Raw genomic sequence first — 64,178 nt, 5'->3', positions numbered from 1 at the left:
AAAAATAATAACCACCTAACTTTGAGAGGTTGCAAATGAATGAGTGCCCAGCAGCTTCTTCTTAGTTATATTTCCTTTGTCTTCATAGCATAAGGGTCACATCTCATTCATCTACTGTGAAATTAGTAATGTTTATTATGAATAAATATTTAGATTGATGTAGTCCTCAGTGCTTTGTTTTGATTTTGAGCATACTTTTTAAAAATAATATACTTATTTGAAAAATTTCCCCAGGATTGTATCAGTTCTCACCCAAATTCAAGTCACCTGAATTCTTCTCTAGTCTAGGTTTAGAGAACAAAGAACTTGTTTTAAGATTAACAGAAACCTCAAGGTTTTTGTTTGTTTGTTTGTTTGTTTTTTGCGATACGCGGGCCTCTCACTGTCGTGGCCTCTCCCGTTGCGGAGAACAGGCTCCGGACGCGCAGGCCCGGCGGCCATGGCTCACGGGCCCAGCCGCTCCACGGCACGTGGGATCTTCCCAGACCGGGGCACGAACCCGTGTCCCCTGCATCGGCAGGCGGACTCCCAACCACCGCGCCACCAGGGAAGCCCCCCAACCTCAAGTTTTAATAAGGCCTTTCTATAACAGTAAAGATGTGATCTTTTCCTCTCATAAACTTATCTTAATTTTTCCAGAGATGAGTTTTATGATTTTATTCTGTACTTTTAATAAAGTTTTAACTGCACTGGAAAGCTTATTGTAATTGTAAGCAAGATTATGTATTTATAGGAGAAGTAAAGAAATGTTGGGTTAGCTTTTTTTTTCTTTTTTTTTTTTTTTTGCGGTACGCGGGCCTCTCTGCTGTGGCCTCTCCTGCTGCGGAGCACAGGATCCAGACGCGCAGGCTCGGCAGCCACGGCTCACGGGCCCAGCCGCTCCGCGACATGCGGGACCCTCCCGGACCGGGACACGAACCCGTATCCCCTGCATCGGCAGGCGGACTCCCAACCACTGCGCCACCAGGGAAGCCCTGGGTTAGTTTTTTACTGAGATAAATATTAATAATAATAATGGATATTTCTGAGAACTTGTATGTGCCAATCACTGCTTACACCTTATCTTATTTAATTCTCCTGAGAAGAGCCTTGTCAGGTCAGTAGTTACACTTATAGTTTACAGGTGAGAACACTGAGGACGTTGCTTGTCCAAAGCCACACAGCCAGATGTAGCAGAATGGGGACAACAACACTATCTACCTCAAGAGCAGGGCCGGGTGCCGAATATTTGGGGCCCAGTGCAAAAGGTAAGTGTAGGGTCCCTTGTTCAAGAGTTATTAAGAATTTCAAGATGACAGCAGCCGAGAATTAAACCGAGCGTGGGGCCCTTCTCAGCCTGGTGCCCAGTGTGACTGCACAGGTAGCACAGCCGTGAAGCCAGCCCTGATCAAGAGGTAAATAAGGTCAAATATAATAATGAAAGAAAATACTTGTATAGCACTTATTATGTGCCAGGTATTTTTCTAGGTGCTTTACAAACATTAATTTCATTTTCACAGAAACCCTATGAGCTAGGCACCTTTCTTATCATCCCCATTTTACAGATGAAGAAACTAACATGCAGAGAAGTTAAGTAACTTTCCCAAGGTCACATAACTATCAAGCAGTGGAGCTGGGCCCTAATCCCAGAGAGTCTGACTCCAGAGTTCATGCTGTAATCACGATACAGGTACATGTAAAGTGCTTCACGTTTGGCCGGGCAGGCACACCACTCAGGAAGGGTCTACAATTTCTATTGTTGGCGAGGTGTCAAATCAAGGCTCCCTGATATCAAGCCTGTGAGGTCAAGCTTGTTATGTTATATTCTCTAGTCACCTCAGAACCAGGTATTTCATTCTGAGAACATTTTGGTAACTCTTAATTTGACTTACTTGCGAGACTATTGAAAATTCTAAAAAACATTTTATAAATCTCAAGTTTTTCTTTGAATTTATGCCATACTCCCTCCCTTACCAGCTAATAATCATTGAATTTTGACAAGTTTTGTAAAGGAGAAAAATACTAACTTAGAAATATATGGTTAAGCCACAAAATCTCTGGATTAGGATATACTGTCAAAATGGGAAAGAATAAAAAAATCTGCAATAGTCATTGAAATTTGAAAATAAATTTGAAAAAGGCTTGCAGATACATTCAGTTTGGATAATTAAATTCATTTCAAGTTTGTATTTGGAAATTTACTTAAAATAATTTTCATTTATTGGGGAAACGAAAATGGGAGGAGAGCAAAATGCACTGCAGTTTGGCTTTGCTCCCTATCTTTATTAGATGCAGCTGAAAAGTTAATGTTAGTAGCTATTTGGGACCCAGCTAGAATTCTCATTCTTACGATTTGTTTCTAAAAAGTATTACTGTAAAATAGGCAGCTGTTTAAAATGGCAACCGACAACAGACATCCCCTCTACCATGTGTATTTATTATTTATTTGTTTATTTTTTATAGCTCACTTTTATATTATTAGATTCAACACATAAAATAGTCAACTATAAAAGTTTCTAAATGCTTAATCTTATTTTCTGAATTTATCATGGACAGCTAACAATTTGAGGACAACACTGACTCCGTTAAATACACTTGGAGTAGCACCATTCTATGTCACATTTTGAGCCATTTCTTGAATGAGCTTTCTAAGAAGTCTCTCATAATGAGCTTTAACCTATATAGATCTCTCCCTTCCTCTGAATCTTTCTTTCTTTCTTTCAGCTACATTGGGTCTTCATTGCTGCGTGCGGGCTTCCTCTAGTTGCAACAAGCGGGGGCTACTCTGTGTTGCGGTGCTTGGGCTTCTCACTGCGGTGGCTTCTCTTGTTGCGGAGCACGGGCTCGCGGAGCACGGGCTCTAGGCGCGCGGGCTCAGTAGTTGTGGCTCGTGGGATCTTCCTGGACCAGGGCTCGAACCCGTGTCCCCTGCATTGGCAGGCGGATTCTTAACCACTGCGCCACCAGGGAAGTCCCTGAATCTCTTCAGCATCTGCTAGTGTTGGAGGGTCTCCTGCAGAGGCGGGGGGTGGCTGTGTCTCACCGTGAGGACAAGGACACTGGCAGCAGAAGTTCTGGGAAGTACTCCTTGGCGTGAGCCCTCCCAGAGTCCACCATTAGCCCCACCAAAGAGCCCGGGTAGGCTCCAGTCTCTACCATCTGTATTTATTTTTAATATTTCCATAATTTTAATCAAGAAAGAACATTTGGATTGGAGTCTGTTTATAATTAAAGTGAATAAAAACTGGTGCAACCAAAAGATGTTCAGAGAATCTTGGTTTTTTCCTTAAGGGCTCATAATCACCCTCGTAAAATAAAAGCTCTCGTAGTATCTCCAGGTTTCTGGGAAATGTAACCGTCATCATTGATGATGCTAATTGATTTCATAAGTCATGATTTCATGAAAAAAGAAACCCATATTGCACTTTCTACAAAATAGGCAAAAAACTCTCCAGGATTTCTATCTATAACTTCCCTTAATGAATGTCTCAGTTGAACTGTTTGATGTAGATACCTGTTCAGTGGTGCTGAAAAGAATAGATGCTGTAAAAGCTAAGCCACATGTACATGTATACTAAACAGTATTTTCAACAGGATGTTTTTGTAGTAAACTATTGAGAAACATTACTTTTGTTTGGACTTCTGTTCACCATTTGAAGGTTATGTGTCCCAAGAAAATCTTGTAAAAACAAGCCAAGGTCTCCCTCTGCTGGCAGAAGCTCTACGTTCTCCCAAATCCTCCCACTGTTTTGGATGGACATTTCTTTAAAATATATTCGTCCCAAGAGGGAGGGGATATGGGGATATATGTATGCGTATGGCTGATTCACTTTGTTGTACAACAGAAACTAACACAGTATTGTGAAGCAATTATACTCCAATAAAGATATATATATATATATATATATATATATATATATATATATATTCAAGTCCTTGTTTTCAGGAATGGGGTGGAAGAGTCTGGGACACAACAAGAGGTTGGGGAAACCATGAGGATTTCCGTGTGAGTCTGAGCACTTCTAGACAGGAACCCATTTTGTATTATCATCTTTGGATGCCCCCAGTTCCTTGTAAAGCTACACTTAACGTGTGCTTCGTTGCAACCAAGCTATTTACAAAACCTTAAGACAACATATTAGGACTTTTTAATTAAAATAACAGAATTAAAGATCACTTCAAATGAAAAGGAACTGATACTAAAATTACAAACATTCAGTTTCTATTTACCTAGAAATGGAATATAAACTGTGTAGTCATTCATAAATACTCCCTTGTGTAAAAAACTGCAGAAGGGTATACTAATGTGAATCATAGCCATGACCAAAATTTAATTTAATTTTTTATTTTTAAAAATTTTCACCTAGACTTTTGGCTTAATAATCATACCCATGGATACAGATTGTTTTGATCCCCCTTTTTGTTTCTGAGGGAAAAAGTGAGGTGAAGCCACAGACTGCCATCTCTAAAGTCATATTTTGAGGGGCAGACTGCTTGCATCCCAATTCCACTTCTACTCACTGCCTTTGTAGCTGGGAGAAGTTACAACCTGGCCTTCATTTCATCAACTGCAAAATGGGGATAATAGTGATAATACCTAACCTATATTTATAACAGGGTCCCGCGGATCCTCAGGCTCCCTGAAGATGTCAAGGCTTTTGGTACGCAGCCCACGGTCAGTAGTAAAGGAGAAGGGTCAGTGTATGTACCACAACCTCAGAAGATCCCTTGCTCTTTTTTTTCCTTCAGACATTCTTAAAGGGGGAAAAAGCAACCAGCTGAAATATTCGGAGTTGGCACGTGTGCGTCATAACAGCCCCTTAATATTCCTATGGAACCTTACACTTAGCAAAAGGCCTTCATGTGTGTTACTTTTACTTGAACCTAATTCAGAATAGCCCTGGAAGTTAGGCATCATTATCCCCATTTCACAGCTGGAAACTGAAGTCCAAAGAGACCAGATGGCTCAAGATACCCCAGTCGCAAATAGGGAGGCCAGGGCGGGAAACCAGGTAGCGCCCCATCAGCTTCTCAAAGGATGGCCTTGAGAACTGGCGGCAATCGTAATTTTTCTAGACTTGCCATTCACAGGAGAAAATTGTTAACTAACCTTCACCAGACGGGGCCGCGGATTTATAAGAGCAGTCGCTGGACAGCTGCGTCGGCTACCCCAACTTTCCACCAATCCGCAAACTGCTGGCACGAGGACTTCTTCTTGGCGTCAATAGTGCTTCTGCGCATGTGCGATTCCCTTAAGGGAGGAGGAGCCTTTTCCTTCCTTTCCCTGACTTCCGGACAATACAGGAAGTGGCTCGGAGACGCATGCGCAGTGTCTCCACGGTAATTAGGGCCGTTTCCTCGCCCGGCGTGAGAAGACCTCAGGCTCCCGGGATTCCTGTTCCTTCCACCTCGCTACCGCCTCCTCCGCGCCCGAGCGGGGTCGCAGGCTCCCGAGCTCCTTCCGCTCCCCGCCGCCGGCTTCCCTCCGCGGCGCAACTCTCAGGTAGGCCCCGTGCCGCTTCCCCCCGTTCCCCGCCGCCATGGCGCCGCAGAGGCCGGGTCCTCCCGGGCGAGTGCGGCCCGCCGCGAGGTGCTGGGGCACGAGCAGGACTGTTGGCGAACTCCATTAGTGGCCCCTGGGAGGGACGTCGGGGCTGCAGGGGGCCTTACGGGTCACCTCCGGTCTAAACCCCTCGTTTTTCTCGTGGGGAAACCGAGGTACCGGGAAGGGTCACAGAGTGGATGGCAGCCTCTTTCGCCTCTGCCCTTCCTCGTCACACGTCTGGCTTCTCATCAGACACAAGCCGCCACCTCGTTGACCTTCCCGGACCGTTCTTCTGCGGAAGGCCATCCCCCTTTAGTCTCCCCCATGGTAACCGGTTTCATCTCCTTTGTCGTATTTATCCGTCTCTGAAACTGGTTCTTTGTTTCTGTTTCCTCCGCCAAGTAGTCCAGTATCCACGTGCACACACTGTGCCCGGGCAGGTATCTGTGAAGTGCCAGGCGCTGTGCTGAGGGCCAGGTGTGTTTTGGGGGAGCGTCCAGGTTGCTCTTCGCCGTGGTGGAGCTGGCACTCTCCTGGGGAGGCGACTGACTGCCAACAAGTTCCAGATGGGGACAGGTGCTGTGAAGAAGACGGAGATGCGATGGAGGCTCCAGTATGTTACATTAGGAAGGCAGAGAAGCCTCTGGGAGGGGCCTTCCTTTAAGAAGATGCTTTTAACAGCTTCACTGAATGTCACTTACACACGATAATCCGTTTAAAGTGTACATTTTGATGATTTGGGGAAGTTTAATAGAGTCGTGTAAACATCATCACAGTGCGGTTTTAGACCGTTTCCATCACCCTCAAAAGTTCGCAGGAGGCCCCTTTTGAAGTGGGACCTGAAGATTCAAACTGAGACAGCTGGGGGTTTGGGGGAGGGCGGATCATCCCAGGCTGGAGGAACAGCTGGTAGGAATGCTCCAGGGCTGGGAGGAGCTTGCTTTGTTCACAGGCAGAGAGGAAGCCATCAGAGCTGGGGTGCAGCAAGGAGGGAAGGAGTGCGCGCTTGTCTTCCGAACTTCTAGAGGGTTCTCGGTGTCCTGCACAGCATGTGGCCCGCGTAGGCTGATTAATGCTCGATGGCCCTTGTTCTTCTCCCTTAGTTCATCCCTAATGGCAGAAATGCTCTCTCCCAACTTGATGGTTGAAGAGAGGAACGGACAGGCGTTTCAGGCACTGTGTGTCCAACCTCACTTGGTTTTCGTAACTCTGTGAAGTGGATTTCAGGGTCTGTTTTTACAGATGAGAAAATCCAGGCTAAATAATGTGCCCCAAATCATATATTTAGTTCCTGGACTTGACTGCAGAAGCCCTGTCATTCCTTTGTTTGCTTGTGCAGTTAACTGGTGTTTCAAATACATCTCAAACATTTGAGGCAGACGTGGTCAGCAAGCACCGCGGCCTCGCACGGGGTTGCTTTCTGAGATACTAACGCTTCCATAGGCCTAGTAGGTCTACACTTGATTATTTTTCATAAAGCTCGGGAAATTCAAATACCTCCCCAGAATTTCTCACAGTTTTCCCATTCTGTGTTGTCTTCTTAAGAGACGCTACTCTTGTTATCTCCTGTCACATGAGCTGTATGTTATTGGGCTAGTCACTTTTGTCACTCAGCTGCTAGCCTCCTTGGGGAGAGGTTGCTGATATGGTAGGCTTCTGGGTGTAAAAATTTACTAACCAATGACAGAACTGAAAATGTGGCATCAATGTATGTGAGGCATCAGAGTTATAATACATAGACTTTCTCCTTGGAAGGAAAAAAGGGAAAGTTGTTTATGACCCACTATGCACTAGACACTGCACTTTCTACGTAGATAATCTGATTTGATCCTCAGAGCAACCCTGGAGAAGGTGTTAATATTCTCTATGTGTGCAGAATAGGGAAAATGAGGCTTGGTGAGATTAGGGTCCCAGCTCTGGTGAGTGGCAGAGGCATGGTTCTAACCCAGGAGGGCCTACTAGACTATGGTGCCCAGGATAAAACTCAAAGTGGGGAGATTCTTGCTGGGCAAATGTCGAAAACATAATGCCAAAACTTTTGCTACTTAAGCGGACCAAAATGGATTACTTTTTAAAACTCCTACGATCGCTGCCAGGGTTGGTTGCTTTTCTAAGTAACTTCATGCAGAGATACTGACCTAATCCAGAGTGCGGAAATTAGTACGAAGACAGTGAACTGTCACTAAGTGGGAAGCTGGAAGAATGGGGCCTTCTGCTGGTTTCCAGTTGTGTTCCTGGTGCTCAGCAGCGTGTCTCTAACTGTGTAAAAAGAAATGAGCGAATTTATTTTTTACCTGGTGACTGAAAACTACTCTGCTGTAATGTGTCAGTATTGGTGAATTAATTGTGACAAAGTTAAGAAGGAAACTGGATGTGGGGTGTTTGGGAACAATTCTTTTTTTAAAAAAAAAAATTATTTATTTATTTATTTTTGGCTGCATTGGGTCTTTGTTGCTGTGCGCGGGCTTTCTCTAGTTGCGGCAAGCGGGGGCTACTCTTGGTTGCAGTGCGCGGGCTTCTCATTGCGGTGGCTTCTCTTGTTGCGGAGCATGGGCTCTAGGCACGTGGGCTCAGCAGTTGTGGCTCGAGGGCTCTAGAGCGCAGGCTCAATAGTTGTGGCACACGGGCTTCGTTGCTCCGCGGCCTGTGGGATCTTCCCGGACCAGGGATTGAACCCGTGTCCCCTGCATTGGCAGGAGGCTTCTTAACCACTGCGCCACCGGAGAAGCCCAGGGAACTCTTTTGTCTTAAGAATTTTCCATTAAAAACTATTCTAAAATAGAAAGTTTATTTTTAAAAAGCACTCTGCTTATCGCATATTTAGATGTCTTCAGAAGAGAGAAGCCTGACATCAAGCCATTTATTTATTTACGCTCTATTTCCCTTCCATAACTTAATTATCTTTATCTTGCCTCTCAGTGATGTTTATTACTTAAGAGAGGACCTGTCCTTAACTTTTCCCATTATGTTTTAGGGCCAGGATGAGCCTGTTTGGAGCAGCCTCCGGGTTTGGCACTGGGGGAGCCAGCATGTTTGGCAGCGCCGCCGCAGATAATCACAACCCTATGAAGGTACCACCTAAGGCTTCGTGGGTTCGTAGAGACACTGCAGGGGGCCCCACGCTGGTGACAGCGAGAGAAACCCAGATGGCTTGGGAGCCTCCTTTGGGGGTGAAAACTCTGAAATTTTGTCCAGGCTCCTTTCTCAAATACTGGAGCAGAGAAACTATGTGTCCCCTGGACCAGTGTCCTATTCCCCCTGACATTCCTGATCACTGGAATCACTCGAGATGCCCGTTAAAATTGCACGTTCCTAGGGCCCAGCCCACAACTGTTGACTCAGAATTTCTGTGGCGGAGGGAGGCAGGTGATGCTGTGATCGAGCACTTCGGGGCAGGAGTGACCGGGTGGGCCATGATCTGGGAAATGTGGTTGTGGGCCTGCCTTTGCGAGTGCTGCTTGTAGTCCAGCAGCACCAGTGTTTTCACTGGCTTAGTTACACTCCCCCTTTTTATCAAAGTAAGAAAGGTCTAATTCACTTAGCTCTTGACACAAGGGAAGGCCACCGTGAGGTGCTAGTGAGAAAGAAGGCAATTTTGAATTGAATTGTGATGATGTATACATTTTAACATGGACTTTTTCCACCCCAGGACATTGAAGTAACATCCTCTCCTGATGATAGCATTGGTTGTCTATCTTTTAGCCCACCAACCTTGCCAGGGAACTTCCTTATTGCAGGATCGTGGGCTAACGATGTAAGTGTTCCTTAAACGCATGTTCTCTCTGTCATATCTCTTTGTATGGGCACGGTTAGCTTTTTTTTTTTTTTTTTTTTTTTTCTCCAAGTGAATGAGGCAGAGAGTTCAGGCTTATTCATGGCTTTTTGTAAGCACCGGGTTTACAGTGTGAACCCGTCTGAATGGCAGGCATCCCTTCTTGTGCCGATTTTTGTTAAGAAAGCAGGATCATATGCGTCATTCAAAAATTCCTACTCTGGTTCAGTATCTTGAAGTATATTCCCAGATCTGTAGTATTCGTTGAAAATAAAAGTTGTCCATGACGGTATATACAAATTTCCCTTCTAGGCATCCTGCAAATGTTCTTCAGGTTTATGTTAAAGTTTTTTCACCTTTAGATATAGCATAAATCCTGCACAGACACTATACTTACCAAAAAGAAATCATAGCATACGAAAAGAAAGATAAAAAAACTCTGGTAGAAAAATAGGCGAAGGGTGTTTAGCGGCACTTCACAAAGGAGTGCAAGGGGCCTGCTGGAGTGACCTTGACACACTCAACCGCACTCCTGATCAGATAAACACATAGTGGCTTTGCCACGCTCTTAGATACGGGACCTGGGCCAGTTATCTTCGTTAAGCCTTGTGTCCTGTTTCATGAGATGGAGATGACGGTAAGTTCACAGAGCTTTAGCTGTTGTAGAGATTAATTCAGATAACGCATGTAAAGTACATCATGGGAAATCCTCAAGTCCCAAAATAGTTGAGACACAGGGTACAGACTTAAGGATTTCAGATAAATATCCTCCAGAAGAGCTGTAGCAATTTACACACCTACCAGTAGTACAAGTTTCAGCTTCTCCTTGCTGGCGCCAAGTATTATTCGTTTTATTTTTGTTCATTTGATAGGAAAAAAGTGTCTATAATGTAAATTTATGTTTACCTGATTATGGCTTGGAGCAAAGGGCTTAAAATGCATATAATGTATCATTAATTGGCTGTTTGTGTTAATTTGTTTTATTACTATAGGTTCGATGCTGGGAAGTTCAAGACAGTGGACAGACTATTCCGAAAGCCCAGCAGATGCACACTGGGCCTGTGCTGGATGTCTGCTGGAGTGATGTAAGTTTCATTCAGTTTTTTCATGTTTTCAGAGTGTATATAAATGTACATATGTTTTTATATAACCTGAAACACAAATAGCAAGTATGTATACACATTGTAGAAGTGCTGTTTCTGAATTTAAATATAGTAATTTATCGATACTCATAATGTAGTCAGTTTACTTTAGTCATGTTAACTTTAATCTCTCTGAAAGCTTTTCTTGCATTAAAAAATCCATTAATTTATTGACATATTTCCTTGAGCAAGGGATTAGACAATTTTTTAAAGCCTTTCCTACCTCTACATGTGCCATGAGCTTCTGTTGTTTTAAAATTAGAAATTACTGTACCAGAAAATAAGTCCTAGGGGAAAAATTAATCCTTTTCCATTATTAAACTTCTGAAATATTTCATTTTTTTTGAAGTCTTTTTCCTCCCAAATCCCGAATATCAGCAATGTAAGTAAATGTGTTCAAGTTTATTCAGCTCTGAGCTCTTCTTTCTTTTTCTTTTTGGGGGAGTGGATGGGTGATTGGGGAGTTTAATGAAGGTACCATTTACAAAGAAACCAGCAGGGATGGTGAAGTCACGCACAGCAAGAGCCAAGAGCCGCAGCTGTGGAGGACCCACCCCTCCCTAAAGGAGGAGCCCAGGATTGACAGCCCAGCCTTTCTCTCCTCCCTTCTGCTGAGGGCTGAACCCTGCAGAAGTGAGAAAACAGAGGGGCCTGACTGAGAGTCTGGGCAGCTCTGCTGAGGAAGCTAAGCCTCAAGGTCCCTCCTCAGGCTCATGCAAATTTTTTTCATTAGATGCGATTTGCAAACAGTAAAATTGAACCTTTCTAGTGTATGATTCTGTGAGTTTTGAGAAATGCATAGAGTTGTGGTCAAAATATAGAAGAGATCCATCAGCCCAAGGATATCCTCCTGCCCTTTGTAGTCAAATCCTCCTCAGCCCCCAGTCCCTGGAAACCACTGATGTGTTTTCTGTCCCTGTGGTTCTGCCTTTACTAGAATGTCATAAACAGAAGCGCTTTGAATCGGGCTGTTTTGAGCACACTGCATTTGAGGTCCATCCAGGTGGTTGTGTCTGGCAGTAGTTTGTCTTCCTTATTGCTGAGTAGTAATCCATGGTGTGGATGTATCACTCTTTGTTCACCATCCACCAGCTGAAGGACATTTGGGTTGTTTCCCATTTTTGGTCATTACGAATAATGCTGCTATAAACATTTGTATATTGGATTTTCTGTGAATATTAAGTTTTCATTCCTCTTGCATTAATATCTAATAGTGGGCTTGCTGGGTCATATGTAATATATGTTTAACTTTATGAGAAATATCAAACTTCTCACACCATTTATGTGATCTTACTTAGCTTTCAAATAGGAAATGATTCTACTATTCATAAATATTTTGAGATGGTTAAGGAGCCAGAGTTGCTCCCATTTTAATCATTAGTTCTGACAGCCTTCTCTGAAGCATTTTTGTTACCTGTAAAATGTATTTCTGACATGTCTGATTGGGTTATTATGAGACTAATAATAGTTTTAATTTATCTGTAGAAAAACAGCAACTTGAATCGATTTTAATATTTCTAATTTATTTTGCCTGTCTTTCTTAACTGACCAGTTAACAGATCAGAATTGTAAGTTTCTTATCAAGTGTGGTAAGAAATAGAATTAACTGACACCGGAATTCTGTTGCTCAGATGGTACTGAGCAGGCTGTTGGCTTTTCCAGAGATGTGTACCGCCTATTTCCTTTCTCCATCGCCATTAGAGTTGTGCGCTATCTAGTAGAGGCATCGAGACATAGACATGAAGAGTTCCATTTCAGTGAGCTGAGTTCTGAGAGAGGCAGGATGCACTGTGCTGGGTGGACAGAACCCAGAAGGCAGCTGTAAAGTTTGGGAAGGGGGCTGTGAATGCTCCACAGAAGAGGCAAGAACTAAGCTGAATCTTAAAAGTAAACCATTTGCTTATATAGCTTTAGAGCATTGTCTCATCCATTCCAGGCCTGGGTTCAAATTTCAGCTATATCTCCACTTTTTGACTTTGCCAAGTTATTTAATCTCTGTGAGTATGTTTTTTCACTTATAAGATGACGGTAATAATAGTTTTACGACAGGTAATAACATTATTTAGTTCAAATAATTGTCAGGCACCTATTGTATGCTAAGCACTTGGGATATAGTGGAAGTCAGAGTAGGCGAGGTAGGCAAATCCTGTGCTTATGGAACTCATGGTCTCTTAAGACAGACGTAGAGGAACAGAGAAGGATTTCAGGTAGTGGAAATCAGTGACAGCTAGATTCAGCCACGTAAAGACTAGCGGGGCACCTGTGGGAAGGGGTTAAGAGACTTGTTTGAGGGAATATAGGGGGTGAAAGGCTGAGCCCAGACCTGGACCTTCCTGGCTTCAGAGCCCATGCACTTAACAGCCTCCCTCACAGGGGCTTACAGGAATAGGAGCTAGCCTGGGAGAGGAAGGCATGTGTGGAAAGGCACAGAAGCACAGAAGAGCCACAGTTAACGCTTGAGGCATAAAAGCCACCACTTGGTGAGGGTGATTCTCTGGCAGTCTGAGGACGGTCGGTCTGGCCACAGCAGGTGGACCTGAGAGGAGCTGAGTCGAGAGCACTTGGGAGTCTCGTTTCTGTGCCCCAGCCATTCGATAGACTGGCCTCTGTCGCAGTATGTCCACTGGGGCCTAGCATCCTGCAGCTGGTAGGATTGGCATTTTATGAGATTAAGGGGCCAGTGTTTCACTCAGCCTCGGGGCATCCCGCTCCATACATCAGCATCTTTCCAAGGATTTGTGGAGTTGCCCTCATAGCTTCATTAATAGAGAAGGTTTTCTCTCTTCTTTCACATGGGGAACTGGCGACTTCAAATGGGAAGAAGTTTTTGCTAGGGGAAGATAGTGGTAAATCTTTGAGCTCTGGAACCAGAAATGAAGTACTGTAGGGCAGGGGTCAGCAAATTATGGCCCATGGGCCAGATCTGACCCATTACCAGTTTTTGTGAATAACCTTTTCTTGAAACACAGCCACATCATTCATTTACATAATGTGTATGGCTGCTTTCAAGCTACAACAAGAGTTAAGGAGTTGCAACAGAGAACTTTTGACCTGCAAAGACTAAAATATTTACTGTATGGCCCTTTAAAAAAAAAATTTGTTGACAGCTGGTCTAGAATTTTCAACTCAGTACTTCTTGTTTTTAAATTACCTGTGCTTCATGTTGACTAACCTACTTTATGAATTCTGTATGTGAGTATTTTAAAACCACTATACAGTGACTGCCAATTTTTTAAGCTATTCTGTAGTTTACATTGGACCAGTGACTATCATAAATTAGTGTAGTTTTATTGCATGCACTTTCGAATGCTATGAGATACTGAGCTGAAAAGTAACCATGATTGTACGTGTGGTACAGAGCGGGAATGGGGGCGTGGAAAGAGATACAGTAGATGTGGCAGAGTGTCGACAGTTGGTGAATCTAGGTGGTAGGTTTATGTGTATTCATTGTATTATTCTTGGCAACTTTTGTGAAGGCTTGAAATTGATGAAAATAAGAAAAAAATTTTGAAGTGGCTCCTGGTAGGTAATACACATCGGTAGAGGATGTACAAAGGCTGCTCCTGGAGGACATGCCAGTGGCCGTGGCTGCCTCTGAGCGGCGAGCTGGGCTCAGGAGAGACTTCGTTTTCACTCTGTAATTCTAAATGCTGTTCAAGTTTTTTTAACCTTTCTACATATTATCTCTTAGAAAAAATTAACAATTAAAAAGAGCAGAAAGTGTGTTTTGTATATGATACTGTAGCTTGCAATACTCTGGCCCGCAAATAATTGGAAAAATTAAAATTGCAAAATAAAACCTGCCTTGATATGTTCAGTCTGATATCTAGATGTTCATATAGAGGTTTTATTTTTCTTAGACTGTCCCATTTTTTCTTTTTTCTTTTAGGATGGGAGCAAAGTATTTACGGCATCATGTGATAAAACTGCCAAAATGTGGGACCTCAACAGTAACCAGGCGATACAGATAGCACAGGTAGTAAAAACATACCCTCTGTAGGAAGGCTGGGCAAGGCTGGTGCCCAGGGTTGCGATGATTCCTTAATTACAATAATTCTCTGTTATAGGAAAGATGCAGTTTGACCATTCCAAATCGATTAGATTTAAATATACCAGAAACCTCTGTAGCACAAAAATGACACCAATTTTGTACACATTCTCGTTTTAACTAGTGTTTCATAAATTGTTCTGTCATGGGTCTTCTGCAGTGTGTGGGTGGGGGGTGCGTAATAAGGAGCTGGTGACATTAAAACCTGTAAATGGTACAGCTCACCCTCAACATTCTGACACCCGTGTGCAGCTTGCCTTGTACCGACTGCATTTGGTCACCCATTCATTCGACAAGTCTGTATTGAATGAATGCCTGTGGTACTCCAGGCACTGTCCTTAGGAGTAGAGATACAGCAGTGAGTAAGAGGGACCCTTCCACATGCCAGGAGCTTTTACAGTCTGCTCGGGACAGCAGGCAGGTTCTGTGTGAAGACTGCTAAGAAAAGCAGAAATGAGGAAAATGAGAGAACCTGGAACCAGAGGGTCTGGCCTGGTGAGGAAGAGCCTCTTGGCACTGAGACGTTTTTAGGAAGGTGTTGCGTACTGTGAGATCGCAGTACTGTGTGCTAGAAGCGTCTCCTCAATCTCTTGATGCGTGTCATCTAAGTGATACAACTGTGGTGGAGTTCCCTATGAGTTATTCCTGAATATCTCCCCCTTTCACTCTCACATGCTAGTTAATTATGGTTAAAATCAAATTAAATTTTGTTAGAATGGACGGTAGAGACATGCGCTTGATGTTACATTGAATGTTTTGGTCATGGGGAAGAGCTGAACTATCCTTTGGTTTTTGTTTGGTATGACCTCAATATTTAAGGTTCCTTCTCCTTGAATTTCCAGAACCAAAGCTGTGTAGCATATTATTACATTCACCTTGGTGTATTTTGGTTTTATCTTGAAAGCACGATGCTCCTGTTAAAACTATACATTGGATCAAAGCACCAAACTACAGCTGTGTGATGACCGGGAGCTGGGATAAGACTTTGAAGGTATAATATACTGTTGAGGGACTGCATGGCCTGACCAAGATTGGCATTTATTTTATTATTATTTTTTAAATTAATTAATTAATTATATTTTTGGCTGCGTTGGGCCTTCGTTGCTGCGCGGGGGCTACTCTTCGTTGCGGTGCGTGGGCTTCTCATTGCGGTGGCTTCTTCTGTGGCGGACCACAGGCTTCGGTAGTTGTGGCACACGAGCTCAGTAGTTGTGGCTCGCGGGCCCTGGAGCTCAGGCTCAGTAGTTGTGGCGCACGGGCTTAGTTGCTCCGTGGCATGTGGGATCTTCCTGGACCAGGGATTGAACCCGTGTCCCCTGCATTGGCAGGTGGATTCTTAACCACTGTGCCACCAGGGAAGCCCGACATTTATTCTTGCACTATTTGGACTTTAGCTCTGAATAGTCACTTATTGGGTTTTTGTGGGTTTTTTTTTTTTTTTTTTTTTTGTCTTCTAGTTTTGGGATACACGATCATCAAATCCTATGATGGTTTTACAACTCCCTGAAAGGTGTTACTGTGCTGACATGGTAAGGAGTTTTTAACTTAATAATAATTACTTCCTTTAAAAAAAAAAAAAAAGGCACTTCTTATGATATCTTGCAATTAGAGGGTAATGTAAAAACCCTTCAAACTTTAACAATAGATGTGGGATGTAGTTTGGATTGCCTCAGTCATCTTAAATCTGTAGATTTTTGTGCTGCATATGTTCTAGAATTACAGAAAACTAGATGTCGCATGTTTTTAGTCACTTGTATGAACATACGCAGATATCCACATGCCATGCTGTCCCCAGAATGACGTGCACTGTGTGGCTGTAGGAAGACTGGCAGTAACTTTGTGGTGTGGTGCTAGAGCTTTGGTGACTGTCTCTGAGTGAGCGGGCTAGAAAGTAAAGAACTTTCTCTGTTGGTTTAGCAATAAGTTGAAGTTTTATACCAACTGCCCCAGTAATTCCACTTTTAGGAATTTATCATGAGAAAAGTAAAGATGCAAATGTTTTTTGTTCTCTATAATATAGTAAAACATGGGAAGTGACCCAGTGGGCCAACAAGACAGACATGGTTAAGTGAACCCTGTGGTGGGTTCATTTGAGGGAATGTTAGATACGTGGCCACTGCTAGTGTTCTCTGGAAAATGTGTGGGGCGGTGCTCACTAAACATGCTTTGAGTAAAGGATCAGCATTATACAGAAACATACATATACACACCTGTATAATGTTCAGGAAAAAAGACGGGGGTTAACATACCATAATGCTAATAACAACAGTTATCATTTGATGGGGTGATAGAGGTGATGTTCATTTCTTCTCTATTTCTCAGTACATTTTCTAAATGTATATTTTGTAGTTTTAAAAAACGAGTCTTTTAAAAAGATATGAATGTTCTACTTTCAAATACGATTTCTCTAGGTTACCTTGAAATGTGATAATATCATTGAACTGTTAAACTTGAAAAAAAATTCAGACTGACTTTTTGCGACTCTAAAAAAAATTGATCTAATACTTTGGTATAAAAAAGAGTACAGTCCACTTTAAGCAGGTCTCTGCTTTCCTCTGTTTCCCAGATATATCCTATGGCTGTGGTGGCAACTGCAGAGAGGGGACTGATAGTCTATCAGTTAGAGAATCAACCTTCTGAATTCAGAAGGATAGAATCTCCGCTGAAACATCAGGTGAGTCACAAGTCAAATCAAGAAGCTCGTGTTTAGCACTTGTCGCAGGCAATCTGGCCATGTGGCCACATATGGAAATCGTTGTACTTTCAGACATTCAAAAGGGGTGAATTTAAGGATATAAACACACATATTTAGTGAGTAAATGCCATCTTCTGCAAACACCCCCGGGGTCGCTGCATGCTGCTGAACGGGTGCACACCCTGGTGGATTGGTTCCGTTGTGAACACAGCTTCCGTCTTTAGCTTGGTCTTCACCTGCCACGGATTCTTAGATCTCCTTCACACTCTTCAGACCCCTGGACACTCCCTCCGAGAACAGAGAAGCTGATGGTTGGGAACTTCCCCATCTTCCTCCTGCTGCATCTAGAACTCTGGCTACACCTGCATCTTCCCTGCCTTTTCCCAGCTGTTAGGTGAGCCTTCTCAGGAGCCTTAGGTTGTCAACCACCTGCCTCTCTCCTGTGTCTCATCTCCCCTCTTCCTGTACTTCATTGGCACTGAACCAGGCTCAAGTCCAATCCTAGGAAACAAGCCTCTTCTGACCCCCACATCCTCTGCCACCTCTGTCCCTTTTCCCCTTTGAAGTCAAGTAAGTGTCTTACGTGAGCTTCCTTGGTTCCCTTACCTCCCACTCATCACTCACCCTCCTTTGAGACTTCTGCCCCCATTACTCCACTGAAGCTGTTTCTGGCCTGGCCACTGATGGCTTTCTAATGAGTAGCTCCAGTGGATACTCAAAACCGTCATCTTACCGTGGCCACAGCATTCGCTGCTGTTCTTATTACATGTTCGTAAAACTCTGTCCTTGGTTTCTGTAATGCCAGCCTCTTACGTCCTGCCTCTCTGGTTGCTGCTTGGTCTTCCTCGCTGGTTCTTGCTGCATGTTGAGGTTCCCCAGGCGTCTGCCCTTGGCCACTGCCTTCTCCACATCTGCCGGCCGTTGCTGTTGCTTAGGTACGCCTTATGGGCTGGAGACCTGGATCCCCAGCAGGCCTTGCCTCTGTGCTCCTGACAAGGACACCCACAGTCTGACAGCTCCTTTGCAGCCTCCTCATGTTGCAGCCCAAGAGCATCCCGTGCCAAACCCAGGACCACTTTCTGCAGATCATGTTACCTCTTCTCAGGATCCTCCCTGATTATTCTCCCCAGGCTGTATATATATAGATATGTGTGTGTGTCTTAATATATACGTACGTGTAGATTTAACTCATCTTGTTTTTTGGACCAGAGTGTAGACTCGGTGAGAGCAGGGATTTTGTGTTTGTCGCTGCCTCATTCCTGGCCCCTGGAGCCAGGCCCGAATAGAAGGCATTCTGTGTTGGCCGAGTGAGCAGTCTTCACCTGCCCCTCCCCACCACCCAGCCTGCTCCTCCCCGTGTGCTCTGCATCTCACCAGATGGGACCCCCGCCCCTTAGTTGTGTCTAAGCCAGAAATCAGGAGCGTCCTTGGTCCCCTCTCCCTCCTTTCCTCCTCTCCCATCTCATCAACCACCCAGCTCACTTCTACCCTGCATGTGGTTTCAAATCTGTTCATTTCTGTTCTTCCCTCCGTCCACATTTAATGCACCTCTTCTTGAATGACAATAAGAATGTGGATCTGTGCTCCTTTGCCCCCGGAGGCTGGGCCGTGGGCTGTTTCTGTGGGATCTTCTGTGGAGTCCAGGAAACCCTCCTTTGGGCCCTCAAACTCAGTGTTGGATCGAGTGCAGTGTCTGACTCTTGCATAGCTTATTCACGGTTTAGAAAGTTCTGGCCGCGTCCACTGTGTGCCTGACCCTTGGTCCCCCGTGCTCCACAGGCAGGCACTACTTCCCTTTTCCAGTTGGGGACGCAGAGGCTCTGGAACGTTGGGTGACTTGCTGGAGGGCACTCGCCTAGTCAGTGGTGGGCTGTGAATCAAAGTGACATGTTCTCCCGACGCACCAGGGGCCCAGCACCAGAATCGGACCCGGTGGGGCCCTGAGGGCCACGTGCCCCGCTGCAGTGACAGCAGGGCCTTCAGGGTGGCAGAGGGAGGACGGTGTCTGGGTGGAAGCACTGGGTCCGAGGTTCATTCTTAACATCGTGTGGCTGAGTAAAAAGAAAACAATGCTTACTGGAGGAATAGAAATCGCCTTCTCTACCATGTTTAGAAATTCTGTTTCTGGTTCTTTCAAAACCCAAAAATGGGGTAAGAGCTGTTTACGGTCACATTGGTTATGGAATGTTACAGCTTATGTTGTGATGATATACCTTTTTCCCCCCAACTGTAGCATCGATGTGTGGCTATTTTTAAAGACAAACAGAACAAGCCGACAGGTTTTGCCCTGGGAAGCATTGAGGGCAGAGTTGCCATTCACTACATCAACCCCCCAAATCCGTAAGTGAGGCCTGATCAGCTTGAAGATTTTCACTTGAGGCTTTTTTTAAAAAAGGAGAGCTAAGTTGGGCCTTTGTTTTTCAGAGCCAAGGATAACTTCACCTTTAAATGTCATCGATCTAACGGGACCAACACTTCAGCTCCTCAGGACATTTACGCGGTACGTTTTTAGGAACTGTAACCCTGAGAGTTTGTCTAGAAACTAGACTTGGAGGCGGGCAGCTGAATCATTATGGGGTCGGAAAAGATCGCTGTCACTGTGTGTGTTCGCGTGCAGAGGTAAATGGCTTACGTGAGAGGTTTCAGTTTTCTGTTTTTATGAACGTGTTGACCGTCTTCGTTCTCTCTGTTTCTGAATGCAGGCTTAGGAGTTTTGGGGAGCGACTTCCACCTCTATGAGTGCTGGTAGACAGTTGATACACTTAGGTAAAACCGAGAAATTGCTGTTTGCTGAAAAAGAAAAAGGCATTTTCCTGAGGTTCGCTCCTTGGTGTCACTAGCTTACATACTTATTAACCTCTGCTGACTCGTGTTTTGAGCAAGAGACGAGATTCAGTCCTGGGCTGCCGATTGGTTCAGGAAGTGGGGCTAGTTTCTCCTGTCATCAGCGGGCCGCCAGCTCTGCTGAACTGAGGGTCTGTTCCATTTTGTGTCCTGACTGAACCAGGAAGTCTGCATTGGCGGAAACCTGATTTCTCCCCCCTCCTCTGCCTCTGCTTCTGCTTCTCATTGTGCATCTCCATCATTTGTAGGTAAATGGAATTGCGTTCCATCCTGTCCATGGCACCCTTGCAACTGTGGGATCTGATGGTAGATTCAGCTTTTGGGACAAAGATGCCAGAACAAAACTAAAAACTTCGGAACAGTTAGATCAACCGATATCGGCTTGCTGCTTCAATCACAATGGAAACATATTTGCATATGCTTCCAGCTACGACTGGTCAAAGGTGAGAATTCCCAAACCTGCGTTGGGCCCCTTCGGGCAGCAGAGCCAGGCTCTGGAGTCGGAAGGCCTGGGCTTGAGTCGCGAGGCCTCCACAGACATGCTGTGTGTCTGCAAATGGCATGTCACCGTCACCTGACCGCAAAGGGAACAGCAGGGCCTCCCTCTCATCCTTTCTCTGAGAACGTGCCCACGTCAAGTGTTTGGTCACTGTAAACCCAGCGGCCGCCACTCGGGGGGGTCCAAGTCATCCGGTGATGCCAGGGGTTGTTGGGCGAGAGTGAAGAGGGCTCAGCAAGGCCGTGGGGCTTCCACCAGAGGCTTTGGCTCTTTGCTTGTTTGCTGTGTGGGGAGGAGGGAAGTTAGGGACTGACGGTCCTGGCTGTGTTTTGGGGTCATCCCAGTGTGATGGTAAAGAGAGCAGACCTGGGGACTTGGGTTCCAGAGCCGTGCTGCCTTTCTTGTTCACATCCACACGTGTCTGTCTTCACTGGCCCTGCCCCCCTCCCTTCCCCGAGACACACACAGCACACAACTCGCTCTGTCTCTCTCTCTGTCTCTCTCTGTCTCTCTGTCTCTGTCTCTGTCTCTGTCTCTGTCTCTCTCTCTCTCTCTCTCTCTCTCATGACTTCGTTCTTCTCTACCTGTCCCCTGTCTCGTTCCCCCGTCTGTAGGCACACACTTCGGCTCTTGTAAAACAAGCGTTAAGAGGCCTGCTTTCCCTTCTGTTAAACTTGTCCAGAGTGGTGACCCCCCGCCCTCTTTGTTCCCCCACCTATGTCTCCTCCTCAGTTTCCTGGACTGTAGTCAGGTTCTTGCTGCCTTAGTTCTTGTGCAGTGCGGAAGCTTCCTTGCTGTCTGTGCTGGGCACCCGTCCATCCCTTCCTCTTCCTTCACAAAGCCCTCCCCTTGGCTTCTCTGACCTTTCTGTTGTCTGTTGTACTCCTGCTCCTGACTGCCCCTTGCCATCTCTGGTGGCTTCTGCTTTCTGCCCACCTCTTGTACGCAGGCCTTTTTCTGTGGTTCTCCTTCGGGTCCTCCAGGCGCGTCTGCATTCACGAAGCAGCAGCTCTTCCAGCCTAAGCTGGTGACTCTTCCATGTCTAACTTGGCTCCTGAGCTCGCTCCCCACTTCTTCCGCTGTCCCAGTCCCAACGGGATGTCCGCCCCTGGCTACCCCCTAAGCACCTTAACCTAGGAGATCAAAATCCGGTGGATTCCACCCCCCTGCTTTACCCTCCCGCTTGCTGCTTCTCCTGTGTTTGTTCCTCTTTGAGGCAAACACCTCCTAGTCAGTGGGGTGTCGGTCTTGGAGTCGCCTTTGGTTCTCTTTCTCAGAAGAGCTGGGCAGTCACGGAGCTCTGTCCACTTCACCTGTGGTACATCTTGCCTACTCAGCGCATTGTTGTGATGCCTTCTCAGGCCTGTGGGAGGCGCACTCTCTCTGAACATTTGCTTCTGTGAGCTGTGTAGCTGCCTTATTTTTCCAGCAACTTTACTGAGTTGTAATTGAAAGGCAGTAAATTGCACACATTTAAAGTGTAGTTTGATCAGTTTCAGTATCTGTGTATATACCTAGGAAACCTTCACCACAGTCAAGATAACATACATTTTTATCTCCCCCAAAAGTTTCTCTGTGTATCATTGTAATGTTTTCCTTCATGCACACATTGATCAGCTTTTTGTCATTATAGGTGAATTTGCGTTTTCTAGAATTTTATATAGGTGGCCTCATATACTGTGTACTCTTTTTTGCTGTTGTGTCACTAGTTTGTTTTTAACTGTTGAGTAGTATTTCATGGTGTCTGGATGTATCACAGTTTGTTTATCCATTCACCTGTGGAAGCCATGCACTCAATTATGCAGAGTGTGCTTTTTTGGTTCTGCCTGGCTGGGGTTGGACCCAGATTGTGGCCTGAGGCCTCAGTTTCCCTGTGGGCCTCTTCGATGGATCTCCTCTTCTTCACCTGCTCAGCCTGCAGCTGCATTAAAACTCCATGTTTACCTCACATCACACTCATGGCTCTGTGTGTTTCAGGAGTTGAAAAAATAATTGTAAATTGAAAGCAGTGCAAAATCAAAGCTCATCGCTTTGAATGCCACTCAGAATTAATTCATCTGAGCGATTAATGTCAACTTAACCATGGAACACTTAAATTATCTTTTTTTTTTTTAAAGTAAAGTTTATATAAATTATAATCTTTTAACTTAAAAAAAAAGTTGCTTACGAGTCTTCCATTTTTCTTAGTTGAAGGACAGTTATCCCCACATATGATTAATATAATTAGCTTGTTGCTTGAGCGTAACTGTTCCGAAAAGCTGCACTTCGTGTATTACGATGAGACGTAATGGTCATTGGGTGAGCAGAACTTCTAGAACTATCTTGGCGTAACTGTTAAGGAGGGAGAATAAAGCATATCATTGCACTGCAGGCGGCAGAACGCATCCAGAGGCGCTTCCCACCTCCCTGTTCCAGGCCTTTTGGTTACCTCGGGTTTCCACTCATCTGTCTTACCCCCACCACTCTGCTGTCTTCCCGAAACATAAGTCCTGTCATTGTCACTTAGCTTTGTGGCTGCCATTCCTTTTCCCTGTGGGACAGTTTTCACAGGCCTCGGCTTGTTCCCAGCCCTTCCTAGCCTGGCCTGAGCTGGGTGCTTCCGACTCCCCCAGTGTCACACAGCCCCCCCCACCTCCTCAGCACAGGCGCAAGCAGACACGCTGACACCTGCACTTCACCTCCCTCCGCGTCTGGGATGGCGCATCCTGGGACTTGCCCCGCTCCCTGTGACGTCACAGGCCGGAAGTCTCCTGTGCCGAGAAACCTCCAGCTCATCCTCCGCCATCCTCCCCTCCCCAGGCTGTGCTCACTGAGGGGGAGTCATCTTGGCATTAAAGCGGTGGAAGGTTGACAAAAGTCTCAGTGCTGCAAAGATAAATATGTAGACGATCATCCTTCTAAGGGGCACATTGAAGGCATTTCCTCCAAGTCCTTAACCTTTACTCTGAGGATTAAAGTGTTTGTTTAACGTTTGACTTTTATTTCTCTCCATTTACCTGTTTTACTCCTCCAGAGAGATTACACATCATGCATGGAGCACAGGACTTGGCATGTTAAAAAGTGCCCACAAAATGCTAACCTGATTTTTAATCAATTTTTAAGGTACTGTTTTTTTTCCCCTTTAGGGACATGAATTTTATAACCCCCAAAAGAAAAATTACATTTTCCTACGTAACGCAGCCGAAGAGCTAAAGCCCAGGAATAAGAAGTAGTGGCTGGAGACGTGTGGGTTGTCCAGAGTTGTCTTCTCTCCACTCTGCCTCGTCTCTGTACGAATTTGGGTCCCAGCTTTCGGTGGGTTGTCAGCCATGGATATGGATTTCAACCCCTGGAGAAAGCGATGTCATTGTTCAGCAGTCAGGAGCCTGGCGGCCGCGGTGACTCTCCGTCTCTCCATTCCACTGCCGGTTACAGGTTTCGTCTGTAACTCTAAGGGGATTAACATTATTATAGAAGTTCTTAGATTCATGTGGGCAACTGCCAGGTATTTTGCAGTGCTTCGTTCAGCAGTGTATGTATTAGAGAACATTGGGAAACATCCTACGAGCCCTGTACTGTATTTTGCAATAAAATATTTAGAAGATTGTCTACTAAGCTCCCTTTGTCCGTCTCTCCCCTTGCCCACCCCGTAAGCTCTGAAGTGGTTGCCCTGCTCAGCATCATCATTGGGTTTTGATGTGTGATTGCAGATGCCCTGTGGGAAATGCAGAAATTGTGCCCCTTAGGAGAGAGGAAATCCTGAGCTGGGAGTGTTTCTGCTATGTGGATTGTCTAGCAGCAGTCTCTCCAAGCATTGTTGGGCAGAGTTTGAATGTGTTTTTCTTTTGCTTCCTTCATTCCTGTCTTGGACATTCCAGTGCTTTTCAGTTCTGCAGGGCAGATGTCCTGGTGACTGGAACAGGGGTGTTCCTGTTCTGAGTGACAGGCCTTTGTGGGCAAAGCCCAAGTGGGGGATGCATGTGTGGCCTTCAAGTTAGAACCCAAGTACCCTGCATGGGAAGTACTTGGAGCTGGTGCCCCCAGTAGCCATAGGTTTGGGGTGTTGCTTTTTTATTTCATGTAGTTCAAACTTCCTGATGGGTAAGTATCTGAAATGGGAGTCTGTTGTGTTTTTACCCTGCACTCCCACGTGCTTTCTCTGCTCCACTCTGTGGGGCTGGTGTGTAAACTAACTTCCTGAGTGTGGAGCTCTGGTATCGATAATACTGTAAGACATGTTTGCCTACTCTTAAAAGACAAAGTTTTCTACTGAAAGACATGGCCAGCGCTCAATGGTTTAAATTCTTTGGTAGTCAGATCACAGATGAATTCAGACCGTTAACTCTCCGGTTCTTTTGGTCTGAAAAGTTTGTTTGGGGTTGGTTATTTTTTTCTTTTATTTTTTTGAGAGAGAAGGAAAGGCAAGTGCACTAGAAAAGTCTTAATATTCAGGTTAACTGTTTACAGCTCACTTTTTCCTTCCCTTTATGAATCAGCCCCGCAGCTCTGCGATCTGTGTGTATCGGCAGATACGGCGAGTAGGAAAGATTGCCGCCGTGAGGAGAGCCGAGCTCTAGCCAAGCTCAGGCTATTTCAGTAGCTGACGTTCGTTGGAGGGGAGAATAGATGGATCACTTTTAGTTTAGCCGCGGTTTTGTTACTCTTTTTTTTACAAGCTAGTGGCTGGCTATGGTTGAAAATGACCACAAAACAGTGAATCTTAAGTCATGAGCCTTTTAGAGTGTTCTTTTCCAAGACTGGGCCTTGTCACATCACCAAGGGGATAGTTTTTCTGATTGGCAAATTTAAAACCTTTGCTTAAGTCCGGGGTTGGACTTGGGGCTGCCAGAAACCAGGAGTAAAGTAAGCTCCCTGCTGGGAGACGGGCTCAGTTCTCTGTCGGCCTAGAACCCAGAACATAAAAGTCTGCTGTATTTTTTCTAATGATGAACCTGTAAATATTTGTTGAAGTCATTAAACTTCTTAAGATACTTGTTCTCATGTTTCCTAAAAGGTATGTGAAGTCTGAGGAACTCTCCATCTTCAACATCCTCATCCCTGTAGGCACCAGTACTGTATGCTGCATACAGTAGGTGGTCAATAGGTAGTCATAAATTTGGTGGCATCTTCTAGTTTGGAAAGATACAAGTGTAATCTTGACTGTGCTTTAATAAGTGTCAAGTCATTCTGCCATTAAAAATTTACACCCAGTTAAAAATAGGGTTCCTGCTTTTGCTGAAGGTGGAATATGTAAACCTCATGGAGGAGACAAGTTTTGTTTTCACTTATTTTTTTCCCAACATTTTTAAGGAAAACTTTCAGACATACAGAGGACTTGGAGATTTATAGTGACCATATTTCTACCACCTAGATTCTACAGTTAACATTTTGCTTCCATTCAGTTTTCCACTTGGTTTTATTAGGCTTCTTCTCATCCCTATTTATAACATAACTTTCTTGGTTAACTGTGGACATGATCATATTAAGATGCTGCTCAGGACCTCCATGGCGGTCCAGTGGTTAAGACTCCGCGCTTCCATTGCAGGGGGCGTGGGTTCGATCCCTGGTCGGGGAACTGAGATCCTGCATGCCTCATGGTGCAGCCAAAAAAAAAAAAAAAAATGCTGGACAAGGTGTCCTTATGGGTTTTCCCAAACCTGAGTACAGGGAGGAGCATCTCTCTGATCCTGTTACGTTTGGTCTGACCCCGGGTTCAGAGGGGCAGATCCTGGAAATGGCAGGGCGCTGTGGTTCTCCGTGTGAGAGTGCAGGTCTGCAGGCCCGCGTCTGAACCTGCCTGGGAGAGTCCCGCTCAGGCAGGGGGGCCTTCCGAACCCTCCCTGCCCAAGGCTGCTTTACGGGCGGCTTCATCTGTCACCAGCCCTGGACAGGAGGATGCAGGGGTGGGGTAGCGTGGAACAATGTGTGTGCCCGACTCCCTGCAGTGAGGGATTGCTGTCCTTCCAGAGAAATGGCGGTTCCAGCAGGGGAGGAGCTCCTCGGAGGCGGGGCCCTGCGCTGGGCGGCGGGTGTCAGTGCAGCTTCCCAGGCAGGCTGAGCCACCGCTTCCACTGGTATTTACTGATTTTTCTTTAAATCGATCCACTTCTTGAAAGCATAGTTACCTTTCAAAAATAAATTTGTTGTCATAAATTTAGAGAAAACATTTCAGGATATGGAAAACTAATATCTCTTGCCCAAGGTATTGTAGAAAGTAACCATAAAAAATAATACAGTGAAAAGAAAGCAATGAAAATGAGACAGGAAATAATACAATGGAAGTTGAAACGTACACCTGAAAGTCGTCTTCAAGGTGTAAACATACCTCGCTGGAAAATTCCGCAAAGGTGACATTATTCCATGTGTTCTAGGCTACTTGGTAGAGTGGAGGGATACTTTTTTTTATTCAAAACTTGAGTTTCCTTTTAAGGAGGGGCTCTGTAAGAAATGAACCTTGAATGCATATAGGAACATCTAAGCTAGCATTTTCCAAATTAAATCATGACCCATTCATAGGTGGTACAATGACTGTAGTTGTAGCATTTTTTAAAATGGAGCCACAAAATAGGACAGAGCCCATTCCAGTACATTGCATACAGTAATGGTAAGTATTGTTGTGCTACCATTACATGTGTGTATATGAATCTATGCATGTGTGTATGATATATATATATATATATATATATATATATATTTTTTTTTTTTTGCGGTACGCGGGCCTCTTACTGTTGTGGCCTCTCCCGCTGCAGAGCACAGGCTCCGGACGCGCAGGGTCAGCGGCCATGGCTCACGGGCCCAGCCGCTCCGCGGCATGTGGGATCCTCCCGGACCGGGGCACGAACCCGTGTCCCCTGCATCGGCAGGCGGACACTGAACCACTGCGCCACCAGGGAAGCCCCGTCCCTGTTACTTTTTATATGGTTTAGGGTGAGTTCTTGAGGTTCAGTAATAACCTCAAGTAGTATTGCATGAGTACCAGTCATAAGTATGTCCTTGCATTCTCCCCAAAATGGGAGGGGTAATTATAACGATTCTAATGTGATATTTGAAATGCCTGTACAACGTTATAGTTAAGAACATGCACTCAGAGTTGGATTGCCTGTCTTCACATCCCAGCTCTGTCACTTACCAACTCTGCGACCTTGAGCATGTGATTAAAACTTCTCTGAGCCTCAGTGACCTCATCTGTAAAATAGGAGACATTAAAAGTAGCTACCGCAAAAGGTGGGTGTGAGTATTTAAAGAGCTAATGCATGCCAAGGGCTTCTGTGGCTGGCACGTAATAAATGCTCCAATGTCAGCTGCTGCTATTGTAACCTCGGGGGGATGGCGTCGGTGGGAAGTTTCCTATCCCACGGAGTCTGCTGGAACGAAAACGTCCCTAAGAGGATTGTCGCAGTGGGAGGCTGTGTTTCATTCAGTGTGGCCAGCAGATGGCGCCAATGACGCCAATGGCAGTACTGGGGCCAAGGTTCTGTATTCAGTTTCACCGACTTAGCTGACTAAAAGAAGTGGCATGTTTACTCTCCGTTTGCTACTGTTAGTAAGCTTGTCAAATAGTTGGAAAGTGGAGTCAAAGATTATTTATCCTGCTAGAAGACTATTCTTTAAAATAATACACTTTTATCTTTAGAAGATTGATGGCCTCCTTAGGAAATGCTGAAGGGGACAATTTTTCAGTGGTCAGATTCCTGACTTTTCTACTTAAAATTTAATGTCCCCATTGGTTTCCTCCTGGGACATTGAAGCCTTGTTGTGTGGGGTGCAGGGGGCTCTGAGCACCTGCTCACCCTTTAGCATCCCTGCCCTGTTTTGGGAAGGAAAGATTTGGAAAATCTCCATCCCAGATGGGTATTGGAGGCAAACAGCCCATTTTACAATGAGTTTTAGTAACTTTGGATGCTCTAGGCCTCTGCGTGACTAGTCAGAATTGAGATGTAAATGTAAAATTTGGCACAGAAGATTTCAAAAACAAAAAGCATGTAAATATCTCATTAACTTCCTATATCAATTATACGTTGAAATAATATTCTGGATGATAAAATTAATTTCACCTGATCATACTTTTGTACCTGTGGCTCCTAGAAATGCAAATCTACTGCTTGCAGTGTATTTCCCTGGGACATTTGGGGCCCCAGGCCCTCTGACTCTTTGTAGGTTTCCCCACTCATCACATCATATGTTAAAATACACCCACATCCCTCCTTAAATACACATTCTTGCTGCAAATTTTCTGTAAATTTTTGTTTCATGTGTTACTTCTGAAATTATTTGGCAGTCTTTAATTCACACTTGGCAATGATTTCTTAATGATCACCTTGAATACCAGGAAATTTCTCATACATGTTTTCTGACAAGTTTTTGGCACACTAAACCGTTTGATAGTATTACATTTGTAGACACAATGAAATGTTAATTTTGGGTTGTTGTTTTCATATTTTGAAGCCAATTTCCTCTCTTTCTCCCCCCTCTCCCCGTCTCCCCCTCTCTCCTCCCACCCCCAGACACTTTTGTAGGCCCTTGAACAAGCTGTATAGCCCCAGTCATTGCGTCCACAGTGCCTGGTGGGAAATCTTCCGAGGCTGCAGTGTTCAGGAAAGGCAGTTTCAACACAAGCGTCCTATTTCCTTGAGAGGTGCTGCGTTGATACCCAGAGTTGGCCACTGTTTCATAGCTCTGCAGGATGTCCTGCTAAGTGAGGTTACCTGGGTTTCACAGATCTTGTTCAGCAGAAGGTGGGAAAAGGTGGCAAAACCATGCGGCTGCAGTTTTGAGAGCTTTTAATCACAAGAGGTGTTATGTCACCAAAAGGCAAATGGAAGCAGAGTGAGTAATGTTGTAGCCTTTCGTATGTAAGTCTATTCTGAATTTTGCATTGATATATGTTGAGAAATATTCTTTAAGGTGAGGGCCATTTCCAAAGCAAATAAGAAAAACCTATTACACACTTGCTGAAATAATAAGTCAGCCCCTAAAAAGCAACTGGTGTGCATTTTTTTGGTTTTTTCCCCCCAGGTGTGGGGCAGAGGCAGTGATGGGGAGAGGAACTGGACACAGTACTAAGAAGAAACTGTCAGTCCCCAGCATCCCATGGGTCCAAATCAGCACCGCCCTTTGGGTCATCATGGCCACTGGCAGTGCTGGGTCAGTTTCTCTTCCCTGTCACTGGTCAGCAGTGAAGGTCTCTCCCTCTGCTTTTGAGTCTTGAATTTAGATGTGGCCGGGAGCCCCTGGGTACAGTGTCAGCACTGCTCCAGGTGAGTTTATGGGCGTTGGTCACTCGCCGGATTTCACAAGGCTGCCTGGGGACTGGAAGGGGCTGGCCGATGCTCCCTGTGAGCCGGGCTTCTGGCCAGGACTCGCTGCTTGCAGTGGAGCCGGACCCCGGTTCCTCCTGACCCTGGGCGCCTCCTCGGCCACCGTATCTGCCATCATTTCCGCTCCCTCACGGATCTTTCTGACTCCTGGGTTGGCCCTTAAAACAGAAGTGCAGTGGAGGCCGATGCTCTTCTGAGAGTGGAAGGTACCCTCTGTTCTCAGATCAGTGCACGTCTCCTGGTGCCAGGGCCCAGGGACGCCCCCAAGGCTCTTCAGCTCTCAGACTTCATGTGCCATGAACCTGTTCCTTGGCCGCATGGGTGGGACTCCGCAGTGAGGGCCCTTGACCAGTGCGGAAGGCCCCAAGCGTGATTCTGGGTAACAACTCAGTCGCCTGTAGATGCAAAGACGGTATTTGTCATGGGCTGAGTTGTGCCCCTCCATTGTATCTTGAAGTCCTAACTCCCCAGTACCTCAGAATGTGACTGGATTTGGAGAAAGGATTTTTAAAGAGGTGATTAAATGGGGTCACTAGAATGGGCCCGAATCCAATATGACTGGTGTCCTTAAAAGAAGAGATTAGGATGCAGACACCACAGAGGCAAGACCATGTGGTGACACAGGGAGAAGACGGCCGTCTGCAAGCCGTCTTGCAGAGAGAGAGGCCTCGCAAAAGCCAACCCTGCCCACACCTTGAACTTGGGACTTCTGGCCTCCGGAACTGCGAGGAAATAAATTTTGGTGGTGCTTTGGCACAGCACCCTGAGCTAAGTGTTCCCAGGTAGCCATGGGAATTTCAGCTGTGTGACAAGGTGTCCCCCTTGGAATAGAGCCCATGTTCATGTTGCACCTACAGGAACCTTCACACACACTCCTGGGCTCCCAGAGCAGGTGGTTTGAGTCACCTGCCAGGCTGCATCTGCCGGGGCAGCGTCTCCCACCAGCGCTCACTGGGAAAGACCCCTGCCAGCAGGGAGGCGCCCTCCCTCCCACTGCAGGGACAGGCTGGCCCTCATCCCAGTGTTGGTTCTCGAGGACCACTCTCAGCCTGGGGATTAGCCACACACCATCCTGGGGAAGGGGGCTTCTGCTGGCAGGACAGGCTTCCCAGCACACCTGCTGGCCTGGAGAGCACCCAAAACTAAGACACACGTAGCCTTCCGGGTGGGCTGGCACTGCCTGTGTTTAGTCCACATTTTCACACCAGCAGCGGCCGCTCTTCTAAGGCTGACGGAGGTGGTGTCCCAAGGTGTGCACTGACACACCATCATCAGTCCCCAAGGCGTCCCCTGCTTTCCATGCCACCTCACATGGTAAGAGGGACTTTGCAGATGTGACCAAGGCCCTGGGCCTTGAGATGGGGAAATGATGCTGGATTGTCCAGTGGCCCAGTGGAGTTGAAAGAGTCTTTAAAGTGGAAGAGGGGGGTAGAAGGGAGAGAGCGTCAGAGAGATGCTGTGGGAGAGACACGACTCTGAATGTGGAGGAGGAGGCCACGAGCTAGGGGTGCAGGCAGCTTCTAGAAGCCGGAAAAGGCCAGCAAACGGATTCCCTCCTGGAGCCGCCAGAAGGACCAGCCCTGCCTACACCTTGACTTAAGCCCCGTGAGACCCGTTCTGGGCTCTGACCTCCAGAACTGTAAGAGAATAGATGTCTGTTGCTTTAAGCCATAAAGTGTGGGCACTCTGTGACAACAACAACGGGAGCTAATGCAAAGGGGTCCTTACCTGGGACCCATAGATCCCATATGTAGAGTTCGGGGTCCGTGGAATGGAAGGGGGAAGTGTTCATCTTCAGCAACCAGAGTCAGACTGAGGCACAAAGGAGCCACGAACTTGGCCGGGGCCCCACCGCCAGCAGCAGCTGTGGCCCAACCACGGAGGCTGTAGCGCACCGTGTCTCTGATACCGACACAGCCGTCTTGCTCATCAGGCCTTCAAAACTACAGACTCACTAGCTGGATCTTATCGCTTAATGCACTAGTAAAGGAGCACATGCTTGCTTTTAACTGTTTGAATAGCTGTGTTGTAGTATGATTGTTTTCCTAGGCATTTTATTAAGTGTCTAAGACCATCCGTCTGAGGAGGCTCCTTCAGTCTTAGCAGACTGCCCAGGGCTCCGTGGCCTACACAGAGCTGTGGGCCCCTGGGAGGGGACATGACTTGAGGAGGCTGGGCCCTTTGGCTCTGGTTTGGAGAGCAGGGAAGGCATCTTGAACAAAGGGATCTGGGACTCTGCCCCAGGGCACTGGGGAGCCACCAAAGCAGCACACGTGGGAGGGCTGCCAGGGTCCCTGTAAACTGATGCGTGCCTGGTGAAAAAACCAAAACTGCAGGAGTTCGCATTTACCAAGCTCCCATTCAGTTTGAGGACGAGCTCAGCACTCTGTGTATGAACTCACTTCAGCCTCACCGAAGCTCTAGAAGGAAGTCACTGTCGTTATGCCCATTTTATAGCTGAGAAAACTGAGGCCCAGAGAGGCGTTGGCTAGCAAGCACGTGATGCGTGCAGCACACAAGTGTGGCCTGCCCTCTGCCCGAAAAGAAGGGGGAGGGACTTCACTACCTGACCGTGATGATCAGAGAGGAGCCCAGGGGTCAGGTTACTCTCGGAAGCTGAAACAGCACAGCCCAATCCATGCCCGGCTGGCGCGCAAAAGTCTCTCGCGCTTCCTCTTTTGGTTCGCCGTGCCAGTTGTTTTATTTCAAGGCTCCTCGGGCCTCTGCCGTTTTGGGTGGAGGTGGGTGCAGGTAGCCTGCACGGCCCCAGCTGCAGCCCAGGTCTGGGATGCAGAGGGGGCTGCCCAGGCTTGACTCCACAGGAACACTGCGTCGCCTGCATCTCTGTTACGATAAACAGGCTTTGGGGATCCCTCCACGTTCCCAGTCTCAGTCTTCTGGAATGCGTTCATTCACGCATTTGTTCCTTCACTCAGCACATCTTTACTGAGCGCTTTCCATTTGCGAGGCCCTGGGTACACGGCAGTGAACAAAGCAGCCAGCAGCCCGTCCTCCCGGAGCTGGCCTCTCGTGGGGAGGCGGTCCACACAGAAACAAACAGATGTATAAAGCAGGGTCGGGCAGGGACACGAGCTTTTGAGGGATGCTGGATGAGAGGCCTGGATGGAGTCCGAGTCCCAGGCCCTGGGAGCATCCAGATCAGCGACAGCAGATCCAAACACCAGGCCAGCTGCCTTCCAGGACAGGCTGGGAACTGAGGCTCTGCGTCGTTCCTGGGGCTGCAGCCAGATGCTGCCTCTGAGATGCAGGTGGGGATGGACGGTGGGGTCTCAGCCTGGCTACTCGCTGAGTGAAAGGGTCCAGACTCAGGAGACGGCCAGGAGGGGGGGCAGGGAAGGTGGGCGCGGGTTCCATTCCCAGCGGGGGTTGGGAGGGAAGGATGGGACCGAACAATAAACTGGGGATGTTTTAAGTGAAAGGATACTTAGTTGGACCCCCACTTTCCCAAGCTGAGCAGCTGAAGCCCAGAGAGGTACAGGGGTGCTTCCCAGTCCTGGAATGACCCCGGGGAGTCCCAGGACCGTCACGTGGCTCTGAAGCCCGTTCCAAACCATGAGTTTGACAGCCGTGATTCCACCCGCTCAGGGCTCTGGCTTCCTCTCCCCTCCGGCCGTGCTAGTCTTCTGGGGCTGCTGCAGCATCTGACCATGAACTGGAAGACTTAAGACAACAGAAATTTACTCGCTCACAGCTCTGGAGGCCAGAAGGCCAAAGTCAAGGTGTCGGCAGGGCCGTGCTCCCCGCGAAGGCCCTAAGAGGGAAGACTGTCCCCTGTATGCCTTTCGGTGCTGGCTTCCGGGGTTGCCAGCCATCACGGCGTTCCTCGGCTTGAAGGCGCATCCCTCCAACCTCTGCCTCTGTTGTCACATGGCCTCCTCCTTGTGTGTCTGTGTCTTCACGTGGCCTTCTTATAAGGACAAAAGTCATTGGATTAGGCCCCATACTGCTCCAATATGACCTCATCTTAAATGGATGATAGTACAAAAATCCTATTTCCAAGCAAGGTCACATTCACGGGTACCAGAGACTTGAATATATTCTTGGGGGACACAATCCAACCCATAGCGAATGCCCACATCCAGGCACAGTCTCAGAGCAGGGTCCTGAGTCCAGGCTCCCCTCGTGGAGACAGTGACAAAGCCTGTAAGGGGGGACTTCATACTCAGCCATCTCCTGAGTGAGCTGTGTCAGGCGAGGGTAGGCAGTGGGCAGGGGGACGGGGCTTTATCCACTTGCCACATTCAGAGCTGTGAGCCTGGGAAAGTGTCCTCAGGGGAGGAGAGGCAGCCTGTGTGCTGGGCAGCAGCGGACAGACCCTCACCCCGACCAGCCTGGCCTAAATCGTCACTCCTGTGTCTTTCCATTTGGCTTCCCAACCCCCCTTCCCTTCTGCTGGTGATGCCGAGACCTAAGGGGACAGGATGAATGAGTCAATGATTCAAACCTGGCTGTCCTTGAGACACCGATGCTCCCCCTGTCCCCTTCCTGGCTGGGCCCGAGTGCAAGGTGCATGCAGTGAGCCCACCCACCCGGGGGCTGACCAGTGTCCCGCCCGTGTCCTGCTTTGTCCCCTTGTAATGAAGGGCTTGGAACTTTAGAGAGAGGAGCATCGGCCCAAAGGCCCAAAGCACTGGGACCAAGATCAACCTCTGGGCTGACCTCCCAACCCCCCATGTGATGGACACCAAAGGAAGCAGGACAAATGACCCCTGTCCAGCCATGCTGGCTCCTTCAGTAGAAATTATCAAACCGCATCTGCTTCATTTGGGAACGCTTTCGGTTGTCATCATGGAAAACCCAACTACAGTGGCTTAAACATGTTGGGATCTATTCTTCTTACCCAACAAGGAGCCTGGCTGTTGGCCTTGGTTTAGCCCAAGTTTTGTCAGTTTCAGCACGGCTGGCATTTTGGGCTGGATAATTCTTTGTTGTGGGTGCTGTCCTGTGCAGTATAGAATATTTAGCAGCTTCCCTGGCCCCCACATTCTAGATGCCAGTAGCGTTCTTCCCTCAAGTTGTGACCACCAAAAATGTCTCCAGACATTTGCCAAATGTCCCCTGGGTTTAGTGGTATTAGGACTGGTGTCTGTGAGTCTCTTGCACTTTGCCTCACGGTCGTAAGTCAGCTGCCACAGCTCCGAACATCCCAACCATGTTCAGAGCAGAAATAACAATAAGGGGCTGGTACCAGCTACCATTGTTTCTTTGAGCAGAAGGCTGGAAGCCAAACAGATTTCTAATTGGTTCTCACTTCACTCGACCTCTCTGAGGTCTCACCTGCCCAGCCCTCAGAGCAGGGAGACAAGGCCTTCTCTAAAGGCTGTAGGAGGACAAAATGGGATCATGGATTGGCCATTTACTGCTCTGGGTGGCCTTGGGGAAGTCACTCTGAGCTTCAGTTCCCTCCCTCTTAAAACTGGGCTAATAGTAGCTACCTGAGAAAAAAAGGTGTTTTGAGGTTAAATCACCTAATATATATAAGTCACCCAGTTCAGGGCTGGACTCAAAACAGGCACTAAAACAACTGACCTTTATTATTATTAGTGGTGTGGGAGGATTAGCCACTAATTAAAGTGCCCGGCACTCAAAAGTTATTCCGTTAGTGATGGTGGCTGGATCTCCTGTCTCCAAGCTTTTGCATTCTGTTACCTGTGCTGTTCCCTATGCGCCAATGGCTCTGGCTCTCACCACTTGCTCTCACCAATTCCCAGAGGCCTTACCTGACTCTAAAGAACACCTGTCACTTTTCTTTGCTCCCATCTCAGGACCTGCCTGGAAAAATTTAAATGTAAATATAATATTCATTCACTCATTTTCTCTCTATTCCTCCTAGAATGTAAGCTCGTGTGTGTGTGCGTGCGTGTGTGTGTGTGTGTGTGTGTGTGTATTGGGGGTGGGGTACGTCATTAGTTTCCTACTTGCAGTCTTCCCGGGGTCTAGAACCCTGGCCTGGCACCTAATGGATCATTAATAAGGATGTGTTGAGTGAATAGCTGATTCTCAGGCAGAAGTTGGTGACACGTGGGCACGTGGGGCCATCCGACGGGCGGAGAGATTCGTGACGCAGAAACTTAAGGGCCGGAGAATGAACACGTGAAAGAACCATCGCGGGCGCATCCGCCTTTTAAGACACTGACGCCCCCTGCCCTCTTCCGGGCCGGGCGGGAGCGCGAGATGCACGCAACGCGCCTGCCCATCCCGGGGCGGAGAACGCCCTGCCCGGGTCCTGCGCGTTTCCCTTTTCTGACCCCGTGTCCCCATCCCGGGCGCCAGCCGCCCGGGTCGAGACCCTTCGGACCACGCAGCGCCAGCACGTGCTCCGCAGACGCTCGCCGGCCGGCGCGCAGCCGCACTCCCCCCGGCGCCCCTCACCGCGCGGCCGCTCCGCCGGGAGGGGCGCGGGTGGGCGGGGCGGGGCCGGTCCGGGCGGCTCTGGGACTTGTAGGCCTGGAGCCTCGCCGCCCGCGCCCCGCCTGCCCCCGCCCCTAGAGGCCCTGTCTGTCACGGAAGGGGAAACTGAGGCCCGGTGATGGGACCCAGTGTGCCCAAGATCGAGCGGCCGCACGGTGGCCGCCTCCCCTGGCCCACCAAGTGGAGGTCACACTTTCGCAAAGTTTTCCAAGGGCGCGCTGAGTGTCCCTTGTCTGGTCGAGAGCTCTCCTCGGCTTCTTCCTTCCATTGTGCATTCACTCAACAAACATTCCCCGGGGGCCCTCTGCTTGCCGGGCCGCACAGCTTGAGCAAACCATCCAAGGGCCCACCTCGCAGGGGAGAGAGACCTTAAACCCGTGAATAGGTAACCAGGGCTTGCGGAGCTGAGTACACTGAAGGAAGAGAAGATCAGAATAAAGGGCGAGCGATGAGGCCCAGCCCCGAGGCAGGAGTGGGCCTGGGGAGTTGGAGGAAGCAGGGAGCGACAAGACCAGGGAGAAATGAGGGGAGACTGAAAAGTGTGTCCCCGGAGGACTCGGGGTTCCATTCCCAGCGTGAGGGGGCTGGGGCGGGGGTTTGGGGGGGAAGGAAGGGCCAGACCAATGGTTGCCGGGTGGCGTGCGGGGTCAGGGAGTCCAGGGCCTTGAGGCACAGCTGGTCTGGGCCTGGAATCAAACGCAGCCTGACAGAGAAGGTGCCTGATAAACACCTCAAAGACTAGTGAACGCTTCACCTGCCTCCCTGTACCCCTCAGTCCGCCAGGAGCTGGGGTCACCAGGAGCGACCCCACTCAGAGCAGTGGTAACTTAAAAAAAAAAAGCACAACCTAAAAGTTAAGAATTATGTTTTATTTGGCGGACTTTCTGAGGACTCGAACCCTTGAAGCAGCTCTCAGGGACTGCTCCAAAGAGGTCAGGGAGGAGCCAGGATATAGAGGAGTTTTTGCAACAAAAACCGAAATGTGGGAACATCAAAGGATCACTGTTAATTAAAGAAAAACCAGACATCTCAAGTTAATGAATTTAGTGCTTTTCTATGTATGCGAAGATGCAAGATTCTGGGTTCATTGAAATCATTCCTTTGATGTGCACCTTTAACCATCTAGGGCCAGTATCCTGTTTTTTTCCACCCTGAATCCCCTCAGGGTACACAGTTGGGGGTGGCTGCAGTGGCTGATGGCCGCAACACCCTATGTTTACTGACATGGCAGGTGACATTTTTCGTCCACAGCAGAGTCCCGACTGCACAGGACATCACAATGCTGGTGCCTGGACACGTGGAGGGTTTGAGATCCTCAGGGCCTGGCTCTGCACGGCCATGTGACCCACTGGTGGGGGGGTGCTGGTGCCAGGGCCTCGGGTTCAGTGCTCTCGTCAGACATGAAATTCCTAAGAACTTTGGACAAGGTGCCCTGACAATTCTGTAGCGGATCCTGCTACAGAGACCCAGGGGTGGGCCTGTTTCTCGGGCTGGAGAAGGGAACAGAGGGAACAGGGCCACCGTCTGCTTGCTTTCCCCCAAGGATGGCCCATAGAGATGGAGGGATCCTTGGCACAGGGATGGACTTTTGAGGAGGCCAGAACTACTGCCCCTGCCCAGTCACCTTCTCACAGGGGCCTCCGGGACCACTCTGGCCACTCCTGGATGGCAGCGCCCTGATTTACTTCTTAATGGATAGTACATTGTGTATTTACCTGTTTGTCTTGTTCATAGAAGCTCTGTGGGGTAGAGTGTGTTGCGTGCATTTCTGCATCCCCCACGCCCTGATAAATATTCGTCGAACGAATTACATTTACATATAAAAACAAAGGCTGTTTCACCTTTAATATAAGTTCCTGTACCGTAAGCTGCACTGGGGAAACGATTCAGACTCACTAAACATGGTCTGAATCGTTTACATCTGATTCGCTAGACGGTGCGCTCCTCGAGAGCAGGGGCCAGGAACCCAGTGAGCACGTATTGGTCCCCCCAAAACACCCGGATGCGCCCCCTACCCTCTTGCGCGCCCTGCCCCTGGGCTTCACCGGGGCACGTGGGGCGTGGCGTGGCGGGGCCGGACTACGCTTCCCGGCGGCCCCCGCGCGCCCGGGCGGGGATGAGGGGGCGGGGCCGGATGCCCGGGGCGGGGACTAGGCGGGACGGGGGCGGGGCCGACTACAAAGCCAGGGTGGGCGACGGGGCGCAGAGTTCCCGCAGCGCCGGTAGGAACGCGACGCTGCGCAGTGCTGCGCGTAGAGCGGGAGCGACCCGCGAGTGGACGGGCCCGGCGGCTGGGCCGGCGCTCCTGCTGCCCCGCTCACTCCCCACCGCCCCCAATGAGCGCAGCCCTACGCGGCCCGGGTCCGTAGGCGGCGGGGCGCCCCCCATGCTGCTGCAGCCCGCGCCGTGCGCCCCGAGCGCGGGCTTCCCGCGGCCCCCGGCCGCCCTCGGCGCCATGCACGGCTCGCAGAAGGACACCACGTTCACCAAGATATTCGTGGGCGGCCTGCCCTACCACACCACCGACGCCTCTCTCAGGAAGTACTTCGAGGGCTTCGGGGACATCGAGGAGGCAGTGGTCATCACCGACCGCCAGACGGGCAAGTCCCGCGGCTACGGCTTCGTAAGTAGCCCCGCGGCCGGGCGCTCCCCGCCCCGCACTTATCGCGGCCGGGCCGCTGAGTCAGCCGGCGGGCGCACGCCAGCCCCGGGCGCCTCCCGCCGGCTCGGCACCTGCTGCCCCCTCTCGGGCTCCAGCCGGTCCTGCCCCCGCCCCCCAGGCCCGGTCTCCCTGCCCCCTCCCCACGCCCGGTTTAAAGGGAGAGCCGCTGTGTTCAATTAGGACTCCGAAGTTTGTGGAGAGCTTCTCGGCACTTCCTGGTGCAACAAGCGAGAGAGGAGCCGGGCTTCAGCCCCGGGCGCTCAGGAGCGCTGAAGCAACCCCCATTTTATTTTCCAGCAGCCCCCTCAGACACCCCACACAACCTAAGTAAAAATCGGCCTGAAGACACCTCTTTTACTCCCTTTCTAACTAGGGGGTCCCCAAACCACTCCCATGAGGAGGTTTGTGGTTCCCACTGGCCGGGACCCCTGCCTCCCTTCGGGGTGGCCGTGTCTTCCCCTGGTGGTTGTTTCCGTCCTTGAGGGCAGCGTTTCCTAGCACTTGAACTCGGGGGGGGGGGCGGGGGGGAGGAGCCGGGGCCCAGGGGCAGCTTTGGGAGGGCCCCAGGCTGGGGTCAAAGGGGACTGGGCTGGGCGCCTTGGGTAATGGGCACCCGGGGCGGGGGGAAACGAGGGCCCCGTGCCAGGGCTCTAGAGCCCTCTCTCTGCTCCCCCCGCCGGCAAGGAAAGCCCCTGATGCGTCTGTGCTCCTCCAGGTGACCATGGCTGACCGGGCGGCAGCTGAGAGGGCTTGCAAAGACCCTAACCCCAACATTGACGGCCGCAAGGCCAACGTGAACCTGGCCTATCTGGGTGCCAAGCCGCGGAGCCTCCAGACGGGTGAGAGCCCTGTTTTCCTTCCCTGGCACTTCTGGTTTCTATATTCAGCGTTGGTATCTGTCGGGTGGAAAAGGCACCCGCCCGCTCCCCCCTCCACACACACACCAGGGGTGGCAGTCGGCTGTCATGTGCTCCCAGAGAGCCATCACGGAGCAGTCGTCTCCCAGCTTGGAAGCTGAACCCCTTCCTAGCTGTGTGTGCCGGTGGGACAGGGAGGAGGGCGCGTCACCCAGTTGTCAGCTGTCCTCACCGGAGGGAGGAAGTTGGTCCCTGGGGCTGGAGGTCGGGAGGACAGAGTCCCCGAGGCTGCTGCTTCTCGGGCCCCTTGGCCTCCTTCGGCTGGGAGTTTTGGGGTTCATGTGGAGGTGGCCTGGGAGGGGAAAGGAAGCTGATGAACGCTTCGGGCTAGAGGTGGATGGTCGTGAGGTTCTTTCCTGTGTCAGGCCGGGCCCCTAACTGGTCCCTCGTTTTAGGCTTTGCCATCGGCATGCAGCAGCTGCACCCCACCTTGATCCAGCGGACTTACGGGTGAGTGGCCAGGGCTGGCTGGGATGGGGGGCGGTAAACAGGCCTTGGAAACCAGGCCAGGGGGCTGCGAGCTTCCTGGGTCTTTCAGTGCAGGCGCCCATCGGTCTGAGGGAGCTTCTTACCCTGGGACTGCCGACCCCACGGTGGTCGGTTGCGCTGTTTGCAGCCACCTTTCTGTGTCTGAGAACCGACCTCTGCTCCAGCCTTTCAGAAGCGTGATTGTGTTTTGGGAGTGGGAGGGAGACAAGCTGGGAGAAGGCAGGTTGCATTTCTCTGCCCTCCGGAAAAGGCCACATCACAGAGAGGCGGGGAGCATGGGCTCTGGAGCCTGTGGCCTGGGTTCAGATCCCGGTTTCCCCTTGCTGGGTGCGTGACCTCCGCTCACGCAGCCACCAGTGCCTCAGGTTCCTCCCCTGTGCTGTGGGATGGTGACAGCGCCTCTGAGTTCTGGGGGTGGAGGCCTGGCGTAGACCCCATGCAGGTGAGGTAAGTGCGCTGGAAAGGCTTGCCGACTAGGAACCGGGCCAGGCTCTTCGAGGGCGCCCCCCTGACCTGCTCCAGTGCCCGACAGATGGCGGCAGCAGGTCACTGCCAACTGGTCCAGTGTTTGCGAAGCTGCAACAGGTGAGCCGGGATCAGGGCCAGATGTCCCCGCCCGCGTGGGCCCGGCCTGTGGGCTTTTTGTCTGATGTGCTTTAGAGCAGTGTGTCCCAGTCTCCATCCGAAAAGGGCCTTCGTCGTCGTCTTTTTTTTTTTTTAACATCTAATAAGGTCTAGCAGCTGCTTGGGAAAGGACAGAAACTAGGGGCACAAAGGAGCCTGCCGTGCCGGCTGACTTCCCAGCCCTGTGATTGATGTCGGCTGTGTGCCCCAGTGCAGGGAGCGTGCTGATGGGGATGGGGGTTTGTTCTGGGGGGGCACTTACAGAACAGGCAGCACCTTTTAGAACATTAGAACTTCTTAAGCTATCAGAGACTGAATCCCAGGCCCTGCGTTTTGTGCTGAAAGTTGCAAGTGTGTGCGTGTGTGTGAGTGTGTGTGTACCTGCCCCAGAGGCTCGGTTTAAGGGGCCACCTGGCTCACTGGGGCAGCGTGAACCAGGCACTGGAGCAGGTTGGGAGTTGGGCTTGGGTGGACTGGGCAGGTCAACCGTGATTCGGGGCTGCTTACCCTGACAGGCAGCCTCTGTGGCGGCACAGTGGCCCCCACGTGAACTGGAGGAAGTGTGTGAGCCCAGGTCCCGGTCTGTCCTCCTGAGAGGAAGCCTGGAGGGCGGCAGGGAGCAGGGGGTTCTGGTTTCCTTCTTGCCCTGGGATCTGCTTCACCTGTGTCTGCAGCCATCTTGGAAGGTGTTTGGGGACACCCCCGTCTTCCTGCCGTCACCCAGGTTCTTCCTGTTTGGGTTCAGGCCATACGAGGAGGGTGTTCCTCACTTTCCACAGCCCTGGCTCTGTTCCCCAGGGCAGGGGCTGGGCCAGGGGCTGGCACGGAGATCTGGGCGTGAGCCTCGAGCACATGTGGCTCTTTCCTGCTTGAAATGTGACCATAGCTTCCCGCTCGAGCCTGGGCTCCCTTCTGATCTGTCACAGCTGCCTCTGGGACTTGGTGACCATCAGCACTTGGCCTCTGGAGCCTGCAGACCTGGGTTCAAATCCTGACTTTGTCACTTACCAGTTGGTCCATCTTGGCAAGAGATGTTCTCTTCCTGAGTCTCTACTTTCCTCATCTGGAAAATGGGAGTAATAACCACCTGAGGCAGTGCTGGCACGTGGGACCAGGGGCTCCAACCTGTCTGCATTCTCTCCTGCCCTCACGGCAGCTCTCTAAGGTTGGGACCGATATTACTCTTGCTTCTTAGGTGGGGAAACTGTGGCAAAGAAAGGTTAAAAAGGTTAACAACCTGTCCAGGGTGGCTGAAGTGACCGGATTTGAACCCACGCGGGCTGGCTCTGGAACCCACGCTCTCAACCGCTGCTCTGTGGGGCGGGCGGGTGGGAAGGGTGCTCCGATGGTTTCCCTGGTGGTCCTCAGAGCACCACCCATGGGAGGGTGGTCAGGCGTCAGTCACCGATTTTACTGCCATGTGCTCCCGACTGCAGGCGACAGTGTTTTGTAAGTGAATCTGCTGGCTGGCCATTTAACACCTGTGACAATGAAGAAGCCTCTGGCCCTATTTGTTGGTTACCAAGGGGGTGGAGACCCAAACAGGGACAGGGATCAGAGGGAGAGTCCAGCTCTGCATTTCCAGCAGCTGGTGGACTGCAGCCTTTCAGAGCTGTGCCGCCTCCCACCAGGCCTTGCTGAGACCCCAGGGGGCAGGAGGGCTGCCGGGCCGGGCTTTTGGGGTCAGCTGTCTCCTCCCAGCGCCCGCCCGCCTGGCTGGAGAGTTGGGCTGTCAGCGTCCCTTTTGATTTTGCAAACAACGGGCCTGGGCCCGGCCGGGCCTGACTCAGCGGTCAGTGGTGTCGGCTCTGGGTTGGCAGCAAGGCCCGGGCAGCCCAGAGTTTGCAAACCCGTTAACCCTCTCCTGCCCGGCGGAACTTTCCCTGACTTTCCGGCCCCGACCGTGTGCCTGGGACAGCTCTAAAGATTCCACAGCTCGCTTTTGGGCAAGGCCACTGCGGAATCCTCATCTGGCTGGGTCGTAAATGTCAGCATGGAAAGATTTGCCAAAGAACTTTTACACTCTCTGCTTTTTGCTTGGATTCCCTGCCCGCAGTTTTTCTTTTCTTCAAGAACGGGATTTTTCAGGACCTAACGCGACCGGGACACTTCCGTCATGTTAACTACATGGGGCCGAGGGTTTGAGTTAGGGTTAGGGTTTGGAGAAGGCTTCTTTGGCAGGTGGCAGGTGGCTTGATCCCGGGGGGCGACTGCGGTCATAGACCACCCAGCCGACTGGTCCTTTGCTGATGGCATGGGACAGTCAGCAGACTGCAGGCACAGGTCCAGGCAGAGTGTTGGGTCTGGCTTGGAAGGGGCCTCCCAGTGTCAGGGCTGTCTGTCCAGGCCTGAGCCTGAGGCTTGTAGGAGCTGAGGTTTGTCCCAGGCCTGGCTGCACTGGGAGCCTCTCCTTGGGTTATTTTTGAAGGGTCAGCTGCTTCTCTGGGCTCATCTCCCCACCCCAGTTTCTTAAGGGTGCCTTGTTGTGGGCTCCACAGCCGTCCACCGCGAGCCGCCCCCCTCAGTGCCGGGTTGGGGCCAGTCCCTAGGTCCCAGATGGCAGGACAGGGTTCCGGGGCTGTTGGGTGTCAGGCAGGCCTCGTGCTGGAGCGAGGCCCTGGGCTCGAGGCCAGGCCCAGCCCCTTCTCTCCGGGCTCATCTCCCCGTCTGAGGGGTGGGGACTGTGTCGGTGCCACCTCCCAGGGCCGACTGGGGATGGGACCCTCTCCCTGGCACGTACACACGCCGTTCGGCCTACAGTTTCAGGGCCCCTACACCCTCTTTGTGAAGGGCCCCGGTGCCCAGATGGAGACCCGCTGCCCTTGCTGTGACCAGGCCGTGGGTGTGTGCCTGCCCAGGGGGTCTGAGCAGAGTGTCTGGGTCCCCAGGGCGGGAGAGGGGCCAGAGAGTGACAGGAAGATGTCACGGAGCACAGTGGGCTGGGCAGAAGGCCGAGAGCTGTTCCCAGAATCCTTCATTCATCCGGTATTTGTTGAGCACCTGCTGGATACTTTGAATAAAAAAGATGTGGTTGGTTCTCCATCTCGCTTTCTGGCGGGGAAGCCAGGCCATTAGACATCCGCGTGGGCACGTGAGGGCCGAGGCGGTGACGGGGACAGCTGAACAGGGCAGCTGGCCGGCGGAGGGCCTCGTGGGCTGGGACAGGCCTGTGTCGAGATTGTAACAGTGGGTGGGTGATTGTGCGTGCGATACAGAATCATGGACTTAACACCCGAGGACACCCCCGAACTGGTGGAATCCGAGCAAGGCCCGGAGCCGAGCTCAGAGCGATGCGCCGGTGTGCGCCTCCTGGGTTTGGTAGCGTGTTGGGTTATGAGACGTCACCTCTGGGGACACCACGGGATGGCCCGTGGGGCCTCTCTCTACTGTGTTTGCGCTTTCCGGAGAGTCTCTCGTGATTTCATGATACGAAGTAAATAAAGCCGGGGGGAGTCGCAGCGCCTTGAACAGGGGGCCCGCGCCTTGGAGGTGTGGCAGGAAGTGAGGTCACAGCCGGAGGGTAGGGGGCAGAGAGGAAGCTGGTGCCCTCCCGTGGGGCATCACGTGGCTTGTTTTTACTTTCAGGGTGTCTGGGGTGGCCGTGCCCCTCCCCAGCCCGTCGCTTCCTGTTTGGCCCTCGCTGGAGCGAGGAGTGGGCCGGCGCGTGGCCCTCCCTGGCGGGCGGCCCGCGCACACCTGTTGTTTGTCCCCGTCTGCTGTAACAGACACTGGCTTCAGGGGCGGTTCTCGGGCTCCCGTCCAAGGATGAGCTCTTCGCCGGCCCCAGTGGCCCTGGCGGGAGGGGCCCCCGTACTGAGGCCTCGTCAGGAAGCCTCCGGCCGAAGGGAGCGGCCTGACCACACGCAGGCTGACGTGGGCGTCTCACTCGGCCTCACGGGTGTGTCCCCGAGCAGGGACCCGGGTGGGGGGCTCCCAAGTGGCCCGGGCCGCCCCTTCTCACTGCAGCAGGAGGAGGCTGTGTGAGGAGCCTGGAAGCCCCACGACTCGTCCGTGTGACCCTTTGTCCTCGCGACGAGTTCTTGTCCCTGAGCCTCGGTTTCCCCGTCTGCCATGTGGACGTGATGCATGCCCTGCAGCGTGCTGACGGGGGGCGGGGTGCATCTGGATCATTCTCCTGACCCCTCCCACGTGGCTGAAAGGAGGAAGCTGTGCTGTCATCCAGCCAGTTTGTGGCAGGTTGGGGACTTCGTGGAGACGGAGGGAGCCCTGGCCCTGCTCGTGATTACAGAGCTTCCTTTGGCAGAGCGGTGGCGGCTCGGGTGGCGACAGGCGCTCTCGGGGGAGAGGGGCAGCTGGGCAGGGGAGGCTGGTGTGAGTGGTGGGAGATTGGCGGGGTCGGAGGCCCAGCAGGGTGGCCTCAGCTCACGTCGGGCCTCGGTGGCCCAGGGGAGCATTTGGATTTGCCTGAGTGCTGGGGGGGGGCGCTGTAGGCCCTGAGCACATGAGGGCCGGGTCACTTGCGTCTTATAGCAAGTGCTGGGTAGGCCTGAACCACCGAGGCCGGGATTGGGGCGCCACTAGGGGACCTCGCAGTGGTCCAGTCCACACGCGAGGCCGTGGTGGCTGCCTGGGAGTCAGGAGCTGTGGGATTCTGAGCACATTTAAAGAACGTGTGAAAGAAAGTCCGAGAAGATTCCAGAACTTTGGGCCTGAGCTAATGGCGGGTCAGTTGGCCTTGGCAGTGAGGGGAGGCTGCCGTTTGGGGGAAGAGCGGGCGTCTGGGTTTGGACAGGTTCCGGTGGAGATGCCGGGCCAGGGTCTGCACTGCCCCGCGGGAGACGCGTTTTACCTGCTTTGTGGTCTGACGGCCCCAGGGAGCCTGCATGTCCCCCCTCCGGAGAGCCCTGCGAGGCCCCTCCCTGGCCTGAGGATCCTGAGTTGTGCCCCAGCGGCTGCCAGCTTCTCTGACTGATCAGGCCAAACCTCCAGAGAGCAGAGAAAGTGAAATGGGCTCATTTGCCTTTTTTATTTTTATTTTTGGGGGTAGCTGTGCATTCACAAAATGAGTGCTTGGCGCTGCAGCGGATCCTTTTCGCTGAGAGTTTTGCTCTGAGTGTGTGGGTGGCGTGCCCGTCTGTCTCCCAGGCGCCGGCTGCCTCGGTCCCCTCACCTGCCCCGGCGTCCCTGGACGCTCCTGCTCAGACCCCAAGACCTCTGCCTTCAGGGCTCCAGGGGAGGCTCTGTCGGACTCTGTAGTTTACGGAGTCCTCAGTTTACACGTGGGGAAACGCGGCCAGAGAGGGCCGACGGACTTGGACAGGCACGGCCAGGACCCAGACTCGGTTCTCGCCCGCCGCCCTGGTCTCCATCGGCCGAGGCAGCTGGCTGTCTCCTGGCTGTGTGCCGCTCGCCCTGGGTGCGTGGGTCCGGGCAGAGATCTCGGCCATCACCCTTTCAGCAGGGGGTGCTCAGCCTGAGCGTGTGCCCCCCCAGGATGGTCTGGCCTTTTGAACCTGGCCGGCTGCAGCCCTCTTCCCAATCTGGGGGTTTGGGGGTTTGCTTTGCCCAGGCCCTGGGCATCAGGTCAACTGACTTTTAGGTTCTGACCCCAAACCTGACCGTCCTGCTAGCTGGTTTGTTTTTCCCTCCAGGGCCCTGGGCTGCCCTCCATGGGGCTGGGCTGGGAGGGCCTTTGGTCCGTCCTGGCTGGGTGGGGGCTGATCTTGACCTCCCTCAGGCTTGAGGAGGGGGTCTCTGGGGTGTGGAGAGGGCGCAGTCCCAGCCCCCGGGTCGAGGCCAAGGCTGGCAGGTGAAGAGCCAGACTTGAACTGAGGCTGCGGGTTCTGCTTCCCCAGGCTCCCCGGCTGTGCCGGCTGGGCTACGTCCTCTGCCTGCCCAGGGCCGTGACTCCCGGCCCAGGGAGTGGCAGCAGCCCCGGAGGGGCCCCTTTGCCACCGGCTGCCCCCGCAGGGCCCTTGGCATTCGGCAGGGGCTGGCTAGGCGCTTGGGACCCAGCAGTGCAGCCAGGTTCCCGCCCTCGTGGGGCTTGCGTTCTCGTGGGGAAGACAGCGGCACAGAAGGTGGATGACAGGGTGGTCTGGGGTTGTCGGAAGGAAGGAAGGCCGGCGGGGGGGCGTGGTCGGGGAAGGCCTCTGAGGAGGTGAGGTTTGAGCTGTGGGAAGGAGCCTGCCAGCAGCGGGAGCAGCAGGTGCAAAGGCTGTGTCTTCGGAGAAGCATGTGCAGTCTGGGGGACAGAAAGGAGCTCTGGGTGGCCGGAGTGGGGACAGTGGGCTGGAGGTAAGCTGGGGAGGTAGGCTGAGGGAGGCCCTGGGGGTGGGGAGCAGTCAGGGTTTGGCTCTGGGCGAAGGGGAGGCCCCTGTGGGGACGTGCCCGAGTGGCCTGGTCTCCCGGACTGTTTTTAAGACGACCCCTGGCCGCAGGGTAGGGGGCGGCACAGCAGGCCTGCCAGGTCTGGGTGAATGCAGGCTTGTTGCTGGGGGACCGGGGGGAACGGGGAATTGGGGGACCGGGGGTGGGGTGGGATGGACGTGGGCAGGGGAGTCCCCGAGGACAGAGCATGCCAGGCCTGTGCCCTTTTCAGAAGCCTGCAGAGCAAGCACGCGGAGGCCGGCGGCACCCTGACCTTTCTGGGGAGTAGGTGGGGGTGCTGGGAACCCTCTGGACGCACACCCTGTTCCCCGGTGCCAGGCGCGTGGGACCTCCCCCGTTGTGGTGTGCGGGCCTGGGAAGGGGGCGCAGGGGCTGTGCTCAGACGGGGCCAGCCGGTGGTTTGGCTGGGGTTTCCTTCTCACCAAAGAGTCCAGTGGGTTCCCGTGGTGGGGGTGGGGGTGTGTGCACCAGCTCAGTCCCTTGGTCCCTGCCTGGCCTCTTCCCAGCCCTCTGCATGGGTGTCAGTGGTCGTGACAAGGGTATTTGCCTTTTTCTTTGCAGTTTATAGCAGCGTCTCGACCTTGCCATGATGCTGGAGGATTCTTCGTGGTCGGTGCGGGGGGGCCATCCTGTGCGCTGTGGGATGTTGGTAGCGTCCCCAGCCTCCACCCGCTGGCTGCCACCGGCACACCCCCAACCCCCAGTGTGACAATCAGGAATGTCCCAGACACAGCTGAGTGTCCCCTGGGGGCAGAGCCGCTGTGGCTGAGAAATGCTGTTCCGGTGGAGGGTCTCGGTTCTCAAGCCCTGACATCAGCCTCTGCCAGACCCGTTTTACAGATGGGAAAACTGAGACTCACAGAAGCTCTGTAACCTGAGTGCAGAGCTGAGGGCCCCGGTCCCCTTCCTGGGGGCGGGGCCGGGAGCTTCGCAGCTTCCTCTCCCCTTGACTCAGCAGTGCTTAACCCAGTGGCAGAACCCACACCGGCCGTTGTCTCTCTGGCTGTGTGACTGCCAGTCCCTCGGCCTCTCTGAGCCTTGGTTTCCCTCTCTGGGAAATAGGGTAAGAGCAGCACCTATTTTATGGCTGTGAAATGCTTCATAAGTCATCTTGAGCTTTTCACAAACAGAGTGGGGAGTGGGGACAGGGCGCTTGAGGGAAACAGGTGAACAGATACAGACACGCAGTGTCCCCGCAGGCCAGGAAACAAGGGAGTCCCCCTTCCTCTCACGCTGAAGCTTATTCGCCCACACTGTGTCTGAGCGTCCCCCAGCAGGGCAGCTCTGTGGTGGCCAGAGCAGAGCTTAGTCCTGACGACACTGAGTGTCAGAAACCTGGTAAACGTGACAGCTGCCTTGGCCGGCAGCCTTGAGGCAGGTGTGGCCAGAAACCTGTCATTTCAGAGCCCCGGGTGCTTCTGCCGTGGGGACGGTGTGTGCCTGGTCCAGGTAGTGGTTCTGCAGTGCCAGTGTGTATCCGAATTCCCGGGGGCCTGTCCGATGCAGATTCCCGGACCCCGTCTGCCTTGGCAGTCTGCGAGGATCCACATCTTTAGCAAATGCCGTCGAGGCTGTGGTACGCCTGCCCGTGTTGGGAGAAGTTCTGGGCTCAGAGCTTCCATAGCTTCCCACTAAGGACTGTTCTAGGGTTCCGGGAGCCGCGTGGGGCTCACGTGGTGGGGGCATCGATGATGCCCAGGACGGCACAGTGGGCATCGCACCAAGACACGCTCCATCGTGTCTCCACTGGCTCCTTTTCAGAGAGGCATCTGGGTGGCTGGGGCCCCTTGTCTTTCTCGGAGAGGTCTGTGCCCGCCGGCTGTTTGTGAGCACTGCGTGTCCAGCCCCTCCCGTGGCCAGGCCCTGGGCGAGGCACCACCTGCTCATGTGAGGTCCAGTGGGGGAGATGGGCCAGGAACTCAGGCTCTGAGCAGCCGCCCCCTCCTCCGAGAAGCCTCTCCCGACCACTCCCAGCTCTGGTTCGCGGGTTGGTGTGTCTGTGTGCCTCTGGAATCCAAGCACTGAGAGGCCAGGGGCTGGGTCGTCTGCTCACCGCTGCATCCTTGCCCAGAGCATGCCCGCAGACACATGAGAAGGCTGGTTGCAGCTTGGGAGGCCGAGGCGGGATTCGAACCCAGGCCCCCGCTCTGTTCAGGGCTCTTGTTCCCACCAGGGAGGCAGGAGGTGGTGGGCAGTAGAAACTCCTAATAGGGCGGAGAGGGAGAGTGGGTGCCGCGGCCTGGGCCGTGGCGCAGGGTTCCTGGCCAAAGCTGCCTGGCTTCCAGACAAGCAGCGCTGCGTGGCCTTGGCGACCACAGAGGCGCTGCCACCCAGGAGGGCAAGGAGGGGGCCCGGTATAGGAACTCCCTGGCCGGGGGGAGCTGGGGCCCCTCCGGGACAGGCCGGGTGTGCCCAGGCTCTCGCCCCCAGGGGTTTGCTGCTGGATCCATGGGGCCGTGGTGCCCATCGCCACCCCAGCTCTTTCCTCGCTGGGTCATTGACCCCTCGCTCAGGGTTTGCCCCTTACGTTTGTGCGTTTATTGTGGTAAGGTACACGTAATCTCAAATCTGCTGTTCTAGGGCATGAAATACATTCACAGAGTCGTGCGGCCATCACCACTGTCTGATTCTGAACTTTCTCGGCGCCCGGAAGGAGACCCATAGCACTCACTCCCTCCCCTGCTTTCCGAAGCCCCTGCAGTGTAACCACTTTCTTTCTGGGTTTGCTGTTGTGGAGATTTCACGTGAACGGAATCATTCAGTCCGTGACCTTTTGTGTCTGGCCTCTTTCACTCAGCATCGTGTCCTCAAGGTTCATCCACACTGTGGCGTGTGTCAGCGCGTTATTCTTTTTTATGGTGCAATAATACTCCTTGGCGTGGATCCATTGCAATCTGGAAATCCATTCATCAGTGGATGGATGCTTGGACGGATGCTTGGACAGATGCTTGGACGGGTGCTTGGATGGTTGCTTGGATGGATGCTTGGATGGACTCTTGCTTTTCCTTTTCGGCTGTTGCGAGGAGTGCTTCTTATTCCCCTTTGTGCCTGTGAATCCATTTGCCTTTTAGAGATGCTCAGACCCACATGCAACCCTTACACAGCCTCCTTCCAGGCCTTTTCTTTGCGTTCAAAACATTGCCCCACATAAAGTTGCCCTCGGTCAACTCTTGGACCCGTGAAAATGGCACCTCACCCACCCTTAGCGCGGATATAAATACACATCGGATTTGTTTTAGCATGAGCATTATCACCATTCAGTATAAATATCACAGTTTTGCATAAACAGTCTCTCTGCTCTGTGGCTTGGCTTTCCCTCCCGGCAGCCTGGAGGGGAGTGGCTTGGGGCTGAGCGTGGACCTCGTCCTGCTGCCGCGTGGGGCGGTCTGGGGACACTGGACGCTGCTCCGTCCCCGTGGACGACACTCGGGTTTCTCTGCTTTTTCGCTGCTCCCAGGGGTGCCGCCGGGCCCCACTGAGGCCCTGTGCTTGTTCGGGAGGGAGGGCTGCTGGACGCTGAGGGGCCTGGCGGGGGCAGGGAGCCCAGCCTCCAGGGCCCGGCTTCCTGTCCACTTGCTCTCCCAGAGCTGCCCCAGTTTCTGCCCCGGCCAGGCCTGCGGGAGCGCCGGGAGGGGACGTTTCCCTTTTTCTTTCAAAGCAGCTTCTCTTCGGAATGGAAGGGGGGCAGGTCAGGGGTCCGGGGCCTGTCTCACAGGCATGGAGGGAAGCTGGGGCGGCCCCCAGGTGTGTAACCACGTCAGCCCCGTCCTGTGTGACTTGTGCGGGCCTGAGAGGAGGAGGAGGGGCCGATGCTGGAGGCCACGGCGTCGGCCCCGCCGAGGCCGCTGTGTGCCCACCGCTGCCGTGGGGCCCGGCGCTGGCTGCCAGAGCGGGCACCTGCTGGTACTGCCTTCCCGAGCCTCGGTTTCTCCGTCTGCGGCGTGTGGGGTCGCCCCTATGGTGGAGGGCTGCACGCACGGAGCCCGCGGTGGGCAGCCTGCAGGGAGGGACGAGTGCGGGGTGCAGCTCTCAGCTCCCAGGCTGGTGCCCGGGGGGCCCTGGGCGAGGCACCTCCAAGACCAGTTTTTCTGTTGTAAAATGAGACGGTTACCTGAAGGCCGACCTGGGGGAAGTTGCAGCGTGTGAGTTACTGCATGTGAGGCGTGGCCACCGACCTGCGGGCCTTGTCCCCGAGGCTCTGGCCGTCGTCTGTGCTCGTAGCGCCGTCATTGCGGTCACGCTTGTACTACATCGTTCACTCAGCAAGTGAGCCCCTGCCTGGGCCAGGGTCTGTGTCGTCAGTTCATGGGTGGCTGACGTTGTAGTCAGGGCAGACAGGTGTGGTAAACAAGCAAAGTGTGCAGACTGTCGCTGGGGGGTGGCAGATGCTGGGAAGATGAACCCAGGGAAGGGGGGGGACAGGACTGGCTTCATGGACATGTGACCTGGGTGATCACACAGGGACCTGTGCTCAGAAGGGCTTGCGCTGGATTTGATGCTGACATTGTTCATCTTTTTTTTTTCTTTCTTTCTTTTTTTTTTTGCGGTACGCGGGCCTCTCACTGTTGCGGCCTCTCCCGTTGCGGAGCACAGGCTCCGGACGCGCAGGCTCCGCGGCCATGGCTCAACGGGCCCAGCCGCTCCGCGGCATGTGGGATCCTCCCAGACCGGGGCACGAACCCGTGTCCCCTGCATCGGCAGGCGGACTCTCAACCACTGCGCCACCAGGGAAGCCCTGTTCGTCATTTTTAAACTCCCCACCCCTGCCCCCAAATCATGTCGTGTTGCTCCTGTGGGGGATGGGTGGTGTTTGGGGTGTAGGGTGGGATGGGGGAGGCTGCCTGGAGGGGTTCACCGAGGAGATAGTTGAGTGCAGACTTGAAGAAGGGAGGTGGGAGCCCTGTGGGTCGCTGGGGAAAGTGCTGTGCAGGTTGTGGGCATGGCCAGTGCAAAGGCCCTGTGGTAGGAGCACCATTATTGTTGTAATTGCACCCATTTTACAGATGAGGAAGTAGAGATGCCAGAGGGGGGACACGGCATCACCCGGCTCTTCCGGCACCTCCACTCCACCTGAACCAGCTGTGTTTCCCCGCTCTGTCGCCCGACCCTGACCCTGAGCCTCTCTGCTTGGCCCCACAGGCTGACCCCCCACTACATCTACCCACAAGCCATCGTCCAGCCCAGCGTGGTGATCCCGGCGGCCCCAGTCCCGTCACTGTCCTCGCCCTACATTGAGTACACACCGGCCAGCCCGGCCTACGCCCAGTACCCACCGGCCACCTACGACCAGTACCCGTATGCCGCCTCGCCCGCCACAGCCGCCAGCTTTGTGAGCTACGGCTACCCGGCCGCCGTGCCCCAGGCCCTCTCGGCCGCGGCCCCCGCGGGCACTGCCTTCGTGCAGTACCAGCCTCAGCAGCTGCAGCCCGACAGGATGCAGTGAGGGCCGTTTCTGCCCCTGCAACTGCGGCCTCATCACCACGTGCTGGGCGGGTGCCAGCCGAGCCCAGGGGTGCACACCGCACCTGTGCCTCGGGAGACCCTGCGGGACCCCGCCTGCACCCCGGGCGGCCCAGAGACCACTTCTCTTTACACCCAGGACCGTCGCGCCTTGAGGGAGGACTTTGAGAGAAAAGAGTGACCAAGAGCCATCTGAAGATCAGCCTGAATGTCGCACACGCACTGTCCCCGTCCTCCCGCACCCCTGGAGCCCATGGGTGGTCCCCCCGGCATCCTGTGGGGCCTTTGGGCCCTCCACAGACCCCGGCGGCCCCCTGGGCTGAGCAGAAACTTTGTCCCGCTCCGAGAGGCCTCACTCCAGGGCAGCCCAGGATCGCGAAGCGTGTTCACTGCTGTTGCTCCGTCTGCACAGCTGTGAACCGTGCACGGGGGGATCACCGGCCCCCTGAATTCCCGTTTTCTAAATGCTGGCCCCGGGGCACTCCCCCTCCCCCCGGCCCCCGGACGCCCAGGTGCGACAGGGCCACCGGTGACCAGCGACGGGGCAGCTGGCCGTGGTCCTTTACGTCGAAGCACTGCGACTTTTTTTTCTTATCGTCATCGTTTTGCTACTAAGGTGATTTCAGAGTTTCAGTCTATTTTTTCAGCAGAGACTCCCACCACCAAGAATCCAAAACCTGTTTTTGACTTTGAAAGACTCGCTCTTGTCGCTGGCTCTACACCCGAGGAGCCAGTGACAGTATTTCTGTGATAAGGTGTCTGCAGGCCCGAGTGCCCGAGCCCCTCAGAGGGTGGGCGTCTCCAGACAGTAAGTTGTCTTAAGCTTGTCCCCCTCCCTACGGCCGTGACGGGGTTGCGGGCCGAGGGGCTGGACCGCAGCGTCCTGGCCGGCAGGGTGGGGGCTCAGAGTGCCCCCCGCGTCCCCCCCGCCGTGTCGCCTGCTGTGTATGTACCAGCCCAAGCAGCTGCGAGATTGAGCTGAGACACATCTGCTTGCCTTGGGGGCTCGGGGACGGGGAAGGTGACAGTTCCCACAGCCCTCGATGGGGCTCCTGGAGGGGGAGGGGAGAGTGAGATGAGGGGGACAGGCCCGAGGGGGTGGGGCGTGCGGGCTGCTCCTGCAGACCTACCTCAGGGAAGTGGGAGGCCTCGGGGCTGCTGCACACGGGCAGGCGCTTCCCTGCACGCCAGGGCAGAGTCAAGGCCCAGAAAGCAAAGTAGCTAAGATTCTAATAATATTTTTATTAGAATGTTCTGATTATAAAAATAAAACTTGTTTTCTTTAAAGAAAAAGTGGGTCTGTAGTTTTTCCCTCGAAGTGGGCGCCTCTGAGCCCCGTAGCCACCGGGCTCAGTCTCTGATGGGCTCAGAGCAGGGCCCTGGGGGCAGAGCCTGGTGGAACAGGGGGCGGCTCCTTGAAGGCAGGGCACTGCTGGCAGACCCCGGGCAGGAGCTGCTGAGAAGGCATAGGAGCAGGTGCCCAGGCCCCCTGCCCTCAGGGAGCTGGCAGCCGGGCGCGGCGCAAGTCAGGAAGGGACGTCTGGGTGTGGGGGAGAGGGGCTCCATCCCGGAATGGTCCCAGCCTCTCCCACCGTCCAGCTGGAGCCCCGACTCAGCACTGGGGGAATCACGGGGGCCTCCTGGACAGGGTGTGAAGGCTGGAAAGGAGGTTCATTCGCTCATTGCCTCACTTTCTCCCTCATTCATTCATTCTGAGAAATGGCGTGTGCCGGGTCACATGCAAAGCACTGGGGGTAGTCATAAAACACACAGTCCTGCCCACTGGGTTTTATAATCTACTGGGGGCACACAGCAAGCATGCAAACTAGTGGGGGAGATGAAGCAAACGCAGATGGGACAGTTTCATCTACTGGTCAGGACGTATCACCGGGGGTGATGGAGAATGAGCGGGTTCTAGGCAGGAGGAACAGCAGGTGCAAAGGCCCTGGGACAAGGAGGCCAGTGTGGCTGGGGAGGCACAGTGAGGTGAAAGTCAGTGGGAGGTGAGCTTCGGAGGTGGTGGGGCTGGGCCGGCAGCAGAGACCCGGTGGACGGATGTGCCGTGAGCGCAGTCTGGGGAGCGCGGGTAGCAGTGCACAGACACGGCCTGGCCAGCTCAGCACAGTGTGGTCGATGCCATGGGCGAGGGGAGGACTGCACAGGGGCGAGGGGCCATCGGGGGGCAGCTGGGCCGTACCGGATGGAGGGGCCCCTGGTGATCTGGGGGAGTGGAGTGGGTGCTCCCGGTGGGGAGGCCAGTCAGGGCAGAGCTCGGAGGTCGCGGCTTGGCCTCCTTTGGGACGGTCACTCTCCAGACACCAGGCTTGTCCTCCCCGCGACCGCCGCCCCAGCCCTGCAGAGCAGAGCTCGGCCTCACAACACAACACGTGCATCTGTCCCGCCTCCCACGTTCACCTACCGCGCACGGCGGGCGAGCCAGGCTCCCTCCGGCCACTCTGAACCCCTCCCTCGACCTCACAGCCGACTCCTGCTGAGCCTGTCTCACGTCTGCCCCCCTCTTCCCCTCCTCGCCCCCTCCCCTGCTTCCAGCCCCAGTCCAGGACCGCCCCCGTCTCCCCTGGACCCTTGCAGTGGCCCCTTCACGGCTCCCGCCCCATCCTTCTTCCATCCACACTCCACATGCAGTTAGAGGGTCCTGTTCAACGTGCAGCTAGAGGGTCACGGCTCCTCCAGCTCCCCTCTGTGGCTCCCCATCATCCTTGAGGAAAAAGCCAAAGCTGTCACTGTGGTCTGTGAGGCCCCTGCCCACACTGGGCACAGCTCACCCACCACAGGACCTTTGCACCTGCTGTTGAATCCTCCAGCTTTTACCTGCCGGCCTCCTTCAGCTCTCAACACGGAAGTGTCTTTGTCCCAGCGGCCTCCTCCGACCCCAGTCTCAGTCCAGGCAGCTGAACTGTGTCTCCCTTCATCTGTGTCCTCACCTGTATCTGTCCCACCCCCTTTAGAACACTGATGCCAGGGGGGCAGGGGCTGTCTGCCTTGTGTCCCCCACACCTAGTGTTGTGCCAGGCACAGCAGGGAAACTGAGGCCTGCCAGCACTCAGAACTTGATTCTGGCGGAGGACACCAGCGGGAGTTTTGGGACCATCCATCCCAGCTGGAGTGTGCTGGGCAGATCTGAGGCTGGGGCCAGGGAAGGGGGGGCGGGCAGAGGTCAGAGCTGCTGCAGGGAATGGGGCGGAGGGGATGCATGGGGAGCACAGCACCTGCACGGAGCTGGGCAGCTGGGTCTGACCCCAGAGTCCAGTGACAGCTCCACATGGTCAGCCCTTGGCTTTGAAGTGAGATGGGTCACCCTGATTCGGGAGGTGGCTGGGGGTGACCGGGAGCCACCTTCTCTGCTCTGTCCTAGCGTCCCTGTGGGATCTCCTCGGGCCTTTTCCAATCCCTTTGATTCTGAGATTTGCAAATTCCCCCTTTCTGTAGTCCAGGCCCCCAGCCTCTGCCCAGGGAAGGGTCAGGGGTCCCAGGGTCAAGTCAGGTGGGATCCTGCCGGGCAGGGTCCCCTTTTCCTACCTGGAACCGCCGATGCCCCTCCCTGCCTGCCCCTGCCACCTGCCCATCTCCCTCCAGCTGGGTCTTAGTTTGCAAACACTGGCAAGGGGTCAGGGAGGTCAACATGGGGCTCCCAGCTCAGAGGAGACATTGCTGCAGCTGATAAGGGCTGTGGGGCCATGGAGAGGGTTGCAGGTGCTGCCAGGGTTATCGGGAGGGCCACTTGTGGCCAGCCCGTTTCCTGTCACTATCGGCCAGTGGCAGCCTCTGGGACAGACCTCGAGGACTCAAAAACATCCTCCTGGAGCCCGGGATTGAGGGCTCTGGATGGTGGCAAACCCAGGAGAGACAAAGCTTGCAGAGTCAGGGCACCGAGTGCAGAGCAGGGGCGAGCTGAGGGCGGCAGGGCCGTGGTCTGTGCCCGCGGGGGATGCAGTGACGATGATTATAAATGATGATGGTGAACACTGCTCACAACGTCCGCGGTGCGGACTCGGCTCAGGTGCTGTGCAAGCGCTTTTCGCGGATGGTTGGTTACCCACAAGGTGAACGCTCAGAGTAGCCCCCTTGCACAGATGGGGAAACTGAGACACAGGAGTGGAGCCACCACTGCCCAGGCCCCCGAGGAGTGGCGGTGGGAGGTGCTCTGCCGTGGAGCTGAAGGGCGTGGGCCTGACCCGTGGCCCTGGTTTCCACCCCAGGCCAGCAGGGTGAGCTCGGCCAGGCCTCCACCTCCCTGAGCCTCGCTGGGAATGGGGCCATGACCGTCCTCCGAGGCCAGGGCTCTGTCCCTTGTCTGCTGCGTCCCCAGCAGACAGTGTAGTGAGAGTGGCCCCAGTGATTGGTTCAGGGATAGGCATATGACCCAGTCTGGGTCAGTGAGTCAGTCCTGGATTTCTGCTGGCACTCCTGGGGGAAGGAAGCTGTCTTTCTGCTGGGGAAGCCAATCTGGGAGCAGATAAGCCTGGAGCTGCCGGGGTGGGGGTAGGGTGTGTGTGGGGGGGTGAAGGGGTGGGGTTGAGAGGTGGGACTATTTGTGCTCATGGAGAGACTGTCTGAGAAGGAAGCCAGAACTAGGGAAAGTAGAGCTGAGGAGTGTAGATAGGGTCTTAGTGACATCTTTGGGGCCCCTTGATCCAGCTATGCCTGAGTTAGACACTGGACTTTCCCATTACAAGAGCTAATAAATTTCCTTTTTCACTTAAGCCTATTTATTTATTTATTTTTTCTGTTCCTTTGCAATCAAGACTCTGGATATATACAATCTCAAAGGGGCTGCATTACTTAAAAAATTAGGCTGAGTGACATGCAATGAAAAATCCAAAATAACAGTGGTTTTTAGCAAGTTACAAGTTTTTTTTTCTCATGTAAAAGAAATCTGAAGCAGAAGGTCCAGTGTTTAAATGAGAGCTCCAGTTATCAGAATCAGGCTCCTTCTGACTTCCCATGGCACTATTTTAGTGCATGGTTTACTTTCTCAAGACCATCTCATAGAACAAGATGGCTGCCGGAACTCCAGCCATCACGTCTGAGTTCCAGGCAGCAGAAGGAAGAAGGAGGAAAGTGAAAGGAATACCTCCAGCTGGGAGTTTCCAAGGAGGCTTCTCAGAAATTGCACATTCCTCTTCCATTTCACTGGCCAGAACTTAGTCACATGGCCACACCTAACTGTTGAGGGCTGGGTGGGTAATGCAGGGGTTTAGCTGAGTGTATTGCTGGAGTATAGAGAGCCTTTGGTTACTAAGGAAGAAGGTGAGAATGTCCATCATGCAGTTTCTGTCTCAGACTCTCGCAGCAGTTAGCTGTGAGTGCAGGATACTAATGTCTCATTCACAGGGGCTTTGTGGAGACTGTTACTGACTCAGTCTCTCTTTCGACCTTCACACCAGCGAGGTGAGCTGGGTCTATCATCATTATGCCCATTTCCCACATGCAGAAATCGGGGCTCAGAGTGCTCACAGAATTTGCCTGGGGTCACCTGGCTCCCCAGGGGCAGTTCTGAGATGGCAGCTGAAGCTTCTCCCTCATGGTGTGTTCAGGTCTGGTGAACAGTCATCACGGGGCATCTCACCCTTGCGCAGGACTTGCAGCCCGAGGTGCTTTCACATTTAGGGTCCTCGAGTGGGGTGCTGGGTCTGCTGCTGCCAGGGGGGAACTGCTTGATGTTTTCCGGTGTACTGGCTCTTTTCCTCCTGGTCAGAGCCCTCCCACAAGGAGTGGGCTAATAGTCCCATTTTACAGAGGGGAAGACTGGGGCTCAGAGGGGCTACGTGGTTGAACGTAGCTGGTCCAGGCTTGGGTTTGTCTGTCTGACTCCAAGGCCTGTGTTGTTGGCTCTGTGTCCTCCGGGAGCTTGAGGTGGAACATCTTGGCCCGGGCTCCCACCCCTCCCCTCGGCCCTGCACGCCGCCTCCAGGCAAGCAGACCCCATCGGGCCAACATGGTGCAGTTGCCAAGGGCCAGATGCTTGAGCACCTCTGGCTCTGGCTCTGGGCAATAACTGGGTCGTGGTTACATCACCCACACGTGGGGTAATCCCCACGCCCTCCCTGGGCCACCACTGGGATGAAAGGGGGTGACTTAGGCAAAGTGATAGCCCAGTGATAGCCCCCTGTGGGGTAGGCGCCCAGCTCCCGGAGCCCCCAGCCCCCATGCCGGTGGGAAAGCTGAGCAAGCAGTGGAGGGTGGAGGTGAGAAAACCACCCTAATTCCTGTGAAAGCCGCCGGCTGCCTCTCAGAGTCCTGCCTGTGGATGAAGGACCCCATGTTTCCAGTCAAATGAGGCAGCTCTCACCTTGTGTTAACCCTCAGCTCTGGAACTAAGGCTGTCCTCAGAGTCCCAGAACTCATGAAAACTGACATTCATTAACTACTTCCTATGGCTTTACGTCTATTCTTTCTCTGAACCCTCCCAGCAACCCGTGGGAGGTTGACTGTGCCCAGCTCACAGATGGGAAAACCAAGGCTGGGGAGATTCAGCTGCTTGCCCGAGGCTAGAGAGCTGGTGTGGCTGAGCCAGGATTTGTACACAAGAATCCTGAATCAGGAGGGCACATGCTGCCCTTTGCAGAGGGCCGGGCTCTGGCCTCCCCATCCCCGCCCCGTTCTCCTCTCCTTCGTCACCCCGCCCCCCCCCAGCATGTCCCTGCCCTGACTGCTGAGTCACACTTGTGCTTGTCCCCAGAGATGTAAACGCTGAACCAGACGCCCCCTGGGTTTGGGGACCATCCAGATACAGCGAGAGTAACAGGGGCAGGTGTCCAGCATGCCCTGGGGCTGGGTGTCTGCACAGGGCATGGTGTGGGGTGGGCACCTGGCCCTCCAGATACCTCCTGGGCCTCCTGCTGGGGCTGATAAGTGCGCGGCCTTGCTTATCAGCCCTGTCTGCTCACCCCAAGCCTTGTGTACACATCGGGGTGCCCAGCAGCCTGGAGATCAAGGATGGGGCAACCCCACCCCCGGAAGCCCAGCCCACCAGACAGCTGAACCTGGTGCATTAAAGGCAACCCAAGAGTTCCTGGTGCCTCCTGCTGGCTTCTTGGCCCCGTGATAGGGACATTTTTAGAGAAGTTAAAGTTTTTTAAAAAATAAATCATAACATTAGAACTGTTGGGGAAAAATTCCAAAATAAAGGAAATTTATTAAAATAATCTACACATGTGTATAAAAACGGGAGGAAGGAAATAGACTAGATGTTAATGGTACTAGGGCTACAGGAGAGTTTTACTTTTTTCTTAACACAGTTCTGTACGATTCACAACTGAGCAAGGAAAACTGGAGAATGAAGTTTGGCATTTGGTTGATGTTACATCTGTGTGCACATACCCCAAATACTAACAGGGTGGGGTCATTTTGGTGCCCGCCGGCTTGCTTATATTGCTCTTCTGCGTGTCTCTGATGAGCCAGAGCTGGGTGGGGTCCACAGCTGTCCCTGCCTCCACCCGCCTCTTGCCTATGGGGACCCACTCGATCTTCTAAAAAGGTAACTCAGAGCATGCTGCTCCCTGGCATAGAAGCCCCTGTGGCTCCCCACTGGCCTGGAAGAAAATCTCAGTTCCTTGCCACGGCTGAACTGGCCCTGCCACTTCTCAGATGCCTTTCTCAAGAGCCACTCTCCCGCCAGGTGTCCTGTGCCGGCTCCTTTTTGTTCCTCAGCCTGCGTTCAAAAGTCACCAAGTCTCAGCTCAGATGTCATCCCCGCTCCCCACCTGCCCGATGCCTTCCCAGACCTTCTTGTCGAAGCTCTTGCCTCTACCCTGCCCCCCGTCCTTGTTCTCTCTGATTTTTCTTTTGGGGCAGTGGTCTCTCTTTCTGTCGCCATCATCTGGGACAAGAGCCTGGACCTGGCCTCAGAGCATCATCGCAGTGAGGCTGGGCGGCCTCTTGCTCCCCCCCTCTTCCTACTTGGGGCTGACCGGGTCCTCTGGGCTGCGTTCTCCCGACAACCCCACTCCTGCCTGGCCTGAGGCCTCCCACCATCCCTGCCCACCAGTGCTCAGCACGCCCGGGACTGCCCACCCCTGTGCGGTGTGGACCTGGGCTCTGTCCCGTTGGCATACACGAGCCTCTCCTGACCCAGGGAGAGGTGAGCGTCGCAAGAGTCTGCTTGGCTCCCTTGGGCCCAGGATGAGGGAAGGGCTTGTGAAAAAGGCCATAATCCTGAGTCTGGAGCTGTGGTTTAATAAGAGTCTCCAAGGTCACAGGGGGTGTGGGAGCGCCGTGTTCCTCCTCGTGGGGAAGGAAGGACAGAGAATCCTGCACTGACTGAGCACCTAGCTTCTGCCGGGCCCTGCGCCCACCACTCAGCCGTGTCAGCTCACAGCAACCCCGTGCAAGATGCATGTACACTGTCCCCATTTTGCAGATGCAGAAACTGAGGCTCAAAGTAGTTAGGGAGCTGGGGCCCAAACCCCAGAGGGCCTGACACCAAAGCCCGCCCCCCCAACCTGCTGCTGGCTTCTCCTCTGGAGGGAACAGCAACATGAAATACGGTGCAGCCATGAAGTAGTACATTTATGACACGGAGAGATGTTCACGGAGCGCCGTGGAAAGGAGAGAGCAGCCACAGACAGAAGCTTCTCTGGCAACACTGGGCCCACAGTCCCGCAGAACAATGGTTAAACACGTGCTTTCCCCCTTTTCCACAGTCCCCACCAGTCCTTATATTGTGCCTCTCACCAAGCTCTGGTGGGCTTTTTAGTTTGCCAGCTAGGAGCCATGGGAGAGAGACAAGGGCAGGGAGAAAGCAGGGGCCACATCAGATACACATAGGTTTTACCCACCTCGATGTCTAACTAGAGGACATTCATGTGGTTAAGCCTTGATGGATGGAGGGAGGGAGGGATGAATGAATGAATGGAAGAAAGTATGGACAGAGAGAGAGAGAGAGAGAGAGAGGAGGAGGGATGGAGAGAGAGAAGGAAGGACTGGTGGATGGAGGGATGGGTGGAGGCGTAGCGAGATGGAGAGACATGGGTGAAGGGATGGATGGAAGGATGATGGTAAGTTAGACAGACTGCGACCCCCCCATCCCCACTCCAGCAAAGTCAGCACAAGGGTCCAGTGCAAGGGTTTGGAATCAGACAGCCTTGAGTTTGAATGTGAGTTTCTTTCCTTACAAGCTGTGTGACCCTGGGTAAGTCACTCACCCTCTCTGATCCTCAGTTATCTCATCAGTGCCTCCTAGGACACCCGTGGAAAAAGCAGTGAGGGCCAGGTTTGAGGGAGGAGCTCGAGGAGTGCCAGCCCTTTATTACAGTCAGTGCTTCTGTTCTGCTCGGTCCTGAGAAAACGGGTCGGTTCCTGGGGAGACTCGGCATTTCTCCCCTCCAGTTCTGAGGATCTTGGGATCTCGCTGGATCACTGCCAATGCCGATAGCACCCTTTGCTCACTGGCTCTAACCGCAGCTGGACGGATATAACCCACCCAATATACAAACAGTCCGCTGTGAACAGGGGGAGGGTCCTTGCAGCACCCCCGCCCCCGACCCTGACCCCAGTCCTGGCTGCACCGCAGAACCTGCCTCCACAGGGCTTCCCAGAACAACACTGCATGGGCCCCACCGGGACCAGCTGAAGCCCAGTCTCTGGGAGGAGGGCCTGGGCATGGGTATTTTTTAAAGAGCGTCTAGATGGTTCTAAAGTGAAGCTTGGCCTAAGAACCACTGTGTTTAGTACCTTTCAACTTTTTATGTTTCCCCCTGTCCGTTTTTCCTTTGTTTTTCTCTCTTGTTTCTTCAGAGGTCAAAAAGGACTCTGCCTTCCGTAGCTGGAGAAAGAATTCAAATTTGTTTCCTTTTTAGGGTTTTGATAGTTCACTTTAAAAAATATTTTTTTGTGAATCCCCTTGGAGTACAGCTGGTTAGAGCAGGAGAGATGGGAGCCCATCTCTTTCCTTCATGTGGCTCTAAGACCCTCCATGAGTATAGCATGGGCTTTTATTATAACTTAGACTGGTTTAAAAGGATAACGCTAAATGCGATCAAAGCAAAAAAGTGAGATGCCACTTCACAGCCCCTAGGATGGCTGGAAGGAAAAGCCAGGAAAGACCCCATGTTGGCGGGGTGGGAGGGATTGGGACTCTCTCACCCTGCTGGCGGCAATGTGAACGGAGGGCAGTCTGGCAGTTTTCAAATGATTCAATGTGGAGTTACCCTATGACCCAGACATTGCCCGCCTGGGTATATACCAAGACAAATAAAAACATACATCCACGCAGAACCTTGTCCATGGATGTTCTAGCAGCCCTATTCACAGTAGCCCCAAAGTGGAAACAACCTCAATGTCCACCATTGAAAAATGGATAAACAAAGTATGGTATCCCATCCAAAGAATATTATTTGGTCATAAAGGGAACCAATGAAAAGGGAATGAAATTCTTCTTTTTTTAAAATTAATTTTTATTGGAGAATAGTTGATTTACAATGTTGTGTTAGTTTCAGGTGTACAGCAAAGTGGATCAGTTATACATATACATGGATCTATTCTTTTTTTAGATTCTATTCCCATATAGGTCACTACAGGGTACTGAGTAGAGCTCCCTGTGCTATACAGTAAGTTCTTATTACCTATTTTATATCTAGTAGGGTGTATATGTCAATCCCAATCTCCCAGTTTATTCCTCCCCCACTTTCCCCCTTGGTAACCATAAGTTTGTTTTCTACATATGAAATTCTGATGTATGCTACAACACAGGTGAACCTTGAAAACGGGATGATGACTGACAGAAGACAGTCACAAAAGACCACGTCTTGTATGATTCCATTCATACGAAATGTCCAGAAAGGACAAATCCATAGAGATAGAAAGTAAGTCAGTGCTTGCAGGGGCTGGGGGGCGGGGGTGGCCTGTCACACACCAGGCACACCTCACCAGGCAGGTCTTAGGAAACCAGCAAGGCAGTGGCTCTGAAAAAATGAGAAAAGACAATGAAAGAATATTTCAAAAGAGCAATGGAAGTCACCACGGGAAAAGGGCCCTCCCCACACTTAGTTATCGTTGAATAGCACTTCTATTTTGGATGATGCATGCGATGGGCACCCAATCCGTGTGTGTGTGTGTGTGTGTGTGTGTGTGTGTGTGTGTGTGTGTGTGTGTGTGTGTGTGTGTGTGTGTGTGTGTGTGTGTGTGTGTGTGTGTGTGTGTGTGTGTGTGTGTGTGTGTTACACGGGCCTCTCACTGTTGTGGCCTCTCCCGTTGCAGAGCACAGGCGCCGGACGCGCAGGCTCAGCGGCCATGGCTCACGGGCCCAGCTGCTCCGCGGCATGTGGGATCTTCCCGGACCGGGGCACGAACCCGTGTCCCCTGCATCGGCAGGCGGACTCTCAACCACTGCGCCACCAGGGAAGCCCACCCAATCCTTCTTGATGTTTGTACTCAGGGTATCTGCTTGACTGGAACCATGG

The 64,178-nt window shown here is 52.5% G+C and overlaps 2 protein-coding genes across 2 annotated transcripts; both read left to right on the top strand.

The window, feature by feature from the left end:
• The first annotated feature begins 5,298 nt into the window (after nt 1–5,298).
• Nucleotides 5,299–24,114, top strand: RAE1 (ribonucleic acid export 1). Its single transcript, XM_081257178.1, has 12 exons — nt 5,299–5,482; nt 8,499–8,595; nt 9,174–9,278; nt 10,289–10,381; nt 14,328–14,414; nt 15,391–15,477; nt 15,944–16,015; nt 17,053–17,160; nt 19,415–19,521; nt 19,606–19,681; nt 20,274–20,468; nt 23,650–24,114. Exons 2-12 carry the CDS (start codon nt 8,506–8,508, stop codon nt 23,734–23,736), a joined length of 1,107 nt encoding a protein of 368 aa, XP_081113304.1. The 5' UTR covers nt 5,299–5,482; nt 8,499–8,505; the 3' UTR covers nt 23,737–24,114.
• A 14,320-nt stretch (nt 24,115–38,434) lies between these two features.
• On the top strand, nt 38,435–53,784 carry RBM38 (RNA binding motif protein 38). Its single transcript, XM_081257182.1, has 4 exons — nt 38,435–38,875; nt 39,630–39,753; nt 40,227–40,281; nt 52,435–53,784. The coding sequence occupies exons 1-4, from the start codon at nt 38,639–38,641 to the stop codon at nt 52,736–52,738; spliced, it is 720 nt and encodes a 239-aa protein (XP_081113308.1). The 5' UTR covers nt 38,435–38,638; the 3' UTR covers nt 52,739–53,784.
• Nucleotides 53,785–64,178: the final 10,394 nt, after the last annotated feature.

The sequence above is a fragment of the Mesoplodon bidens genome (assembly GCF_964165515.1).
Source record: "Mesoplodon bidens genome assembly, chromosome: 15".
Classification (NCBI taxonomy): Eukaryota; Metazoa; Chordata; class Mammalia; order Artiodactyla; family Ziphiidae; genus Mesoplodon; species Mesoplodon bidens.
This window is presented reverse-complemented; position numbering and strand designations above follow the sequence as displayed.

Excerpts from the sequence above, each read along its gene's own strand:
- RAE1 (XM_081257178.1), top strand. The coding sequence starts at position 8,506 with ATGAGCCTGTTTGGAGCAGCCTCCGGGTTTGGCACTGGGGGAGCCAGC. Across the intron at positions 9,279-10,288 it reads CAGGATCGTGGGCTAACGAT|GTTCGATGCTGGGAAGTTCA; the intron begins GTAAGTGTTCCT and ends TTATTACTATAG. Across the intron at positions 20,469-23,649 it reads CCAGCTACGACTGGTCAAAG|GGACATGAATTTTATAACCC; the intron begins GTGAGAATTCCC and ends TTTCCCCTTTAG.
- RBM38 (XM_081257182.1), top strand. The coding sequence starts at position 38,639 with ATGCTGCTGCAGCCCGCGCCGTGCGCCCCGAGCGCGGGCTTCCCGCGG. Across the intron at positions 38,876-39,629 it reads AGTCCCGCGGCTACGGCTTC|GTGACCATGGCTGACCGGGC; the intron begins GTAAGTAGCCCC and ends GTGCTCCTCCAG. Across the intron at positions 40,282-52,434 it reads TTGATCCAGCGGACTTACGG|GCTGACCCCCCACTACATCT; the intron begins GTGAGTGGCCAG and ends TTGGCCCCACAG.